The sequence below is a fragment of the Gossypium raimondii genome, chromosome 11 (assembly GCF_025698545.1).
Source record: "Gossypium raimondii isolate GPD5lz chromosome 11, ASM2569854v1, whole genome shotgun sequence".
NCBI classification, from domain to species: Eukaryota; Viridiplantae; Streptophyta; class Magnoliopsida; order Malvales; family Malvaceae; genus Gossypium; species Gossypium raimondii.
In genome coordinates, this window is record NC_068575.1 from 53,407,249 (window position 1) to 53,477,821 (window position 70,573).

At 33.3% G+C, this 70,573-nt stretch overlaps 5 protein-coding genes and 1 non-coding gene across 6 annotated transcripts; 2 read left to right on the top strand and 4 right to left on the bottom strand.

The window, feature by feature from the left end:
• Positions 1–19,988: 19,988 nt before the first annotated feature.
• Positions 19,989–22,108, top strand: LOC105802958 (uncharacterized). The gene is made up of 7 exons (XM_012634881.2): positions 19,989–20,227; positions 20,306–20,377; positions 20,840–20,913; positions 21,114–21,252; positions 21,371–21,451; positions 21,556–21,651; positions 21,742–22,108. The coding sequence occupies exons 1-7, from the start codon at positions 20,093–20,095 to the stop codon at positions 21,805–21,807; spliced, it is 663 nt and encodes a 220-aa protein (XP_012490335.1). The 5' UTR covers positions 19,989–20,092; the 3' UTR covers positions 21,808–22,108.
• A 4,575-nt stretch (positions 22,109–26,683) lies between these two features.
• On the bottom strand, positions 26,684–32,355 carry LOC105802957 (DNA replication licensing factor MCM7). The gene is made up of 15 exons (XM_012634880.2): positions 32,191–32,355; positions 32,031–32,098; positions 31,810–31,869; positions 31,499–31,722; positions 30,781–30,958; positions 30,234–30,356; positions 30,062–30,151; positions 29,713–29,855; positions 29,331–29,508; positions 28,815–29,006; positions 28,298–28,470; positions 27,945–28,148; positions 27,571–27,736; positions 27,188–27,409; positions 26,684–27,028 (listed from the first exon to the last, which is right to left on the bottom strand). The coding sequence occupies exons 1-15, from the start codon at positions 32,219–32,221 to the stop codon at positions 26,924–26,926; spliced, it is 2,157 nt and encodes a 718-aa protein (XP_012490334.1). The 5' UTR covers positions 32,222–32,355; the 3' UTR covers positions 26,684–26,923.
• Positions 32,356–32,529: 174 nt separating this feature from the next.
• TRNAH-GUG (transfer RNA histidin (anticodon GUG)) lies at positions 32,530–32,601 on the bottom strand. Its single transcript has one exon. It is a non-coding gene; the product is annotated as a tRNA-His (tRNA).
• A 3,564-nt stretch (positions 32,602–36,165) lies between these two features.
• On the bottom strand, positions 36,166–42,901 carry LOC105802956 (vacuolar protein sorting-associated protein 51 homolog). Its single transcript, XM_012634876.2, has 20 exons — positions 42,731–42,901; positions 42,418–42,557; positions 42,196–42,250; positions 41,972–42,079; positions 41,614–41,712; positions 41,412–41,489; positions 41,255–41,332; positions 40,784–40,939; positions 40,014–40,114; positions 39,862–39,929; positions 39,341–39,414; positions 39,138–39,204; positions 38,519–38,634; positions 37,907–38,173; positions 37,695–37,811; positions 37,379–37,450; positions 37,232–37,282; positions 36,858–37,088; positions 36,590–36,766; positions 36,166–36,467 (listed from the first exon to the last, which is right to left on the bottom strand). Exons 1-20 carry the CDS (start codon positions 42,899–42,901, stop codon positions 36,363–36,365), a joined length of 2,331 nt encoding a protein of 776 aa, XP_012490330.2. The 3' UTR covers positions 36,166–36,362.
• A 6,508-nt stretch (positions 42,902–49,409) lies between these two features.
• Positions 49,410–50,935, top strand: LOC105802953 (bZIP transcription factor 53). Its single transcript, XM_012634874.2, has one exon. The coding sequence runs from the start codon at positions 49,996–49,998 to the stop codon at positions 50,422–50,424; it is 429 nt and encodes a 142-aa protein (XP_012490328.1). The 5' UTR covers positions 49,410–49,995; the 3' UTR covers positions 50,425–50,935.
• A 1,448-nt stretch (positions 50,936–52,383) lies between these two features.
• Positions 52,384–53,038, bottom strand: LOC105802954 (calvin cycle protein CP12-2, chloroplastic). Its single transcript, XM_012634875.2, has one exon. The coding sequence runs from the start codon at positions 52,969–52,971 to the stop codon at positions 52,585–52,587; it is 387 nt and encodes a 128-aa protein (XP_012490329.1). The 5' UTR covers positions 52,972–53,038; the 3' UTR covers positions 52,384–52,584.
• Between the last annotated feature and the right edge of the window lie 17,535 nt (positions 53,039–70,573).

Below are 70,573 nucleotides of genomic sequence, written 5' to 3' on the forward strand. Positions count from 1 at the left end.
GGAATCTGATAAATGAATAAACTACATCACACTAGATAACTCGTAGGAGCTTAAACTACAACACACCAGGGCATCGAAGTGCAAAGCTGAAGGCATCAAATGCTTTATTCATATGCTAATACATCCCTCCACCACACCATATCATAATCGATGATTCGCAAAAAATGCTAGATCCAGGAATAACCTGTAATGATCTCCGTACAAACACATATCCTATACAAGTGCGCATAAAACCTTATTAGCATGCCAATTGTATCCTAACATTTTACTAAGTTTACACGGGCATCAATTATATATATAAGCGTTTCCATACCTATAATCATCTTACTCGCATATTCATTCTCTGTATTTAATCACATATGCATATTCGTACGTATACCGATTCTCAGTCAAATTCACAATCACAACCCCATTTCATCATCAAACACACTTATTTCATATCATAAGTCATATTTCAATATAATTTAAGCATTTCATATCATTTCCCATTTTATTCATTTTAGTCCTATATCTCAATGTTCCATATCAAATTCAGTCAAAACATTTCATACTATCATAATAGACTCACGTCAATGATTTAATAATCAATAAACATGCACATCAAATCAAACATTTCTATCCCAAATCATAAAAGTACAAATTGTGGATCTCCTGTCACTCGTTGATAACTTTCTCTTTTTCTTTTCCTCTCGACGATTCTTCGTCATCTTTAGTTATAAAAAGTCATAAAACATATAACACCATTAAATTCTAGCTAATTCACAATCAATTATCAACTTTCAATCTATAGCTTCGGATTAAAATCTGATTTCACATATATTCATTAAGGACCTCCTACTTTCTATTTCTACCAAAATTTCATAAAAAAATTTGTATTTTATTTAGTTTGGTCCCTAATGTATGAAACTTACAATTAAGCTTTACAATTTAGTCATTTTATACTTTAAGCTTAAAATCTATCAATTTCACACCAATTTTATTCAATTCGTAACAAAGATAACTTTCAAAATATTTAACAGTTTCACAAACTAGTACATGGACTAATTAGATCAAACTCTCACGATAAAAACTTTTAAAAATTACATGAAAAACAGCTTGGTTACCTTTAATTTTTAGAATGTCGGATGCTTCTCTTCCAACAATGATGTTTTTCTTTCCTAGCTAAGCTTGAACAGTGGAAGAAAATTATATATTAATCTTTCATCCCACTATCATTCTATTTTTATTATAATTAAATTTTAATTAATCTTAATTAACAATTTTAATTATGTTTTATTTAATTAATTCATCATTAATTTAAACTAAATCCCCATCACATTATTGTCCACTACAATATGTTAACTTTTGGTTTATTTACCATTTAGATCTTTTAGAAAATTGTTATCTAAGTCCCCAAGCTTTTTTCCTAATTATAAATCTGTAGCGATTAAACTTCTACAATTTAGTCCCTAAGCCTTAATTAACCACAAACCCGATTAAATTACTTAACCAAATTTCAATTCATCTATATACTAACTCCGTAAATACTTCTATTTAATATTAATAGACTCGGTTTACAGAAACGAGGTCTCAAAATTGTATTTTACGACATTACTCAAAATCGGGTCGTTACAAAATTTAATAGAAGAAATTTAACCATGAGTCTTAAAATTTCAAATCAAAATAGTAGAAAATCTAAATTTTGAAACTAAAAGTACAAAGAATATATTTTAACCTTCAAATTTATACTTAGTAAATTGACACATACAAATAATCTATTAATCTATATAATTATGTGTTTTAAAAAATCCTTATGGGTTAAAAGACTTGACACATGATATATATATTTTAATTTTAGTTTATAAACTTTAACACAAGCATATATATCATATGGTTATTCTATACTTATTTTTAGGTCAACCTTTTAACATATATTCGATTTGTTTGTATAATTTAAATATATATTCACATATAGAACATATATATTAATTTTAAATTATGTATTAAAATCATCATTCACATTTCCCCGAAATGATTTCAAGATATCTACGATATAGGTAAAAGAAAAAGTTAAAAATATTTCTAAGTAAATCGTTTAATTTTTTAAATTGAAATTTTATTTTATTTTCACATGGCTTATTTTGTAATTCAATTGAAACATATTTAATCTTTTCGTTTTTCGGTAAAAAAAAAGCAATAAATTTGTATATACAGTAATAATGAGATTGATATGTCATGGCAGTGTCATTTCATAAGAAAACTAAAAAGGAATAAACTAGGGATATCTATAAATAAGCCGAACCTTTTACCAAGACAAAGCTAATAATCTAATAAACCAAAGATCCAAAGAATGACGACGTAAATAATCTATTCTTTTAAGGAATTAATTAGTGGTTCAGGGATGGAGTAGGAAGCAAGAGAAAGACAAATTAAGGTCCTACAATAAAATAAAACACATGTTTACCTTCCAATGTGGTTGTTTCTTGTTCCCATAAGATTGGGACCATGGACCAAGTGGTGACATATATATGGCTAAAGTTCAAATACACCACCTCCTAATTGCAGAAGAAAAGGCCACTAACTAATCTTACATTTTCATGAATGAAGGTTTCCCTAACTTGACCTGTTCATCTCTACAACAATGACACCTATGATTGCTTTTTAGTGTTCAGTTTTTGTAACATTCCTACCCCGTATTCGATGTCGGAATAGGGTTACGGAGCATTACCAGACTTACAACTTAAACAATTATAAATTTCATTATCAATTATCATTCAAATTAAAAATCATTCAAATACATTCATACAGTCCCTAATACGAGCCCTCGAGCCTCAAATAGATATTAAAAGTAGTTTCGAAACTAAACGGAGTACTTAAAGAATTTTTAGAAAAACATTGAAATTTATTTCAAAGTGCAGAGGACACACATCCGTATGGCCAGGCCGTGTGGGCATTCGAAATGGGGACACGCGGCCGTGTCCCAGCACGTGCCTGTCCCCGTGTAACTCGCTAACTTAGGTCACAAGCCAACCACACGCCCGTGTGTCAGGCAGTGTACCCTTCGAAATGGCCTTACACGCCCGTGTGCCAGGTTGTGTGAAAACTGGAGGGTATAATGACTTGTGCCACACGGCCTAGCACACACGCCTGTGTGCTAGGCCGTGTGAAGCTACTGACCTGATTTCTAAAGAAGTATCAGGGGACACACAGCCGTGTCACCTGGCCGTGTGTCACACACGGCTAAGACACACGCCTGTGTGGACAAAAAATAGGTCATTTTCCAAGCCATATTCCTCACCCACATTGGTACCAACCTGTACACGTCAAATTACATATAACCATGGCATAAATAGGCACTCAAAACCAACCAATATCAAGTTTATAACATGTACTTTCCACACATACAACATGATATCCATCAACATATTCCTTGACCACTTTAAAACATATCAATCACACTTCCAAAATATACCTAAGTGGTCAAACTCATATGTGAGACATTATGTCTAACTTATCATGCATACTCATCTCAATCCCAACCATTTAATGCCAAACATAATTTCACAATCAAGGCATTCATATAGAACCTATACATAACATACCAAAAGGCCATTTATACATATTTACATAACCAAACATATACCAATTTCAAGCCAAATTAAATGGCCAAAACACATCAAGACATATAGGCTACATTAGCCAAAACACCTATACATGCCATTTAACCCAAAATATAAAGTCCAAAGTACCAAAATAAGAGTTTGATAGTGATGCGGTCTCCAACAACTTCCAATCCGAACGAGCTTCCGAATCACTATAAAACACGAAAAAATAAACAAAGTAAGCAATTAAGCTTAGTAAGTTCGTATAATACAGAACTAAACTTGCCATTAAACCACAAATTTAGGTAAGTAACTCAAAGCATAACACAATTTAATTTGGCCAAAGCCTATCACATAACTATTAACCAAGTTAGCTATGTATTCATATAAAACTGAGAAACATGTATGAATTCAACAATTATTAAATTTTCATGCACATGTAGCATCTATACCGTATATTCGTATCATATATAACCATTTCCATGTAATTACCTGTACTAGTTCATATTGAACTTGTATAATCTCGTAATAATACTATACCCGTTGAATCACTTAGAATATCGTTAGATATGAGGGTAGTACACGCGAGGTGTACTGAACTGTAAGTCCATCAATTCTTGTACATGTATGCTCTTACGAGCCATAATCAGTAAGCCTCCGAGCTGAAATACGGTAAGCTCATACGAACTGAGAATCGGTAAGTTCTTACGAGCTGCAAACCGGTAAGCTCATACGAGCTGTGGTGAGTCTACAACACATGCAAGACCTCAACCAAAATCGGTAACCTTAATGACATGTCATTTGTATCCTACGAATTTCTAAGGTTCAAACGGGCTCGGTATCCTTCATACTTCATCGGTTATGCGTTCGATAATTATAAATTGAAATTAGACAATCCACATACATATATTTCAATTAAAGTATGTAAATACACAATTTAATTACACGAACTTACCTCAAACTCGTACGAGGAAAAACGATAGTTTATTCGATAACTTTGTCCTTTCCCTGATCTAATTCCGAACGTGGCTTTTCTTGATCTATATAATCAAATTTAACCACTTTAATATATATTCTATTCAATTCAATCCAAAATTCATGTTTTGGAAAAAATTACTATTTTGCCCCTGTACTTTTGACTTCTTTACAATTTAATCCATAGGCTCGTAAAATGAAGTTTATGCAATTTCATCCACAGCCAAGCCTAGCCGAATTATATATGTGCTTATAGCAGCCCATACATTCCCCAATTTCACACATTTAACACATAATTTTCATATTTCTGAATTTAACCCATAATTTACAATTTCATCAAAACTCACTTAACAAATGTTCTTTAACTAACCACAAGTAGGGGTGAGCAAAACTCGATTCGACTCGAAAAAATAAAAAAAAATTCGAATTTTGAGTTAAACAAATCGAGTTATTCGAGTTAATCGAGTTATTCGAATCAACTCGAATATTTTTTTCGAATTTCGAGTTCGAATCGAGTTGAGTTTTCGAATTCGAATAACTCGAATAATTCGAATAATTGAATATCAAACTATAATATTTTACATTTTACCCCAAACCCCAAACCTTTTACTTTTCCTCAAAACTTTTACTCCTTCCCACTTTCCCCAAAACTTTTACTCCTCCTCCCAACCCCCAATCTACCCAAAATCCATTTCCTACCAAAATTTTACTCTCCCATTTATTTTTCTCAAAATTTTACTCCCAAAACCCTCAAAACCTTTTATTTTCCCCAAAATTTTTACTCCTCCGACTTTTCCCTAAAACTTTTATTCCTTCCCATCCCACCTCCCATCTATCCCAAACCCTCCCCTCCAATTTTTTTAATATTTTCCTCCAAAATTTTACTCCCCTATTTACTTTCCTCAAACTTTTATTCCCAAAACTTTTATTTTTCCCTAAACTTTTACTTCTCACCCTTTACTCTCAAATAAAAAATCAAAATTATCCAAAAAATCACTAAACATAAATAGTAATAATTTTATTTATATCTACTATTTATATTATTAAATTAAATTTCACATTTCACATTATTTATACTATTGAATTGTTTAGTCATATTGAATATTTATATTAAAATTGAATTATTAATTATGCCATAAAATATTCGTGTTAAAATTTTATATTGGTATCAATTTCACATTTTATTTTTAAAATAAATTTTATTAAAAAATCATATTTTTACATTTAATATATTTTTAATTCTAAAATACATAGTGATAAGAATCAAGATAATTGAAACAACTAAGCAAGCAAAAAGCTAACCAATATATAAAAATTAATAAATAAATTATGAAGTGATGAAAGTTAATAAAAAATTTGATTAAGGTGGACGAATTTTATTACGATGGGTGACAATGGTTACAAGGACCCAAAATTATTTTTTAAAATTTAACTCGAACAAATATATTCGATTCAATTCGATTCGAATTCCATCTCACTCGACTCGATTCGAGAAAACTTCAAATAAAGTTAGGATGATAAAATGAGATTCGAAACCTCGATTAACTCGAAAATTTTCGATTCGATTCGATTCGATTCGATCGAATGCTCACCCCTAACCACAAGGATTCGTTTTCTTCCATTAAACTTCAAAAACAACTAGATTATACTCATGGTAAAACCCTAGAATTTCAACCATTTTGTAAATTAGTCCCTGAGCTAACTAGGTTAAGCTACAACGATCCCGAAAACATAAAAATCATTAAAAACGGAACGAAAATCACTCACCATGCAAGGGAGTGCTTGGCCAAACCTCAAAGCTCCTTTAATGGTCTTTTCTTTGCTGAAATTTTCAGCTCATGCATGTGTGAAGATGATAACTATTTTGTTTTACTTTATTTTTATCATTAATTACTTTTTTACCATTTTACCCTTACCTAACTTTAAAAATTTTCATAAATACCAAGCCATGCACATCCACTAACTCAAATAATGGTCTAATTACCATATAAGGACCTCCACTTTAAAGTTCTATAGCTATTTAACACTTTTAGCTAATAGAACACAACTTTCACACTTTACGCGATTTAGTCCTTTTTTCACAAATTGAGCATACAAACGATAACATTTCTTAACGAAATTTTTATGAAATAATACTATCATGTTGTAGATCACAAAATAATATTAAATTAAATTTTATGACCTCAGATTTGTGGTCCCGAAATCACTGTTCCGATTTCACTGAAAATGGGCCGTTACAGTTTTGGTGTAGGGTAGGCATCTTGTTGAGTCTAAGCTTGATTTTTTGTATGAAAAATGGGGCAGTAAATTTATTGGTAAGGTTCTAGTGGTGTTTACTGTCCTACATTTGCATTTTCTGAAGAGGAGAACGACTTATCCTCAAACAAAACAACATACACATGATGTGTCTCGCCATTTCCTTATAAAATGGACCAAATTAATTTCACACAAATCCATTAAACTTGGTTTGCTTTTGCCTGCCTACCTGGCTTGTCTCTCCGGATAACCTCTTTTTTAATTATAGCAACCACAACTGCCATTCTATAATAACTGATTCATCCATTTTTCAACTTTACATATTCACAATTATTCAGCTACACCACCAAATTCATTCAACTTCTCTAACAATATATACAAACACATAGGACAAGTTTACACACTTTTTTGGAACTTGCCTTCATATTCACATGACATGGATAACTAGCTAGATCCTTTAAGGTTTGCTTCTTTTATTTTCTTTTCCACTTGTAATGAAAGCAACATCCACTTTAAGCTTAATCTCTTCCAATTCAGCCTTTTCAAGTGATTGAATTTTAGTTGTCAAGAGGAAATTAACTAATCATAGATGCTCAACAATCATCTAGAATGAAAACTCGTTGGTTGTAGAACCATATATAAATATAGCTAAGTTGCTTGTTACAGTAATATGATTGCACTATATTCTCTAATCAATTAGAGTATATATGTGTCTGATTGAGCAGCTCAATTATAGGGCAAAAGCCTCATCTGCCCATCAAAGTGACCCTAAAAGCAAAGGTGATGATGCTCAAGTCTAAAATAGCAAAATTTGGTTAAATGATCAATAGGCACCGAAATAATTAGTTTAATCCATTTTTACGTATATTATTAAAGCCAATAAAAGGATGATAGAGTGGGGTAGGGAGTTCAGAATTAACTGACCAAATCAGTCTAATTCGATTAATCGGTCAGAGGTTGGTTAATGATTTTTTGAAATTTCGGTTATTGGTTAATTTAATTCGAAATCGAGTAATTAACCAAAATAAATAATATATATTATATTATTAATGTATTTTTGAACTATTATTTATTATATTAATTGAAATAAATAACATATAATATATTTTTTGAACTATTAAAAAAATAACATTAGCAATGTATTTTTTTATATGTTTTATATTTATTTTAGTTAAAAGACAAAAACATATAAATTTTGGTTTAATTTTTATATTTCGAATAATTCGATTCGAAGAATAATTGAACTAATGGGGTTGAGAGATATGATGATGAACCCACAAGTTGCCAGGGTGGCTAATGCTCGGAAACAAAGATGTTTATGTAAATATTAAAATGGTGTAAATCTTAAAAAGAAAAAAGAAAGGAAATTGAAAATAGAAAAAGAATCATTTGATTTGATTAGAAGGAGGAGTGTAGAGATGTTTGTGGGGAAGGGAGCAGATGCATGATGTGAGCCCCAAAGATTCCTTGATTAGAAACCAACTTTAAGTTTAGATAAGGCTGTTTAGGTTTCATCTTTTGGCGGGTTTATTTTATGCCAAAAATCAGAGTGAGGGAGGCACGTGGACGTGTGTAGTGGATGGAATTTTACGTGACCCATGTGCACAGTGCTAAGTATGTTAATTACCAGATTAAAATGACCCCAAAAACTAGAAACCCAGCTTAATTGGGTTGGATGGGGTGCTGCTAGTGCTATGCTTTAAAACCTGATCATAAAATCAATTTCGTCCAATCACAAGGCCCCCACTTTTTCCTTTCTGCTCTTTTCTTTTTTTATAATAAAAAATCACTAACAATCAGAATATATTTAAACGAATAAAATCATGCATGAAACAATTCTCCAAAATAAATCATATACCATCCATTTCTTCAACAGTTGATGTTAGAAAACAAGTTTGAAATTGAAATGCTAACATTTTAGTCACATTGCTTAACAAGGGTTAAGCTACCAGCTGGCCTTTATTCTCTTACATCCCAACATCACAATTAATTAGTCTTTACCCACCTTAATCAATTTCATATCTCATTTTCGATCCTTATAACATGCCATGCCACTAACTTTGGAAGGAAGTCAATGGTTTTTCTTTTTTCCTCAACTACAAGCCTATCGTCTAACTAATTTTCAACTGGATTAGTCTCTATACTTTTTTCAAATTTTAAAATTTTGATCTCGGCACAAATGACAATTGTTAATCTGTTAACTGGATTTTTATAGATTAGTATGTGAAAATAACAAGCCAACATGACATTACACATTTGATAATCTATTTTCAATATTATATTTTGGAAATAGTAGGTCTTAATGAATTTAACAGTTATTATTTGTTGAGGACCGGTGGTCAAATCAGTCAAACCATCGATTTCTGGTTCGGTCAGTTCAATTAAATAAATTATTACAAAAATAAAAATAGAGAAACCCAATTCGACCCCTTATTCTAGACCAATGCCTCAATTGGCTCCCGATCCAACTGATCGACCCGGTTCTAAAAACAATGGTGAGAATTGAAATTTTAAAATACGAAAAGTGCAGAGACTAAAAATGATCAAATTAAAGTAAAAGGAGCAATAGCAGACTTTAACCTATCTTTATTTATCATTTTTTTTCTTTTATAAACAGTTTTATGAAAGGATTATAATTGTAAGAATATACTATAATTAATTATTTTCATTCTTTTCCACTGTTTATGTAAACAAAAATGGCTAAAATTATTGGTCGTCTTTACTAATTTTAACTACCCAAACAAAATTATCCTCTATTTTATATATTCTTTTACTATTTTTAATCCGAATATGATGTTGAGATAAAATGAAAAGGTGGTGATAGAAAAGAGTAATATGAGATTAAATTGAAGAAAGTAAGGTTAAAGGTAATGGAAAAGGGTAGGTAAAGTAGTTGCAATAATTGGGAACTTGTGTTAAAGTAAGTGTCAGTTCTTCATCACCTGGCATTACAATCACATCCTTCACTCCGTCTCCAATCACAAATCCTTTTCCTAATACTGCCTGCCCAAAGTACAATCAATTTTTTGTGTCCCTCCATGCAAACAAAATACCATGTTATTACAACACCTTTGTTGTCTTCTTTTTTCATTATATTTCCGCTAACAACAAAACCAAAGCTTGGCTATCCTTGTAGCACCCTCGTGGGGAGCTGAAGTTGGGACTGGGGACCCCTTTTGTTGATGGATATTATATTCAAACATTTAACTGTTGTTAGCAGGTTGATCCCAGTTTTACGAAGAATCCATTTTCTACTGTTTCACTTCATTAGAATTTCTTGGACAATCAAGTTGTAACACCCTAATTTTGACTTAAACGTTATAATTGGATCTTGAAGAATTATATTAACTCGTTTAAAAATTTTCGATTTAATCAAATTTAGTGTGCGTGTCGAAAACATAAAACTTGAAAAAACTCTCACAAATATTTAGTAAAACTTAAGCCTGAAATCACTTATCTCAAACCTAGAGTTTGAATTTTAAATCATGTGTTTTAAAATTATAATATTAGCAAATCATTTCCAAAACTAAGGCAAACATTTGTTAAACACCAAATTATTTACAGAAAAATACTTAAGTGATTACCTAATCTTTACAACGGAAATTTTCAGAGTTTTAATTTTGAAAACTAAATTTTTAGTTTAATAAATCATACAATTTTACAGTTTAATGTTAAAATACCAAAACCCAACAACAGTGCAAAAACCAAAGAGCAAAACCCAAAACAAATTTATATTCAAAAAATAATTAAAACATAAACCAACTTATATATTTAACCAGTAAACAATTCGAGCTCTCGCTAGTTCACCTGAAACATATTAACAAACGAGTGAGCTAGAAGCCCAGTATGTGACTCAACCCACAAAACAAAATTTCCTTGTAACGTACACAAATGTAAATACCAACATAGAATTTTACTTATAATGTTCACACATACGAATATCATATTAGAATGACACGATACCAGAAACATGTATCAAATCAGATTTTCATGTTTCCAGAACATATATCATATCAAAACGTCTTATCATATTAGAACAAATCTTACCCCCATCCACTACACACTAACTCTGTCCAACCAATTACACCAATAGGACTACATGAGTCCATCCATCCAATCACACTGGGTCGTGATGGTATGCCACTCATAATGGTGCAGTTGAGCTGCCAAGCATATATTACGGTTTAACCGCCAAAATTATAACAACATACATACATATCACATAGTCGAATCATATATCATATACATATCACATAGTCGAATCATATATCATATTAGAATAGATAACAGAATACGAATGTCACACATGCTTTACAAAAATAGTCATGCTTTTAAAAATTATCGGCACATATATTATACATGTAACTCACATACCGAACGTATCCACACATATACCTCATTTCGGGTTTTTTTAAGCAAAATGGACCCACTGAGGGTTTAATTACGAATTACTGATTAATACGACCCTAAATGAAAATTCCAAAAAATGGGCCACACGCCCATGTGGTTTCACACAGCCCAGATGACCAGCTTGTGTAGCCCACATGAGCTACCTATCATGCCCGTGTGATTTCACACGCTTGTGTGTCTCATACAGACTACCTGATTTGCCTGTGTGCCCTACACAACCTACCTGATTTACCCATGTAATCTCATACGCCTGTGTGCCCCACACGGCCTACCTGATTTACCCATGTAATCACACACGCCCGTGTGCCCCACACAACCTACCTGATTTACCCGTGTAATCACACACACCGTGTGCCCCCACATGGCTTAACACACGGTTGTTTATTGGCCAAATAGGCCGTTTTTTTTAATTTAAGGAAATAGGTTGATTTTGGAGATAGTCGTTGGATGCGCTTTTTGTACAGGTGGCAGGAAAGCATGCCCAGCTAGACACGTTTTCCTTTTAAATTGCATTTTTGACTTTTTAAATTTAATTTAATATCTTTGGTTAGATGATTAAATGTTAATGGTTTTGTCCTTAAGTCTCGGGTTTGATTCTTTTCCCACTCACATTTGTAATTTTTATTTCATGTTGTTTTAAGCTTTTTCTTGTTTTTAATTAATGTTTTTAACATATTAGCTCCCTTGATTAAATTGTTAAATAATAATGATTTTATCTTTGAGTTCTAGGTTCAATTCATCCTCTTCTAAACTCATTTGTAATTTTTATTTCATGCTCTCTTTTTATTTTTAATTAATAAATATATTATTTTCAATTTTTATTTTAATTCATCTTTTAATTAATATCTCTTTTATTCATAAAATCAAATAATTATTACAACATCATTATTTAGTAAATATAATTTTTATAGGTGTAATATTTATTTTTCAATCCATATCATGAGTGTAGTAAATTTTAGTATTATATATTTTTGTATGTGTATTTAAAATATTTCACATATAAACATAATGATATTTGAAATAATTCATTAAAATATTTCACATTTAAAAATATTTGAAATATTATACCCACAATGTAGATGAAAAATAATGATATTTGAAATATTTTACATATAAAATGATAATTATATTTAAAATAATTATTTCATCTTATAATATTAGAAATCACCATACCCATAATATATGTGGAGAAAATAAATATTTGATATATAAATATTATAAAGAAAAATATATCAATAAAATAGCTGATGTTTATATTATATATAAAGGAGTTATTAATTTCAAATATTTTAACATAATAATATATGTAAAAAATATATATATTATTATAGAATCACATATTTTATTTGATTTTATGAATAAAAGAGACATTAATTAAAAGATGAATTAAAAATAAAAAATTGAAAACAATATATTTATTAATTAAAATAAGAAAACATGAAATAAAATTACAAATGTGTTAAAAATATGAAATATGTTAAAAAAATTAATTGGAAATAATAAAAAGCTTAAAATAACATGAAATAAAAAATACAAATGTGAGTGGGAGAGGAATCGAACCTGTGACTCAAAGACAAGACCACGAACATTTAATCATTTAACCAAAGAAATTAATTATATTAAAAAAAAGTCAAAAAATGATATATAAAGGGAAAAAACCCTTCCATTGGGGCGACTTTCTAGCTAGACACATTTCATGGTCAATACCACCCATTAAAAGGCCCTAAAAAATGGGATGGTTTGGGCAATAATGTAGATCGGAAAAATGGGTTTGGGTAAAAAAAATAATGCTCGTTTAAAAACGGATTAAGCCTCAGGTAACGTATTTTTTGCTCAAGCCCAACCCAAATTCACAAAAAGACGAAAAAAATTGCTATTTTTTGTTGTTGTTTTAATGTTATTTTCTTATTGTTTTCTCCCTATTTTGCTACCATTTCATTATTATGTTACTATTATTTTGTTGTTATTATTTGAATATTGTATAACACTTGTTTTATTGTTAATTTTGTTATTATTTTAGAGGCATTTGTTTGTTAAGTTTTATCTATCCTAGTCTTATTCAAGTATACATATTTTTAAAAAAATATTTTTTTAATTTATTGGGAAGTATTTATTCTAATGTTTTTAGTATTTTTGATATATTATATATATTTAAAAATTATATAAAATTAATATAAACATTAATATGGGTGGGTCGGACAGAGATTTTAGCATTTTAACCGGGCCCAGCTTGGGCAAAATTTTAGGCCCATTTTTTGGGCTGAGCCCTAGCCTAAATTTTTTGTTAGGCCCAACCCAAACAGGCCCAACCCATGAGCGCCTCTATTTCCAGCCACCTATGTAGTACTTTCACACACTCTCTCTAAAAATCGGCCTATTTCTCTAAATTAAAAAAAAAATCTATTTGGCCAATAAATTTTTTTTTTTGGCATGCTAATTTAGCCAAAAATTTATCCTTCATCATTATCCACTAGATCTTGGTGAAATTGCTCTCCATGTCCTCACATATTCCAACAATAATTCAATTTAATCTTTTTATTTTTAATTTTCACTTTGACCCCAACACTTTATAAAACCTTATAATTTAATCTATACCTCGGTTTAATATCTCCTACTACACCAGTCTTTTAAATTTTCTCCAATCTCCTACTTCCTTCTCCATTAACGCTTATAAATTTTATTTTATTTATTTAGAATAATTTCACTCGTAACAGCTCAAAATTATATTATTACAAGCAAAGAATTTTAGAGGATATTACATTGATAATAAGTGAGACTTACCTAAATAATACTATCTACTTTAAAATCAAAATTTAAGATTGAAACTTGTGAATTTGGCCCCTTCTTTTTTCCAAACTTAAATAATATATTGAAATACAAAATAAATCAGCAGTTGTGAATTCAGTTTGCTATGGGATGGACGGTGTTGAGTAGTCCTCGCTTAAAAGCAATTAAATACAGCACTTGCACCACAACATTATATGTTCAAGTATACTATACTAGCCTTCCTAGTAGTAGATCTCTCGTTTTTCAACAATTATTTTGGGAAATCTCTGATCGGTTGAAGTGAAACAAACCTATATAAATAAATAAAAAAGCATGAAGAAATTTGTTATAGCAATTCAGGAATAGGTTCCAATACAGGTATCCAGGGCCTGTAATTCCCAAATGGGTAGGCAGGCAGAGGAATAGGAACCCCCTTCATACATTCCTCAACTTCCCTATCTTCCGGTAAAACCTTAGCACCATTTGTCTTTTTCTTTCGACGACAAGCTACTGCTATGATGGCCATATCCGCATCCGTCACTTTGCGATGAATCCTTCCCATAGGGACCAGAACATAAAGTTTACCTACCAAAAGTTCATCGTCAGCTCGCATAGCAACCGGGCGACGGCTTCGTTTGAGCTCTTCCACGGGAGAGATGATGTACCCAGGTTCCTCAAGCATAAAGTCCGCTGCATTTGCTGGGAGCTTCACTATCCGCAGGTTCCCCTGAGCATCAATAACCTTGGCAAATTTGTTAAGGCTGGCATCCTGGATGAAGCAGGTGGATGTGTAGTTTCCCATGGGAAGCTGGAAGTTGTTAATTGGTGTGCTTCGCTATAACTCGAGTTTGAAGCTGCAGACAGTAAAGTAGTATTTGCTATTACTATGGATATTGAGAGTGAAAGGATGTGAAGGCTGCGTGGGTATATATAGAGTGGGAGGAAGAGGGAGAGTCAAAGAACCGAAGGCAAAGTTATAGGAAGATGAAAGAGCAGTTGTAAATTGAGGAGAGGAAAGGCGGATGCTGCCAGTAGGGTCTTCTGCTGCTTTTGTTCTTTGGTATGGAAGGTGAGGTTTAGGTGTTCAACTCAAGCGTGTGTGACTTGGTATCTTAAAATGTTTGAATGACCTCACCTTTACCCACTCACCATTTTCTGGCAGCCCCCTTCTTTAATAACTGATGAAAAGCATTACATATTTTCTTCATTAACACTCTTCCTGACTAGGATATATTATTTTTTATTTTTTTACCTTTCCACGAACTATATGTAAGAATCATGTATTATAACCAAAGGTTAATTCAATCCAAGATATTGCTTATTTAATCAATTTCTGGATGACAATTGAGACGGAGCCGTGACAGAACTTTGACTAAGAGTAACGGTACTTTCCATGGAAAGATTATGTTAGTTTACTGAGAAAACTACAATAGCAGAGACTCTGGTGCCACAAGTGAATTTTAACATTAGTAAATCCTGTCACACACACCCACTTAGGGGATAGTTCAACTTCAAAAAAAAAATTGGTAAATCCATGCGTTTCTTCCCATGAAGTTGGGTGTGATGAGGAGGAATTAGATGACCATTTTACTACTGAAGCCATCCTCATATCATCTATTTGTGAGTTTAGGGCTCCCCTACCTACGGTATGGGCTTGGGTTTCTTGGCCCATTGTACTCTGCTGGTTTATTGTTTATAAGCCATTTCCATTTGGACCTGCTATCATCACTCTTTTTTTTTTTTTTTTGTGGAATTGGAAGGTTTTTTGTTTCAAAAACAAAATCTTAGATTTGAGCAAAGTGAAAAATAAACTGTAAATCACCCAAAATTTTAATATATATATTTACATATTTACTCTGCAAGTAAAAAAGACGAAATCCCAACCCTACAATGTGTAAAAGGCAGCCTCGGTTAGTACATTTTATTTTTTTGGTTATCGTAGTTCTCGGTAGGGCTAAAAGGAACACCAATTAAATTGAGAAATCGAGTCGAATTGAATCAGTAATTTAATTAGGATATTTTTATAATTCAATTTGATTTCGAGTAAATGATGTTATTAAATCACGCTAATTCAGTTTGATTTCAATTTATTTTATTGAACATCGAAAAATTAAAGAAAAATTAAAATTTTAAAAATAAAATTTATTGCTTCTGAACTCTAAATATAACTTTTTTATGCTTTTACATATTATATTGTTCAAACTTCCAAGAATTCAAGTGTGCATCTCTTTTTACCTACCATGTTCAATTTTCTATTATTGTTGTTAAAACTTGTAAAATTTTAGTTATCATTATTAACATTTCCAAGTTGGGTGTTTTTGCTATCATTAAACAGTAAGAGTTATAAAATATAAATAATTTTAACATTTGATTGTGTTTAGTGAAGATTGAGAGGAATTAAATTAAAGTTTAATTAAATTTTTAATAAACATTTATAATGATAGATTTTATAAATAATTTTTTAGATAAATTAGTTTTAATTTGAAAAAGATTAAGAAAATAAAAAAAAATGGAACTGAAGTCATCCGTACTTCCTGATTAATTGATAAAGGATTTGGTTAGGCTTGGTACCCTAATTTGTTTCTTCGATTCATTGGTTGCTTGGTCAGGGTTCCAATTTAAGTAGAATCATGAGAGTTGATTAACAAAATGATTAGGTTGGTTCTAAAGTGAGAAAAGATTAGGCGAGTGTGAGCGTCCCCCATTAGCAGGACCAACGAGTGTGGACCAACCCAAATTCAATCACAAGTAGGCTACATTTTCCTTTCATAGGAACCTGGCCAACAACCACCCAACTTAATCTTAATCCATTTAGCAGTTATTGTACCTCCACTGATCTAATAACTTTGAACTTTGAAGCTAAGTAGTATTACTTCACCAACTTAACCTTCCCTTCTGCTAACCATACATACGCTCATTCCTATTTTATTCCCACAATGATTATATCATTAGCCGACCTTAAATTCCCAAACTAAAAAAGAAAGAGATGGGCCTACTGACAGCAGCAGTGGCTGAATGATTGTTATTCCATCTAGTTTGTTAAATAAAAACATGAATTAGGCCTTAATAATTAAGTGAGCAAGGCAAGATATTGTATGCACGCAAGTAATTAAGACGTGGATTCCATTACCCTAATCACTTGAAAACGGACGGTGAGGGCAAGTTTGATGAAGTGGACCATCAAAGCGCATGTTAGTGCCGCCCACTTGGTGCGATTGCGTCAATTTAGTTGCTGTGCCATTTGTGAGGGTTAAAAGTTGGAAACTTCAGTCGCTGCCATTTTGTGATCAAACAACTGCTCTAAGCATATTAAGCCAATGATTTAAAAATCTTATAGTTTAATTGGCCCGTATTTTTGTAATTGAGTTGGTAATACCAATTTAAGCAATAGGTTTATATGGGAAGAATACAAATCAAAATTGTGCAATTAGGGAAAAGGGAAAAGACGATAAGATCGACAAAAGGATAAGCACAGATGTCAGCATCCTAAAAATTCTAAGCATAATTTATTATAGTTGAAAAAGGAGGGTCCCATCCAATGGAACCGCACAGCTTTTCTTTTTTGGGTGTTTTATTTATATTTTAAAAAGCGGTGCCCCTTTTTTTAAACTTCTGGAGTCGTTGATTCAAGATCCAACGACTGAAATTCAAACCCAAAAGAAACTCTTTTGCATTGGAGAACAGAGGGATCCTGGGTAACAATGATCATTGAAAATCATAAATAATATTTAATACAGGGATAAAATATATAATTTTTCACTCCATTTTGTTACATTTTTTTATTTTGGTCATAAAACAATTTGTAAATATCGCATTGTTACTTGTTACATATTGTTTTCCATTTTAAGCGCACATCGTTAAATGTAAATTTTCATTTTCATTTTCATAATTTATTTTATCTTTATTTTGTCAACAAAAGGAAAAAGCTAAAGTTTTATATAAAATTACTTCAGAAAAATATAGAGATTTACATGGAAAAATCAATTTACCTTTTAAATAGAGTAATTTTAATTTCTTTCTTAGTAAAAGGAAACTTGCTAAAACAATAATATTTTCATTAGGAGAAATTAAAAAGATGAAATGAGTGATAAAATTAAAACTTCCAGAATAAGTGTAAAACAACATTTTTATAAGTTAAAGTAACAAATAAAACTTCATGTTTATTTTTTTTTGAGTCATCAAAATGATGAAAAACTAGGTAGTTCACCCTGCAAGAATGAGTTTGTTTTTGGTTCCATAAACGGGGAAGAAATTTTGCAAGGATAGATTATGAAACATCATTTTCATAATTTTAAAATATATATTGGGAAATGATAACAATACAAGAATGACATTTTAGAAAACGAATCTCAATCCAACTTGCGTATACCTCCCTTTTTTACCAACAACGTCTTCCAAAATGTTGTCTCTAAAACATTTCTTTGCGTACAGGTTATATAAATATTTGCTTCTTTTATTATAATGGTAAAATTTGAATTTAAATCACTAATTTATCAAATGAGTTAAAATATATTTATGGGCACCACTTCAATCAATTTCTTATGTATAATACAGCATATAGATCAACAATCATTTATTTTTAAATAATATATAACAAAGATAAGAGTTAATTCCATCGTACATCCTCAAATTATGATCGTCATTTTAATTGGTCCCAAATTTTAAAAAATTCTATTTACATTTTCAATTTATCAATGTTATTATATCAATCAAGCTTCTTCTTTTTGGTCACTAAAATCTTTAAATGACACTTCAAACATTATGTAGCTAATTTAAAATGTAAATTTTAAATAAATAGAACATTGCCGCATAACTTTTAAAAACAAAAATTCAAAAAAAGAAGTTAATATTTTAAAAATATCTATTATACAATATTTGTTTTTGTTTTTAAATCATGTCACTTAACAAATAAACTACAATAGTTAATGTCGAGGGTGGCTCAAACTTTCATATGATTTACCTTCTTTCATATCATCTTTTTACTAGCTAATATGTTAAAAGTAAATAAAAAAAAAACTTATTTCCAACACGGTCTAGAAGCAAGGAATCATACAACTCAACCCAAACCAAGCAAAAACCGCGTTATTCCAATCCCACAACTACATTTTGATTTTAAAATATGAGCTTTCTTCTTCAAATTGTTTTGTTATATTTAAAAACTTCTCTCATAATACATCCTCTATTTTTTCCTCTAAAACAATTACTCTACTTTTAACGACTTCTTTTATTTTCTTAAATTTTTACAATGTATTATTTCATATTTTTTAACACTTTACCCTAAAATATAATGGGATAGTTGCTAATCTTCTCTCTTAACTAGGGACGAAGTCAGAAAATTCATTTTTAGGGACGATCGAAATTAAATTCTAATTTTTACGATAGTAAAAATATAATTTCACCATTTTGACAGTCTATATCTTTATAATTTTTAAAAGATTAATTTAAAATTTTAAAAGATTTAAACGAAAAATTTCCTATTCTAGGGGGGCCGAGGCCCCTGTTAGCTTCCTAGCTATGCTCCTGCTCTTAATTATTTGGTTGAAAATTTGATTCCAACGTATAGAAATGGAACATATTCATTGATCAATCATTTACCTTTTTAAAAACATCTACGATAAAAAAAGCTAATCATTATACTACTAATATTCGGACACAAAAAAAAAATTCTACACTAAAAACCAACCGTCCATTTGAATGAATAAATGTTAAAAAAAGGAAAAAGTCTAATTTTGTTAGATAAAATAAACACGTTAAAAAATGACATGCATTTATTTTGGGTTTGACCATAGAATTGTTTGCATGAAAAATTATGCGGAAGCAAGTCAAAGGCTTGGAGTTTACGGGGCTTTAAAGTTTAAACCGCGTCATTCGTTGAATAAATATTAAATAAAAATGAAGCCAAATATTTATGTAATTTTCACTTAATAATAACGCAGGGGGGCATTTATGGAACTTCGATACCCGTTTCTTATATTTAAAGTCCAGTTGCTAGAGGAAATAGGGACATTTAAAAGGAAAACAGAGGATAGCCAAATTTGAACATCAATAATAAGGGAAAGCAAGTTTTGCAAAACAGAGTAAAAGGGGGAAAAAGTTGAGAACAAATGGGAGATATTATTTTGTTTGTCGATAATTCCTCATCGAATCCTTCAATTTCACTCTGTAGAATTTGCCATGAAGAAGAGTTGGAAAGCTTTAAGAGCTTGGAAGTTCCTTGTGCTTGTTCAGGCACTGTTAAGGTAAAACGTTTTTCCCCCTTTCAGATTCCGATCATTGGGTTTTCCTTGTTTTGATGATTTGATTTTATCTGTTCGCAGTTTGCTCATAGAGATTGTATACAGAGATGGTGTAACGAGAAGGGAAACACGACTTGTGAAGTTTGTCTTCAGGTCTGAATCTTAATGATCATAGCAATAAAAAAAATTGTAAATATTTTCAAATTTGGTTATTATAGCAATTTGTTGTTTCTTTTTCTTAATTGTTGTGTTGATACGAAACCGGTTATTTGTTTTCTCAAACTCTTGTTTTGGACCTTGGGGTATTCAAAACTTGTTTCAATCTTTCTTTTTGTCCAAGTCTCCCTGTCATCTTCCATGTGGTTCAAGTTGGTTGCTATCGGATTCTTCATTATCAAACAAACTAAAGTATGGTTTCCAATTCTGGTTCCATTACTTCATTTAAATATCAATATCTCAGATTCCTGGAATTCTCTTAAAGAATGTTTTTAAAGAACTATTACTATGATTTATTTTCATCGGAAGTTTAAAATAAATAAAAAACGTTTCCAGAAGTTTATTTAATCTTTATTCAAGCGTTGATTATGAATAAAAAATTTTAATTGTATACTGCAGGAATATGAACCAGGATATACAGTAACAGTTCCTTCAAAGAAGGCTCAGCTGATTGAAGATGCAGTAACCATCAGGTATAATTTTAATTTTGTTTTCTCTATTCGTAATTTGTTGGCAATGGCGCAGGACTTGCCAGCTGCTGCTACGGTTTGAAAATTAATAAAAAAATTATCCACTTTTAACAAAAATGCATTCAACTTTATTTTATTTTATTTCTTATTTAACGTAAAAAGTTAGACATGCCTTTCCCCTAATCGTTTTTGTTGGATCTCAGAGATAGCCTACAAATTCCAAGAACAGAGGTTGAAGCAGAAGAGCAAAGATTAGTGGCATTGGCTGAGGAAAATGAATTGTCCGAATGTACTTCAGCTGCAGACAGAGGGGCATCTTGCTGCCAATCATTGGCCCTCACTGTATGTCTTTCATTTCTTTGCTATATCAATTGAGAACAGGATTTAGTCCAAAATCACCCCACCGGTAACAGGTAGTTGACATTTGATTATTATTATCGTGTTAATGTGTTTTTGGCAGTTTACTGTCGTCTTGCTGGTCAAACATCTCTTTGCTGTGCTGAATGGCGAAACTGATCATTACCCATTTGCACTTCTTACAGTATGTACCCTATCCCTTTTCTCCGTATGATCCTAAGAATAGTTTTGTAGCTTTTTCTAATCTATGTTTGTTTTTTTGTTTTTTTTTTTTGGCATATTTTGCAGATATTGTTTTTTAGAGCGACTGGCATTATACTGCCAATGTACATATTGATTCGGGTAATTACAGCTATTCGGAACAGCATTCGGCGACAGTTGCATGTCAGTTCCCTATCTCATTTACCCTTTTTAAACATCAACGTAATTATTTACAAAATCTGTAGCTTCAACTAAATACCACAATTTTCACAGGTTAGCGACGAGGATATCTCCAACTCTGATGATGAAGACAGTGTTGAGCAGCTTCAAAATGTCTGACAATCTTACAACTATACATATATACAAGTTTTCCAATCACTTCCTACTTGTAATCCCAAATCCCCCCCGATTCTTTTAGAATGAAAATATGAATAGAGGCCCCCAAAGAAAGAAATATGAATAGAGAAAAGGAAAAATATTAGAAAAAAAACATGGATTTTGTGTACAGATTGGTGGGCCGTAGCTTGCTTTTCTTTTCTTTGTTTTTTTTTAAAGGAGGATTATAATTTGCCAATCCACCCACCAATGTACTATATAATAAGAAATTTAAGAAATGCCAGGAAGGCCTAATTGGTGCTAACCGCCCTTTTTTTTTTGGGGGGGGGGGGGGACCAATATGTACATGCTTTCAAAATAATGCAGTTGCTCATACACCAAAAAGAATTCTTACAAGTTCAGTTGATCAAAACGCTTAAATCCTGTTGGGTCAAAATTTCTCCATTGACAAATAGTAATTTTCCATTCAGGAGGCCAAAACTAGCACATAAATTCTATGACTCAATGGCAGGCGGGCACAATGCATCTCACACGTTCCAGCTCATAGTGGCAGGGTTTGGTCGACCAAAAAGTTAGAAAGTAGTCGCATCATATTCATATTACTGTATCTTAAAGTGGGCAAAACGAATGATTGACAATGGCATAACTATCAAATACATCATCAATTTACTAGGAGATGGTTCCATTGATGTTGCCCTCCTATATTAAAGTTAAGTCAAGGAGCTAACAGAACATAATTGCCATCAAAAGTGTTTAAACCTTGAAATACATTAAAAGAAAAGAAAAAACTAAAATTGTGCAAATAATTGATTAATGGTTCGAAAAATTCATTCACCAGATTCGCTATAAACAAACGCCTTTCAACAAAGCCTATTCTATAAGTTTGTAGGTAAATATGAACAAATTCAACGAAAAGCTTATAGGAAAACGTGTGAAAAAGGTAAAGGACTAATACAAGTAGAAAAGCCATAAATATAAGCACTGGATAACTTTTGTGCATGGTTATAATTTGCTAAAAGGCTCCAAGAAATACAATTCTTGATAGGCTGATGGGGTTCTCTCCTTTATCCTTTTTTGCGTGTTCTTGACATAAAAAACATATCTACTTAAAACAAACAAGTACAAACATGCTCCAAAGTCTATCAGTTCCAAATCTATTTCACAATGCATTTTTTGTTCAACATAATGCTATAAATAGCTGATTCACGTTTCTTCAATGACACAGGAGGGTGACAAGGTTGAAAACTAGAATAATTCCATACATTGTTTTTTACCTAAGTACTAGTTGATCTTAGCTTTCTTGGGCTTGATATTAGACTTCTTGGGTTCTTCTTCTTCGTCGTCTTCAGAAGAGCCTTCAACCAATTCATCAGGGACATCATTGGGAACGTTGTGTTTGGTAATATAATCCTTCAATATGCTCATACTTTCTTCTTTCATTGAAGACAGCTGCTCAGACAGAGCACCGACCTTTTTTGCATTCACTGTGTAGAATTCAGAACCAAGCCTAAGTGAGGCTTTAACTTTCGGTTGACCCTCCATTATCACAATCTCTACAATTTTTAGGCAATTCAATAATTAGTAGAATCCCACCAACGCAGGCATGAAAATTATTAATCCAGAAGCCCCATAATAACTAGAACAGAGATGAGTATGAAGGATTCTTCCCTTGTTTTCAACTATACTTTTTTTTGTTTCAAGTTTGTATGCATTAATTGTAGAACTGTTGCTCTACAACATTATTCACTACCAAATTGGGTAAAGGAAATGGGCATAAATGCGGAAAGACGAAAAAGGAAAACATAGAGGAGAAAGAGAATACATTAGTTACCTGAGAATCAAAGAAGCTCTTTCTTTCTGGGTGTGAGTTTCTCCGCTGTTCCAAGACGGCAGGTGTTACCAAAGTTTTGGCGTTTGGCTCTAGATTTAGGGTTTTTGATTTTGTTGAAACGACGCCACTTTGACTTCTCTAGCCTCAAATTCTGATAAACCGGGGGCCAAAGTTTACATTTGAGTTTTATCGGTTTGTTTTTTATTTGGGTAAATTACATTAATAGTCACTTAGCTTTTAAAAATAACAAATCAGTTAATAATGTTATCTAAAAGTAACAAATCAATCACCACTAACGATTTTGGTTACAGGTCTAACGGAACAAATGACGTGACTAATTAACTTGCCACAGTGGAAACCCAATTTAAAAACCAAACAGAGCATGTTGTAGGATTTTCTTTTCTATAAAAGGAAGAGATGAAATCAAAGACAGGAATAGAAAGAATTTTAATTTTTGAGTTAATGATTTTATGGGTTTTTTTCTTATTGTAGAAGAGAGATGAAAAGAGAGATATGAATTAAATTCTTGGGTTAATGATGGTTTTATGGGTTTTAATTTGTGGGTTAATGGAAGTTTTTTAAATTTCTCGTTAATGAATTTTTTGGGTAAAAATTTTATTTTATTTTTCTCTCCCGTTAAATGCCAGCTCATTTTTCCGTTAGGCCTGTAACGGAAAATGGTTAGTAAAACTGATTTGTTATTTTTTAAAAGTTGAGTGACTATTGATGTGATTTATCCTTTTGTTTATTTAACGAATTTTTTTTGTTGTAATGATATTCATTGTTGAAACCAATAACTAAGTTTTTACGTGTGGGTGCTTTTCGAATAGATGAATTGTTAACTATAAAATGTGCATCATTTTGTATGAAGGATTAAATGCCTAATCTCATAATTAAGAGATCATTTATTTAATGAAATGATCGAGAATAAAACAACTTTTCTTAACTAGGTAAATTTTTGGGGTGATTAATATATAAAATTTCAATTAATTTATCTTTTGAGATTATTAGTTATTACAGTATAATGCAGCCTTCTTATAAAAAATAAACATATTAAAATAAAAATTACAAGACAAGTTGGTTGAAGAAAATTTTAATTTATATTTTTATAATTTTTAATAATTAAGCTTAAATGGGCATGTAAAGACTCGAATCATGACATATAAGGCATTTCTCCGCATGTCAAGTCCATTTTTATTTACATGTTCTATATTGGCACTTTTCTTGAGCCTTTTAAATATCACCAACTAACGCGCTCTTGACTCTATGAATTAGGCCTACAAGGCATATGCTCATGGTATGTAAGCTCTCAACAGAATATTAGAGATAAAATCTTTCATTGAAATAAAATATCTTCGATTGTTGGGAGATTGATAGACTAATCAAAGAATATCATTAGAAAATTTTCTTTTAAAAGAATCCACTGATTTAATTTATTTATCTCATTTTTAATTTTAAAAGTAAATTATATAGACTTGGTGAGGTTTTCAGTGCCGTGTGCAACTTTTTGGGCAATAACATCGACCAATGATTATACAAGGATATTGAGAATGTGGTGGCCTTTGGTTTCGAGATTGGAGGGTGCCCCTTCCCTTCTTGCTTTTTTTTTTTATCTTCCCTCTCGAGGCGCCAACACAAATCGCCATATAATTGGTTATTAAACTCGCCAAATGTAACTACCCCTATTTTTATTCACAAATTTGCTTATATATTACTTACAAGCCAGTTATTAAGAATCACTGCAAAACATGTTTTTCATTTTAAGGATTTAACAAATCCTGCACAACTCAATTTTTAATATTAAAAATATAAAATATACATATATCTTTTAATTCTTAAATAAAATAGGATATATTTTGAAGAGATTATTCTTTTTTCTTTGAAAAGTTAAAAAGATTATTCTTTCCTTGAAAAAGAATTTACCTACTTTGTATTTTTATGATTTAACAAAAAAAAATCAAATGGGAAAAGTATTATCATATTTATTTTCAATGTATTTTAAATTTAAAAAACTGAGAGTTAAAGTAAAATGACAAGTCTTTTCTATATTAACTAATAAACTTAAACTCATGACCAATCGTATACCCCATTCTAAATAAACATACAAAACCAAAATAAAATTTCAAAAAATGAACTACCATCCTATTTTTTATGGCTTCTGCTTATTTCGATTTTATTCAGCATTTTATTTCTGACGATTGGCGAAGCTTGGTCTCTCTAAATTGCGGACGTACATGCTAACTGCAGGGATGTTGCACCTAAGCTCTGTATCTTCGTCCTTCAAAATGACCATCCGATCAAACTATTTTATACTTAGGGTCTATTTGATTGCCAGTAAAATATTTTCCGTAAAATGATTTCAGGAAAATGTTTTACTTTTCTGTAAAATGATTTACTGGAAAATATTTTCTGATGTTTAATTGAATCTGTGTAAAATATTTTCGGCTGTTTGACAGATTTCTTAGAAATATTTTTCGAAAAAATTGTTTTTACATATATTGATATATATTAATAATTTTTTCATATTTTAAATTATTTTTACATATATTGCAATGATTTATTTATAATAATACTCAATTATTAAGCTACAATATTAATCGTTATAAATTAAAAAAAATTAATATCAAATAAATTATTTGTAATTGTGTTAAAAAAACAAGTATTGAATAATTAAAAAACAAGTTACTGGAAAATCGATAAACAAAATTAATTTTCTACCGGAAATGAAGGAAGGAATGAAGGAGGCAATAGAGATGAGAGCACGGAAAATGTCTTACGAAAATTGAAAGGGTAAGACATTTTCTCTAAAATATAACCCATTTTTCCTTGTTTTAGAGTTTATTTTCTAAATGGAAAATGTTTTCCGCCAATCAAACGCTGGAAAAATTGGAAATAATTTTCTGGAAAATCAATTCCTTCAATCAAACAGACCCTTAATTCTATTCAATTCAATTCTCACATAACTATTCCATTACATCTCTATTCAATTCCAACAAGCTAAACATGTGCTGAGAGGGAAGGGCGAATTCAGTACGAGAATGCAGTAAGTTGGACAATCATTATCTCTTTCGCTATTAGTAGAGAGTAAAAGTTGAAACAGAAACGTTTTTTATCTTGCTGCATGTGAAGAACATAATCACTTGCAATCTTACAGTCAAACAAGGTTCAAACTCAACTCTGCAAATACTAACTACTAACTTAAAATGGTACAGCGGACAACTATCTCTTAATTTCGAACTTGGCAGCAGATGGATGCAGCTTACTCTTCCAAGTGATTTTATAGCAACTTCAAGCATCTATAAATCGGATATCAAAAGTGTGGGGATGTATCTGCCACACGTTTAAGGCAGCATATTCCTCTAAACATTCTTTCAACTGAGCTTCGCTATATCCCTGTCAAATCCAAACAAAAAATCTTTAAGCTTTACATAAACTTGACAACCAAAATTATACATTTCAGTTTTGAGTGGCATTCATTGTGGAATAACATTTCACTTTCCCAAATAATAAGCAACAATAACTCAAGTTCAACTGTTTGTATCGAGAACAAACCTTTCTAGATATCCAATTCAATGCATGGGCATAGCTCACGTCCATCTTGTTAGCCCTTGCAGCTTCATCTCGTAATATTGAATATATATCAGAAATGGCATCCAGACCAGACTTCTGACGATCATCAGAATACAAGGAGAATTTTGACATTTGCATCAGCCTAAGAGCCTCATCCACATCACTCTGGGCCACAGTTTCAGAGAAACGAAGCCGTGCTAGTGCCTGTGATAAAATTATATCAACTTCATGTAGATTGCAATTCCAACAAAAAGAAAACAGCTCCACCCAGGAGCAGATGTTTTTGCACAACACACTCTTATTGTCAATCTACATGGCATTCTTCTTGACGAATGCTCAGTAAAGTAAAGAAAATCAGGACTTACTGCTGATATTCGAAGAATGCTCAGTAGGGTCCTCACAGTAGTATAAGAATGAGGTGTACTTGATTTAGCTTCTTCTTGACGAATGCTGGAATAGGCTGTAGCAATATACTCTTCTAGCTCCTTTGGAACATAAGGAGACAATCTTCTTGCAGCAGAAATATATGCACTGCAAACAAAAATCATAAAACCAGATAAAATAATAACTAAAGAAATCAAGGCTTCTAGACAAAAATCGTGACAAACATGATGCTGGAACTTCAAAGAAAATCAAGATATCAATACATGTAACTACCCAAATATTCATAAAACAAACAGGAAGAGTCAACTATAAAGTTCTTAAAAGTTTTCCATGTAAAAGCAATTACTGTGCTTACCGAAGAACAGATGGTTCAAGTGGAGTGAAGCCAAGTGCAGGAGATTCTTTATTCTGGTGCACATAAACAACATGCCTTGCCATCTCAAGATCACTATCCATATCTGCTCGATCCAAGATCAACCACAGAATATCAAATCTTGACAGAAGGGCTGGAGGGAGATTGATGTTTTCAGCTGGCGTTCTGCGTAGGTCATATCTTCCCCTTCACAACAAGTTATATGATTCAAGTTAATAAAATGCTCTTCTTTTCTCTCCCCCCCCCCCCCCCGGCACCCCACTTATTTCCATTGCCAAAAACAATAAGTCGCAATAAGAATTAGAAAAACTTTGAAGGACCTGAAATATTTTTACCAGGCTGGATTAGCAGCAGCAAGAATTGCAGTTCTTGCATTCAAAGATGTGGTGATCCCTGCCTTTGCAATACTCACAGTCTGCTGCTCCATAACTTCATGTATTGCTGTTCGATCAGATTCATCCATCTTATCAAACTCATCAATAGCACATATACCCATATCTGCTAACACCTGAAACAGAACCAAGATGTCTCTCTTAAACCATAGGAACCTTGAAAATGATAATCAGATAAAAGGGATAATATTTGAGACTAATGATAATTAGATGAAACAGATTATATTTCAGATCAGATATATTAAATGCACGTGTAAAACAAAACCAACTTAAAAGTATAACTATTAACAGAACAAGGCATAATTTGTAACATGGGTGATACAGACAAAAGGTTGGCATGATATACGTGGTCCTTACTGTAAGCAATTATTGTTGCCATATTCTTCTATGCTTTCTCATACCATAAACATATCCACTTGAATACAATAAATTATAGTACAAAGAAAAGAACACATCTCACCAGGGCTCCCCCTTCCAAGACCATCTCATTTGTGACAGGATCTTTCTGCACAGCTGCAGTTAGACCAACTCCACTGCTTCCTCGGCCAGTGGTATAGACTCCCCTGGGTGCTACATTTATAATGTGCTTGAGAAGCTGACTTTTGGCAACACCAGGATCACCCATCAAACAAATATGCAAATCTCCTCTGATCTGCAATGTAACCAAGTAATTCATTGAAACGCTATTAGTATGTTCAAATGAGAAATACAAATGGTAGGTATTAATTAAAGAAGATTCTTTGATGGTAGGAAAGAAAAGGGGGTGATGAAATTGATGCCATATAGCTCAGGTAGGAAAGAAAAAAGGGTGATGAAATTGATGCCATATAGCTCAAGGGCATAACTTGAACTCTCCAAGTAAAATAATAATAAAAGGAATTGGCCAACCTTTGTAGTGAGCCATATTACTAGTGATAAATGATAAGCAAAAAAATTACTGCCAACAAATACAATAGAACATAAGGTGACATATTACCTTCATCCCATCCTTTAGTTTCCGGTGTGGAGCACCCACAAGAAGAAGAAGCAAAGCTTTTTTAACATCTTCATGTCCATAAATTTCAGGTGCTAATGACCGTGCCAACTTGTTATATATATCACCATCCTCAGCTAATCGTGCAATTTGCTCTTCTTCATCTCCCCTAAGTTCATACCTGCACTTGAGGATTATTGAGTGTAAATACATGCACGCACATATTGTAAGGATAGTTGAAAATAATTTGTTTCAGTGAATGGAGACAACCGAGACCCCCATATCAGATGTCCTCTATGCAAGCTAACATACTGACTTTAGAAAGCATAAAGATGGATATTAACCACAAGTGCCTTCCAACGATGAGATCAGAAAAGCAGCTTACTCTTCATATTTTTTCTTGAAATGGGTGACAGACATGGCTTCCAAATAGGTATCTGCAACTAATCCAGCACGCATTGCCCTAAACCCAGTGTAAGGAATGGGAAGAAAGATGCCTGATAATTCAACAACATCACCTGGAGCAACCTGAATTTGACAAACAAGGTAACACAAATTCATTGTCAGCAGAGTTAGATTTCATTATAAACAGTATTGATGTTGTCCCCAGCCATGAAATGCAGTGTTGCAAGGGAGGAAAGGGGAAAGGAAACAGGTGCAATGTCTACATAAAGAAGTTTCAGGAAATCAATTTTTTGGCACTTCAGCTACATGTAATCAACATGACAACCAACCTTTCTCGTCATTTCCCCTCTAAAATGAACTGTCATAGACCGCGGAATGTGGCCTTTGGGAACATGCTCCGCCAACTCTTGAATCTTGGCCTGGAAAATTTAATATTACACATTACAAACAATGCAGAGTAATTCATTGCTATTATCTTAAAAAACCATGTTGATCTATAACCTCTTGGAACTTCAAAAACTTGGATGCTCTAAGTTGAAGGATAAGATTCCCTTTTTTCCTGTTCACTGAACAACGCCTTGAGGGGCACTCATACAAGGGCATGAATGCTCGAGCAGTTACATCCTGTTTGGCACACAATGGAAAGAGAAAAAAATGTTACAGGAAAATACACCAAGCCAACATTTTAAGGTCCCTTGCAAACCAGTTAAAAGGATAACCATGTATATGATATCTAGCTTAACAGGGCACTATTTTTAGATTACTATTCAACTATCAAATTAGGCAAAATTGTATTAAACGAAGAAAATATATGTTTTTTTGGTAGAAATATATTCATGTGGTAGATGTTATCCCATTCCAAGACCAAAGCATGCTGCAGGCTAGTCAAAACTTACATTTGACTCATAAATCGACAACAAATGACTTCAGGTATCCAGAATCAAATATAAGCCTTACAACTGAAGTATATCATCCTTAGCATCTCAACCAATCCCTAGTGGCAAAGAGAAAATTTAATGCTTAGACATAAAACCTGACAATTAGTTACCTGATAAATTTCACAACCACATTCTTCACATGTGTAGACAGCTACCTGCATCAGAGGCTTAACATCCGAACAACGAGTCACAATACCAGATATTCGTACAAGCTGGCCAATATATGAAGCCTTCACCTCCCTAATGGTAAACGGCCTCCCCTTTGAAGGTGCTCTGATATAAACTTCACTGGATATAAAAAAGTGAACATAACCAACGCAGTTCTAAGTATCCTAAAAAGAATCAGTTCTCACACAATTTAAACAGCGTATACGCATAATAAAGCATGCTAAACATATCTCTCGTACAGATATCTTAAAAGATCAAATTATTAAAATACTAGAATAAGTTCTTCCCACAAAATTTCCACTAATGCACACCATTTTGGGGGCTTCCACTTAGCTAGCCACCAATTGCGACAACAAACTTTTGAACTTAAGCTGTAAGCAATGGAAACTTTTTTAATCCCAATGGTTTAGTCATATTAACTCTTTCCTGTACCTCCTTTTTTTTTTCTTTGCTAACCAACATAAACTCAAAATTATTATTATTAAAACCCAAAAGGGTAGAAGTAACCAACAGGTTAGTAAAACATGAGCTCCAAATGCACTGCTACAAGAACAATAAAATGCCAACATAAACTCAGCAATTATATATTATCCCCTAAAGGAAGAATTTAGGACACGTTTAAATGTGTCAAGAGTAAAAGAATTAGTTCTTGAAGCATACTAGTAACGTTTAATCTCTGGAGGCATCTTCTGACGCGGATCAGACCCATCTGTATTATTGGTAGCGTCCTCGGCTCTCTGTGTCATCAATATATCATGATCATCATCATGAAATGCCTCAGTAGGCTCCGGTAAAAGCTCGTCAATTGCACCTGCGAAAATTTCAATGTATCTCCGAGTGTTCTCAGTAACCCGCTTCAAAAATTCCTCATCCAAGTCTTTATACTGCAAAAAGGGAATTAGCAGCCAATGAAATAAATTAAGTTTTAAAAAAACTAAAATAAATTAAGAGGAAAATAGGAAGAATCATACGTTAAATAGGTCCTCGAGATCGATCTGTACTGCTTTAATTTTACGATTCGCGACCTCTTGCTGAAATGGAGAAAAGGATAAGGGTTATAAATAATTAGGCAAGAGAACTAAAAAAGAATACAAGTACTATTTTCCTTTTTGTATTCAAGTAGTAAAAAACAAAAAGAGATCTAGGGTTTAGAGTTGGTAAGGATGAAGGGAAATAAAAGAGGGAGGCTCACAAGGATGTCCATGTATTTTGCGTCGCCATTTGCGTCTGCGAAGTTTGAGATGAAATCTTTGGCGATAGCTGTCGATAAATTAGGGGGGGGGAAAGAAAGCCAAAAATCAGTGAAGGGATGATGCAGCAGAGATGGAAAGAGGGATGGGGGAGACGAGTACCTTTGTCTGCGTCGAAGTTGAGGTCCTTCATGGTTCCTTCACTGAACGTGTGAATGAAATGAGATAGTGAACTGAGCGAGAGCGAGAGCGAGAAAAGAGATGTGAGGGAGAATATGGGAATTAGGCAGTGAAAACAATGAGATTTTGGCGGCAACAAGATGAGGAGGGAAAGAGGGTTTGGGCGGGAAAAATGTTCATGCTATGGATACGGTACAGCCAGGTGTATTTTGTGAGTTTGTGAGAGAGTGGGTGACGGTCATGTGCGTTCATGATGATTCTATCAAAATTATGGGCTGTGATTGATTTTACCGCAGAGCAAGAAGAATAAAAATAAAAACTTGTGGCTGCTGGGATTCGAGCCCAGGTCTCTACGGCCACAACGTAGAATTCTAACCACTAAACTACAGCCACTAGGTTACTTTGTTGGTACATTTATTTGAAGTTGACAAAGCAACAAATAAATTATTTATTAAAACTACTCATAAAATAAAAATATATATACTATTAATGCAGCGAATAGTAATCCAAATTAACTAATCACTTTCCAAATGGTATCAAAACATAATCTGCTTAATCATTCATTTCAACCAATATTATTTAAAGATTTTGAATACATTATAGCAATATAAGGTTACAAAATAATGATTCCTATGTGGCATAATTTATAAACAGTCATTTTCACAATAATAATCTATCACGTGTCGTTGGTAATTATATTTAAAAAATTAATTCAAAGCAAATTCTTTATATTTTTTAATATCTCAAAAAATTAGAATAAAAATAACAATTTAAGGCAAATCCTTTATAAAGATATATTTTCATTAATTCATTACATGTTGCTTACGAAAAAACAAAAATAAAAAACAATTCATGTTATATTTTATTTGTTAATTAATTTTAAAAAACTATATTTATTATTCATAATATTGACGCATTTAAATTTATTTTGTTTTTAATATATTATTATACGTTATATTTTTGTTGAATAAAATTAATAACTTTTATGAATACAAAATTATACATATATAAATGTACTTTATTTTTATATCAAGTTTTTGTGTGATATTTATCTTAAATAATAGATGCTCTAAATGTGCATGGATGCATTAAATATGCCCTAATTTTTTTAAAATTAATTATAATCCTATCTATAATTATGTTAAATAAATTATAAGAAATACAAACTATAAAACAAATTGACATAAATATATAGGGCAATTTACCAAAAAAAGCTTTTTTTTTTAATTATCGAAATGGGCCCGGTATTTTATTATTTACCAGAATGGGCCTTTTCCGGCAAATCGCATCCACGTCAGCACGATGTCAGGGGACATGCAAGGAAGTCGCGCCACGTCGGTAGCGCTTTGTTGACGTGGCAACAAATCGCGTCCACGAGGGCGATTTGTTGCCACGTCGACAAAAGCGCTACCGTGTGATGTGACTTGCCCTCATACAGTGAACAAAGGCAATATCAAAAATTTGACCGTTGCCCCCCCCCCACACGGTAAAAAAAAAACTATAAATACCCCACCCTTTTTTTTTCACAAACTAATCCTCTCTCAATTTTCAGGACTTATTGTAGCAAAAGCGGGTCCACGAGGGCACGATTTCACAAATTCTTCTCAAATAGCATCCTGCTAGAAGCGATTTTATACTATTTGCTCAGAAACGTCAACTCGAAATTATTTCTTCCAGGACCTACCGTAGCAAAAGCGCGTCCACGAGGCCACGATTTCCCAAATTATTATCAAACATCATCCTGCTAGAAGCGATTTTATACTATTTGCTTAGAAACGTCAACTCGAAATTATTTTTTCAGGACCTACTGTAGCAAAAGCGCGTAAACATGGGCGCGACTTATTTGTTTACTTTTTTCTACAAAACCCTAAAAACTCTAAACCTTAAACCCTAAAATCTAAAAACCTAACGTGGGAAAAACGGGCAAATCGCGTCCCCCGTAACGCGCTACGTTAGGAAATCGCGTCCACGTCAGCGCGCTTTGCTGACGTGGCAACAAATCGCCCCCTCATGGACGCGATTTTTCAGAAAATGGCCTATTCCGGTAAATAATAAAATACCGGGCCAATTTCGGTAAATTTATAAAAAAATTAAGCTTTTAGTAGTAAATTGGCCAAATATATATAGTAATTTTTTAAACTTAAAATATATTTTTAAAAATTAACTTTTACCTTCTACAATATTAAAATTAATTTACATCAAATTTTTAAACTTAAAAATATTTTTTAAACAAATAAAACATTAATTAATTTAAACAAAAACAAAATTTAAAAAGTATTATATTGATGCACACAAACAACTCGCTCCAAACACATTTTTAAAATTGCATCAATATTTTGATTTTTTAAATAGAATATACTAAGGAACCATAAATAGATAGACATGACATAACCACAATTAAAGTAAGGCTAATTTAGGAATGTTTCTCGATAGTACTTCTAAGATAAAAACATTCTTAAACAGACTGCTTTTTGAAAGAAAAATGTTTCTCCCAAGCCAAAAATTAGCTCAAAAACACTTTTTTCTATAAGCCGAAAATTTTAATTTCTCCAAAAGAAGAAGCACTTTTTAGAAGATAATGTACATAGGTATACAAATGTTATTGTCTTTTAAAATAGTTCAATAGATGAGAAAACCAAATTATAACCATGACACTAATCAAATAAGCATCACATTGCCCAACATCAACAAATACCAGACAACCAATTGACCACTGTCGAAGGTCTTGTAAAGACTTTACAACTTTTGTGATGCATGAGAAATGGGCTACTCTCCTCATCATCATCTTAAAGTCTAATGTCCTGTTTACCAAGACATTGTTCTATCTCAACAAAGTCCTTTGTTAAAGTTTTTAATAGATTTGGCAGTACACAGGCTTGGTAAGTTCCGCATATATGGCAAACACAGGAAAAAAAAAAAAACGAACTAAGACTTTTAGAAAAATATGGAATAATACTAAAGGCAAATTAAAATAAACTAAAACACAACATTTTTGTCTACAAGTTTTCCCTCAACAGTGTTTGACGAATTTCTTCTGCCGTGATAATCACCACAAAAGCTTTTGGAATATGCAAAATTTCATGTTTTGAAACGCAGTGAGAGAAATGTTGGGAATTGAGTGGGAAAGAGTAGTTTTAAACATGCTTTAAATCAATATTATATAATATCTATAATAAATTTCAAATATAAAAATACATTATAAATATTATCTACATAGGTGGAAAATCATCACACCACGAACACGTGACAACCAATTTAACGATCTATCAACTTTCATAGGAAAATCAAACGATGTTAACACTAGCAAATTATAACATATCAGGCTTCCTCGTTTTTATCTCTATTTGTTGTAAAATAAAATATTATAAATGGTGATTTATTTCACTTTCTTTTTATTAGGGGTTAAAAGCAAACATTCCTTTTAGACACCTCGCGGGTACTCTTTCAAACTACGATCAAAGAGATGAGGTTTTGTGGTCATCCCAGAGTAGAGTGGTGGGATCATTTATCCACGTGATCCAGTGGTGTCGTAGATCAAAACTTTGGATCTTTCTTTGTGGTTGTTTTGGTCATATCTTCTTCTTGTTTTTTCTAACTGGTTCTTTGATTTTACTTCAAGAACTTTGTGTCTTACAAGTTGAATAGGAGATTGATTTGTATTTTTGTTTTTAAGGTATCTTACAGGTACTAATAACTATCAAGTATATGATATCTAATTTATGAAACCAAAAAGGTAAATCCTTTTAACAAAGTAACATTTTCATCCAAAAGAAAATGACACAAAAATAAAACTTGCTTCAAGTTTGAAATGTGATGATTCATAGCATTGATAAGTAGTCTTCGAGGAAAGCAACAAGGAAAAAGAAAAAGAGGGAAGAGGAATTGGAACATTTTTTTCCCTCTCAACAAGAAACCAAAACATTCATAGCATTCATATATATGATAAGATAGCTCATATAACATTAACTACAAATAAACTTTCATAGTTATATAACTGGAATTCCTGTTACATTTCACCATTTCATACAAAATCTCCAAAAATGTAAATGAACTTTTTGACCAATGAATCGCATCATAAAATTATTGCAAGAGAAATAAAAAAGTGGGGCTATCCATAGCAATTTCACCTACCAACATCTAGGGGTTTAACTGGATTATGTTCCTTTCGATTTTGCTAACTTTACTTGTACAAGTTTGTCCAGAATTGGAGGCTCTAAAGGAATTGGGTCCAAACAACGCTCTGAAGCAGCAACAATTACCTACATCCGACATCCACATTTCATTACTAGCGGAACAAAAAATCAGATAAAAATGAGCAATACCCGTGTTTATTATGTAACACAGAAAGATTAAAGCTCAAGACTAGGAATTTGGCAATTACCTCGTCAAGTAAAAAATCAATCGCTTCTTCAGCTTCAATATTCTCCTTCAAAAGAGTCCTTAAGAAATGAATATCCAGCTGAATTTGCTGGAAACCACTTCGATTAAAGGTTTGGAGTCTGACATATTCTTGCAAACTTTTAAGGCAAAGTTTCACTATAGTTGTTTCAACTGACTCCTGCAATGACAAGGAAACTCCATTCATTCTGTTTCAATAGCATCACATTGACACTTTTTCCACAACCACAAAAATTCATGGTGATACATACCTGTGTATATTCAACTTTTGTAAAAATTTCTATTTTTTGCTTAAACAATTTTGCTAGATGTGTTTCTAATAGCTGACTCCTGGCTTTTTGGGTATTTGACCTACTCATTTTATCATCTAGTAATGCGTTGCTACGTGATGAGTTGGTGCTTCCATTGCTGTCAGACCGTTGATGCTTACGCAATAGCCCTTCAGGTAAAATCTGTTTCACCTCACTATCTACTGCTTTCAACTAGAACAAAGAATCCCGAGATAAAGCATAATGCATCTTAGAAAAGTTCTACATTATCGAAATATTTATGTATATCAAACTCTGCAAGACAAAGATTTAAAACTATATCTATGTCAAGTCAGAAAGTTTAAAGAGACACTAACCTCTTGTAGAAATAAATCAACAAACATATGAACTTCTCTAGGCTCCTTGTGCTGCAAGTATTAAAAAACATAAATTATTGAAAACTTAAACTATTTTAGTAAGGGGAATCTCTCTCAAAATTGAGGATTATAGCACAGTAAACTAACCTTGACCCAGTTTGGTGTTGTAAACCTCTTTCTTAGCAAAGTAGATACTCTTCGAGTTCTTATATTTATGTACTGCAAAATGAAACAAAATTGAACTTATAATTACCTAAAAAAAAAACATATCAGAAATGGTTCATTCAATGCCAGAAAATAAAATCGTTAAACATATATGCTCCCTTGAGGCAACATATTGTCTTGATATCAACATTCTTGTGAATTCGAAACCCAAAAACTAAAACTAGATAACACATCCCACAGATCCAATATAAGTATTAATTTTAATAATTTCAAAAAGAGGAAAAGAATAAATTCTTACATGATGCAAAAGCTTTTCACCACCTAACTGAAATAGTTGACATATCTCCCCCGAAACAAAAACATGCCCATTTTCGTGGCCTCGTGCACCACCACTAGAGAAGGAGGCAGCTATTTCCTGACAGTGCAACATGAAAATATGGCTGAGCCCAAAATAGTAGTGAAAATTTATTAGGTGGTAAGGTAAATTTATCAGGTAAGAGAAAAAGTTGCCTCAGAAATTCTTGGGATGGCAGTTTGTTCAATGAATACAGAAAGTTGAGCTAGGACCAAGACAAGACCAGCAAGAACTTTTTCACCAAGTGCTCCTTCTGAAAATCCTTGATCTTGACTTGATGAATTCTTTCTTCCAGAAAGCAAGAGAAAACAACCATCAAGAGACCTGAAAAAGTCCTGAAATCCTTCTTGAACCCAATCAATTATGAAAGCTCTCAGTTTAACTAGCAGCCCTAACTCATCGTCAAGAAGTTGGCGAAAATCCTGTAGTAAGCAAATCGTTTAAAAATGAAGCTCAATGCTCAATGAATAAGTTGCACATACACTATAAATTTAGTCAATATAATAATGAAAATGCACAAGTTCGAAAGAAAACACACACACACACACACAAACCTACTATAAAAATGCAACTAGATTGTTATTGTTTTTCAATCTAGAAAGTATATCAAGCATTTACAGATTGAAGTATAAGTATCTAAATAAGAGAGAAATATGAAAATTAGGAACATGATATATGGACATGCATTGTTTACAGGAAGTAGTACACAAGGAATGAAAAGTTTCTACATGCATAAAATAAGAGTCAGTTTAGCATCTCATGGTTACCAGTAAGACATCCATGCTGCCTTGGAGTACTGTTTTTTTGCTAGCCTCCAAAGCAACCTGTAAGGGATGTTCCTCTGCTGCCTCTTTTGGGCTAACCTTTACTTTCAAGAGAGCATCTGTAAATTGAACAGAATGAACTCAGACTTAAGGTAATTTTCATAAAATAAAACCAACATCAATAAGAAAGAATCAAGTTTGTGCAAATTTACAAACTTTTAAAAGTTTATGTAGAATACATGCATAAATAGCTATATATGGTTTAACCATTAGTGAACCTACCATTTTCCATAAACAACTGCCAACTGAACATGCTTTTGAAAATTATTAATGATATAACTATGATATCTATTCTAGAATAGCCACAGTTGTAAGTGGAAGATAATAAATAGGATTTTGCAAAGCTTGGTTTAGGGTATATGCATTTCAGGTAAAATTCAAGTGGACTAATACTCTTAGGATTGAAGAATAGTTGATTAGATATTTAGACTTCTGTCATAAAATGGGTAAAAACAACAACCTGCACATAGTAAAATCTAAACCATGCTTTCATCTTTTGGGTGATTTGAAACTCCAAAAGAGTAAAATATTTTTTGACAGGACAATCAATAGAAAAAATAACCTGATATGTCTTGCAGAAGGTAAGTAAATGTGCTGGCAACATACTTTTTAACAGTTGCATGAGCAACCTGAGACCACAAAATATCATTAGATGGTGTTTCGTCCCTCAATATGAACACTGCTTATCTTTCTACTCAAGATTAAAGAAGATAAAAATGCAAAAGACTAGAAAGAAAATGATTTCATATGAAATTCAAGAAAGACCTCCAAAGAAAAATTAGATAGCGCAGCCTCACTTAAGACTCCATCCATCAGAAGCACATCATCCCATATAGCCCCTACAATGGATTTGGCAATGGGAAAAAATGGCTAAATAAATTTAAGTGCAAAATAAGAATAAAAAAATACTATAAAAATTATAACGCGTAAGTTAATATGAAAGCAAAATAACTAATAATGTTAATGACTTTAGAAATAAATAAGTTTGAATTCACACCAGTATTAAACAATAGTGATTTATCTCGAATCAATCTTCTCATGGACATAAAAGAAGCCTTAGTTCTAGTTGGGGAATCTTTTAAACAAGTACTCCATCAAGAATAATATGACAAAGGCATCTCTAAATGTCATATAAGATGATAAACTATTTGACTTATGCAAACACAGTTGGAATGTGCATTTGCTAATAATGATATACATTTTCGTTAGTTATGTTAAATATTTGGGGCTGCGTTGCTAAAATCATGAAGGAAGAATAAGAGAAAAAGCAAATGCACACTACTTACGAAGAGCACCAAGGAAATTGGTAGAAGAAATTCGTCTCTTTACACGTTGCTCAGTTATTTCAAAGTGCCTGAAGAAAAAGGCAACATTTAAGTGGAACTTTCTCGTGCTACGTATTCTTATAAACAATAGAAATTCTATTGAAGCTGCTTACTTGATGACCAAGTTTTGTGCAAGTTTAATTAATTGACTTTCAGAATCAGGAAATATTACTCGATAAGCACGAATAGCCTCCGCAAATCCATGGACAGAGACCTATTTTAGATAATTGAAAAGGTTCTTCATGAGTCCAGATGGCACTTTTCTACCCTCGTACTCCCTACAACCTCCTTTTATTTTAGGGGATGCTTGAGATGACTAATTTAACTACAGTTAAAGGACTAAAAACACAAAGTAGTGTCATATTGGCTAATTTAATTAGAGATAATTTGGAAAACACATCATCTGGTTATTAACAAAGAGCCACTAACAAAGATATAGAGCTCTAACCAACAAGCATTCAACTCTAAAGAAATTTGTAAAAAAACAAAAAAAGAGTTTGGTCACTAGTGTAGTACCAAGCACACATTGAATAGTGAAGAAAATTATTGGTTAGTTGCCTTTATAGACAGTTAGAATTGCAATGCAGAAATAAAATATTTCATACATCCAGTTGCATTATGCATAATCTTTTGTATTGAAAACAATCAACCTTAAAACATTGATCATGGCATAAGATTCCCAAGGCAATGTAAGAGTTTCACAAAAGAACGTGCATTATAAAAATTTAACATGGTTCAAAAAGCCATGCATTTTCTTTGCAAAAATACAATTTTATTTTTTCCTTTTATAATTCGTTTATCCACCCTAGTTCCTACCTACCCACCAAGTCAAATATAAGAAATTACAAAAAAAAAAAAAAAATGCTACTTCATGCTTAGTTACCTCATGACCTATACCAGGAACCGAGTCAAAACCTTTTCCTTGTTTAGAAGGATCATTAGGTTCTCGTAAAACATTCACAATTTCATTTGTTTTCAATTGAAGGTCTCCAAGAGATCGCTCTAACTTTTCAAGGAGTTTTGCCTGTAAGCTATCCACCTGCACCAATTATGGATATGCATCATGCATATGTATTTATGTCAAATAGATATAACTCAAATAAAACTTTTGTAGAGAACAATATTACCATTAAGATTAATAAATATACTGCACATGTTAGAGGTTATCGACAATAAATTTTTTTATGTATTTTAAAGAAGACATCAAAGAAAGAAAGAAAGGATGATATAGTTTCCAACTATTTGCTAATGTATTTTCATGCATAGAAAATGGCTTGCACAGTAGCTAATCTAGTGTTTAATGCTTTAAGCTCTAATCTAATTTAAAATCTGATCTGAAAGTTTCAATACAAACCGGAAAATCTAGTTGCTTCAAAAGCACTGCAGCTTCAGCTCTAGCTTGAATGGATTCAGAATCTGAGAATAGCTTTCCCTGAGAAGAAAACTTCATCAAGCATTAAAAATTTATCAGAAAAAATCACCTTGCATGCATAACACAAAGATAAACATGCCTGCAAGTTTTTTAATATTATAATAATTGCATCTTCAGATGCTCGTTTACAGTCCTGGAAAGATGAATCTCCATATGCCTGGTAAGAAAAGCAATGGTCTGTGTCAAACTTTTTGAATAAAAAATTATGACATAAAAGCAAAGTTAAGTACTAACAACAAAATTAATATACAAAATAGATGAACAAGGCAAGCATCAATGACCTTAAAAATTGGCATAGCTCCAATGTAGAATTTGACTGCATCAGCATATGCTTCTGACTTGATGCACTTTGCAAGTCTAGCGGGTAGATCATAAATGAACTGTTCTTTTTCACATAAAACAAATTTCGAATCTCACCCATTCATATATAAACTTAAAGTAATATTATAATTATCCAATCTGAAAATTTCCCTTGTGCAGTAACATCTAAAACGCATAAATGTCATAGCCTTTACTCTTGATTGTTTGATAAAATATTGCACTACACTTATAATGGCTACATTTGGTTAACCTACTTTCAGTTTAGTTCTATAACTATTGTCATGTTACTCACAATTCACCACAAACATTTTTCGATACCTGAACTTTACGCAGAAGGTTCCTTGTTCGGTGCAACTTCTCAATGTGTTCTCTTTTCTCAAAAAGAGAAGTGTTGACCCTATCACTTCTAGATTGCACTGACATTATCTACAATCACAGATGAAGAAAATCTATTCTTTGCAATAATCCTCTCTTTACGTTTCTTTTGAATGCATTGTTTTAAAATTTTCACATAGAGATGACGCGAAAATATTCTTACACACCTTATCAAGAAGTTGCTCCATATTTGCTTCCATGCCTACAATATTACTTTTCATCCTGTAAAAATCAATGTTTGAGTTAGAGTTCTTAAATAAATTATAGTTGAAAACCAGTTAATACAACATCGTAAATCTTGATGAAACAAGGGAGTATCCACTATTCGTTCACTAAATATAGTTGCAGGCCAATTGTTACTAACAATTTCAAAGATTGAAAGAAGTTACCATTTAATTGCATCCGTGGCACTAATAAACTTGTTGTAATTCTCATAAACCAACATTTGCAAATCAGTATCAAGGTTCTTGATTTCGGCTGCCATTTCAACATGCTTCCGAAGAAGCTCTTCCAAATTCGACTTTTGTACCTACAGATTTAATCCAATCCATGCTGTAAAGGAACAAACCTTCCAATTCAAATCCAGTCTAATACATCATTAGTCCAAACAGACTTCAGTATAAAAAAAATCTATAAATCTAGCATTAGAATTGCTTTAAATCTTAACCATGATTTGGATAAAGAGAATTAGGAGAGGCGTACGAGAAGGTTCATGTAGTGCTCAGGATCGAAAGATGCGGAATTGATGGAATCCAAGTTTTCGTAATTTGAATGAGCTTTGGGAGATGAACCATGATATGGATAGTAGAAGCTTGACAATAGATCTCTCATTCTCTTGGCCTTGTCATCCAATGGAATATCATCGGTCGCCATTTTTGCTCGGTCGACCATTTATTTTGTATTACGCAAATTAATAAAGAAATATGTTTTAGATTTAAATCGGGAAATTGTAAATAGCGAATGAAATTGTTTGTAGTTAATGGATTGAATGAACTACGCCAGGAAGCTGAACAGGAAATCTTGAATCAAACGATGTGGCTTGTGGATGAATGAAGAATCATCCCGATTTGCTCTTGAGGCTTTTTCTGGGTGCTTTTTTTTTTTTTTTTTTAGTTTTCTTTAAGGTTAATTTCACCACCTTATCATGTGTGCCTAAAATTTAGTGTAACAAACAAAACTAAAGCCTAAATGCCCGCAATTAAATAACACTTGTGGTGCATTTAATTGGATTGCCTTATAATTCAGATCAAATTGAATGGGTCAAGACTTGGGATGCAATTATAGTAATCACACACAACACTTCGTTTGTCTAGGATTCAGTGCTTTCACTTTGGGGAGAATAATTTAAATTTTTATTTTATTATAATATTTATTCTAATTACAATTATAAATATTTCTTCAAACACAAATGAGCAAAGAAATATAATTGTACAAAAATGATCCATAGTTACTTAAAAAGTTAGAGCCTTAGCCTTTTTCGACAATATCAACACCTCGTTGGCAACATTGTACTAAAACTGCATATGTTAAATTCATGCATATAATTTATCTTTAGTTAAAAATAATATCTATTTAAATTTGGCACTATCAAACTAGTTTCTAATAACTCTGACAGTAACTTAGCAAAGTGTTATCTCTCTTTTCAAAATTTATTCTTTTTCTCCCTAAAATTTTAAAGAAACCTTAAAACCCCTCATCTCTGCTATAGCCATCGTGCAACCAACTTCTATTTGGATTGTTGTGCGCCATCCGCCCCTCCTCTCTCCGATCTTCCCTCTACTTTTTTATTCCAACCTCTTCATCTTATTCCTCCTGTCATAAATTCATATATTCCCTTGTTTTTCCTCCTCTTCAACTTGTTTTTTTGATATAATAACAAGCATTACCACAAACATGGTTGACTAGTTGGAAGAACACTATCATTTTTCATTTACTTCCATTTTGATGGGTCGACTCCTTATTATATCATTTGGGGAGGAAAACGTTTTTTAGTCCTTAAAAGCTCTTTATTCTCTCTATTCCATTTATACTGGAGTTCGATGGTTTGTTGAGGAGAGCATGGCTTTGTTTGCGAGAGTCAATGCACCAGTAAAATGACTCCTAATCTAGTGGCTAATGCCTCAATTTGCGAGCTTGACTCTTCTAATGCTTGTGTTTCTGCTAACCAATTTCAACCTTTGTCTCTCCGAATTGACAACTCGATATTGATGTTATGTGAGTTTGATGTGCAAGCTTCGAGTGAAGTTTGGTGTTATGTTTCTTGGCTTTTTTTTGGTCAAATGTTCTTGGCTCATATGCCTTGGTTTTAATTCTAGGTTTTTAGTTTGCTTCGTCAGCTTCTACTATTCTTGAGATTTATGAGTCTAAGCTAAATATATTTTTAATATAATTTTGTAACTTACATTTGACAAATAGAAAATTTCTTTAAACCAAAAAAATTAGCAAGTTTTTTAATTCAAATTCAAATTAATCTTAATTATTGTCAAATTGTTTCTTTAAGTAAAACAAGATTTATATTAAAAATATATATAAAAATCCATAAAGGGAAAGACCTAAAACTAATCCTAACCAAATAGACTTACCATACACTCGATCATATATCCATCTCTTTCACTAGTTAAAACTGAATTGGTATCCGAACTAATAACAAAAAGAAGATTAGTGGAAGGAATATCATACTTAGTGTAGTTCACATAGAATAAGGCCACCCTAGTAAGAGAATGAGTTGTCTCATTTGCTCTCTTACGAGTCCAAAGGAAAGACAACTGATTGAAGTGTGTTCTAAGAGACAAAGAATCATAAATAAGAGTCCAAATGTAACACCCCTCGTCTAGTTTGGTCACCGAACCTGATTTATGAGATGTTCCAGTAAAATAGAGACATTCACATGCACAACCATCAATTTTTTTATATAATTTTATTTAGATTACACACATATATTAGAGGTTATAACTTGAACGAGACTGATTAGGTTTTAAAATAGACATCCTTAGTTTTAGGTGATTTATAGTTTTCATTTGAAAGTTTCAAGCGGAGCACGCCAAGGTGGTTCGCCAAAAGATGTCCTCTCAAGCTCTCCGCCAAATGAATGCGGAAGGGAGTTTGCCATATTCTTGTACTTAATATGAACGTCGTGACCACACGATCTAAATTTATCCACCACATAGAGTCGCATTTGGACACCATGCCAAAATCAACGAAGATAACGTGGTCCGCATTTTAATTCCGTCAATTATCAAAATAAGTTAGCATGTTCAATACATGCAATCATTTTCATTTCAAGCGTGCTAATTGTCTACGTCAACACTGAACAAGCATCACGAAAGAGTATATATATAACATTCAATCCATTACTATTCATTTCACATTCAATTTTGCAGAATAGACATTCTATGTACATGCCAATAGACCCAATGCAGAGTTAAAATAATTCTACCGGAACAAAAGTTGGATAGTGTGAGTTGTAGATTAATCTGCCTATCGAGTTCCGCCAACTACTCTATAAGAAAGAGGAAATTAAACGAGGTAAAGATTGGTTAAAAGCATAAAAAAACTCACCTCGCCAAAACATTTTTTTATATATATACATATAACTTAATTAAATTCCACATCTTGCCAACACATTCATGTATATAAGGTGAGTACATCGCATTCAAACATATAACATATCATAAACATTTCATTCAGAAAACATTCAACCCAATAAACCACTCTGAATAAAAGAAATACGCGAGTAACTTATCGAGAACACGCCAATTCGCTCATAAGAGCGATTCCATTCGATAACACGCCAAAATCATAGATGAGATTAGATTGGAAATCCACAACAAATGTGTAACGCCCTTAACCTGACATGATTCTCTGGTCTGGATCTTGGGTGTTATTACACAATTCACTTAACAAAATTTCTAAACAACATTCTTAGACTTTTAACACAAGACATTTTCCTTAACATTTATCGTAAATCGTTATCATTAAAGAAACAAGAAAATGTATTTAAACATAATACATCATATCTATAATAATTTATTACAATACAGAAGTTTAATAAAACAGACTCATATGGTGTAATCCTACAATACGCCACTTGTCCAACTAAGTCCACCGTATGCATAGTTTCCCCTTTCGTCGCGCTTCTCTGGCGTACTCCTGACTTGTCCCTCCAGGCAAACAAATTTAAATAGCAACACCTAAAATATAAACATAACAAATTTAAAAGTCTTTTTGAGCATAATTTAACCATCAGCACCTAATCCTAGGGGAGAGTAAAACTCGATTTTAATTGAAAAATCGACACAATCCATTTTTGATTTCGATTTTGTCAGGTGGGATGGTTTTGTTGGTTTCATCCTCAATTTAGTCGGCTTTGCCGGTCAATTCTCAATTTCTGTATTCTAGAACTGAACTGACCGAAAAAATGACTTATATTATATTATGTTTTAATGATTTAAAAATATATATTATAATAAATATATAAAATAAAAATTAAGTTGGTTAATTAAAATATTTGATAAAATCTATATTAGTTCACTTTGATCGGTTTTATCAATAAAAATTAATTGATTCGGTTTTAATGTGTTCAAGTCAATTGTAAAAAAATCGACCAAACTGATTATTCACCCCTACCAAATCCACCTACACTTATCAAATGTTTGCCCAAATATAATAGTGAAAAAATAAATTCTTACCATAAACACGAGGATAATGTGACCCAATTGACAAGTTGACCACAAAAATAAATTCAAATTACAAGTCAAATTTTTAATAAGATTTTATTAACTAGTATTTTAGTTATTTTAAAGTACCTTTACAGACTATTTTGCTCTTGAATTATATTCTTTTTCTCACTTTGATATTAAATCTTTTTTGTCCCATTTTAAGATCTAAACTTTTCTCTATTACCCGTTTTAGGACCTTTTAAAAAAATCTAACCAATAAAAACACACCACGTCATCTATGACTTTGCATATTGACCGGTAATGTGGTATGCTGATCGGTAATATGGAAGGTTGACCAAAGTTGACTGACATTGACTCATGTTGATCAAGCAAAAAATCATTTAAAATGTAGAAAATCAACAAAATATCTAAAAATATTTAAAAAAATTAAAATTTTGAAAACTTATAGAAATATGAAAAAATAAAAATATTAAAATAATTAAAACTTGTGATTTAGAAGGTTATATCATTCAATAATGACTAGTGAGTTTTTTTTCTTTTGGCTTTCTTTACAATTTGTAAAAAGAAAAAGAAAATTTGACTATGGGAGTAGGTGTTTTAATGAAGTATATGTTTTATAATTTTAATATTTTTATAAAATTTTAAATATATTTTAAATATTTTACATTTTTTATAAATTTCAACAACTTTTTAAAATTGGAAAAATTATAAAATATATACTTTATTCCCATAGTTAATGTTTTTGACAAATCATTTATAAAACCAAAATAAAAACCCATCAACCCAGAATGAATAATATAAGCTCCGAGACCACTTTTTAATTATTTTTATAATTATTTAGTATTTTTTTAATAATTTTCATAAATTTTTATAATTTTTTATCAATTAACATGGTCAACATCAGTTAACTTTGGTAAACTTTTCACGCTATCAATCAATGTGTCGTGTTGTTCATGACATGACATGTTTTCATTGGCCAACTTGTTTTAGCGCCATTAACTTTTAGGTAATAAAACATGTAACAGAGTAAAATATAGATACCAAAACGAAAAAAAAAATTCATGTACTAAAATAGGAAAATGAGTACAGTTCAGAGGCCAAATAGTGAGTAAAAGCTTTTTTAAATTAATAAATATATTAAAGTTCAGGGGTCGCAGAGAATAAAAATTTTCTTTTGGTTATCTTTTAAGCAAAGGCTTCTAACTATTTTGGAGCATTCTAGGCGGGGAATCGACCATAATAGCTCTTGTCCTAATCGCGGTTGTGAAATTGAGGATACTCTTCATGCTCTGAAAGATTGCTTGGTTACAAGTCATTCCTAGCGATAGGCAAAGTCATTTCTTTTTCAGATTTTTACAAGATTGGTTGACTTCTAATCTTTAATCAAATGTGTGATTGTCTGGACGAGGGTTTCTTAGTCTTGTCTCTTCGGGCTAATTGCATGGCGTATTTGGAAAAACAATAACTTGTTCATTTTTCAATGCATCACTTGGACGGCTCTTGAAACTGTTAAGGTTTACATTGGTTAGGCGCAACAGTTCGATCTTAGTCATAGAGGCAACCGGTAATCCCTTCTAACAACTGCTTCTCAAACACACATGGCCAATATGTGGGTTAATTTGTTCACCGATGGTGCAGTTACTAGCGGTGATAGGAGAGCTTCTGTTGGGGGTGTTTTACGCGATCAACATGAGAATTGAATCTTGGGTTTAATCGTTGTTTGGGATGATGCTCAATCTTCGAAGCGAAACTTTGGGGAATATTAGATGGTCTACTGGTGATGCTTAGCAAATGTTTTAAAAGGCCCACGATTCAGACAGATAATTTGGAGATTACTAGGACTTTACAAGAAAATATGATGACAGACTATGATATTACTGTGCTCAGAAGCGTTCGAAGAATTATGAGAACTGAAGAGCAATGGTGCATCAGATACGTCCCTAGAGATTTTAACAAAGTTGTTGATTGTTTGGCGAAACTGAGTCTAGTGGGGAATTCAAGTATTTAGGTTTATGTTATTACCCCGAATGAAGTTCTAGAGCTCATTCGACAAGACAAGACTAATGATGCTTTTGTCCAATTCATCTTAATGTAATTATATTTCTATGTTTTTCACCCAAAATATATATATGTATATATATATTAAAGTTAATTGGACCATGCATCTCAAACTATAACTTTCATTCTAAAATGTCCTTAAACTTTTAAACATTCTAATTATATTCTCAAACTATAAATGTTATACAATAATGTTATTCCATTACTAAAATTATTAATTTAATTATTAAATAAAATGTTAAATCTTACTTGACATGTTTTAGAGTAAAAAGTTTAAAGAATATTATAAAAACAATTATTAAAAAATATTGATTTTAAAATTTTGAAACTTTTGTAAAAATTTTATCAGTCATTCCCTCATTTTTATATTTATATTTTAATTTAATTTTTACGTGGTATAATTTAATTTTTCATTATTTATTGGAAATAGGAAATAAAAAGAATCCACAGGGTATATTCCAAAATAAAAAAAGGGCTGGAAAGTGCTAAGAAAGTGTTGAACGTAAAGCTGGCGTCACTTTGCACGCCAGCGCTGACACCCAACCCACTAAGTTACTCAGTGAAAAGACCTTAAATACCCCTCCACCTCATCATTATTTTATCCACTAATCTAATCCAACACCCAATCAAGTCCTTCCTCAGTTGCCTATAAAAGCCCCCATCCCCTGTTTTCAAAGCCTCTTTTCGATTCGCCTTTGCTAGCGCCTGTTTCGTCTGCTCTGCAATTATTTTCGCGTTTCATTTTCTTCATCCAGCTAAGTATTCTTAGTTTCTTGTTCTTTTCTTTTCCTTCTCCTTTTTGAGTCTTCACTCTTTTTGTCTCATTTTTTTCCTTTTATCTTAGATCTGGTTTAGAACTAGGGCTTTTTTTTTTCTTGACTTGCTTGTTTGTTATTTTTCGACTATATTGTTCATGTCCGATCTGCGAATGCGGAGTCGAGTCTTTATTATAGAACTATTTCGATGATTTTAGATTTTCTATGAGCTACGCCATCATCATGCATCGAATTCGTATTCTTCACTCGTTTTCAGTTGTTTTCCTTTACTGGTTCTACGTTTTCTCATGAATCAGCTCCCCTCGTTGTTCATCAATCCCTTCATCTAGATCTAACCCCTAGCTAAGTTCTCTGACTATTGGAAAAAATTGAATTCCTTAATTATCATTCAATTTATCAGTTCATATTAAATATTCTTCCCGATAAAAAAAAAAAGAACAACACTCCCCTTGCTATGGCTTCTTTGCAAAGGTCAGCGAGTTCATCCGATTCGGATCCGCAGTATGCAAACATCGATGAGAGGAAAAGGAAGAGAATGCTTTCAAACCGTGAATCGGCAAGGCGATCAAGAATGAGGAAGCAGAAGCGGCTCCAAGATTTGGTTCAGGAAGTGAGCGCATTACAGAAAGATAACAGCCAGATCTCTGAAAGGATCAGCGTCGCCACCCAATGCTCCATCGAGATGCAATCGGCCAATAATGTTTTAAGAGCTCAGGCGATGGAATTGACCGAGAGATTACGGTCCCTGAATTCGGTGCTGCAAGTTGTGGAAGAAGTCGGCGGGTATGCCGTTGATATCCCTGAGATTCCGGAGCCGTGGCAGCTCCCCTGTCCAATACAGCCAATTATGGCTTCGGTTGATATGTTCGAGTATGATGGATAGACTCTTCTTCCTTGTGTTGGCCAACGGGTGATGCTGCCCCATAATACTAGCCAAAATCCTATTTCCACTTTTCACCACATTCACTTTTCACATAAAAGAAAAAAGAAGAAGCAAATAATCATTTCTACTGTTAGTTAAAAAAGACCATACCTCTTTTGTGAACTGCACTAAAAGTGGTGAAAAATTAATGGGTTAGTTTAGCTAATGAAGGAGTGAGGGCTAAACGAGTGGTAGTTAAGGCAGATTCATGTATTGCTTCATGAAATGGTGGATTGGTCATACTAGTAGCATTGTTTTGAATTATCAAATCCAATCCTTTAGGGGAAAGCTTGAGTGGCAAAACAAGAAGATGATAAAGTCTTTCTCCTTTTGTAAATGCTTGATTGGTCTCTATGTTTCCTAGCCATTATCACATTCCAATGGTAGTTACTGCATTGTCAATTCTGCCAGGGAACAATCTAGCAATCATTGCCCATTTGAATCTAGTTGCTTAAACCGTCTTAATCTATAATTCTTCCCTGCACATCATTCAACAAAAAGCCATTCATTTAGTAAACGAATCATACAACAAGGTGGACTTTTGATTTTTTTTTATTTTTTAAAGTTTATGGTATATATTTATGAGTGGCCAACGAGTGGATTATATCTATTAGCAAACAAAAATATTTTTTTAATAATATTTTTAGTTTTTATTAAAATTTAATTATTTTTATGATTTTGTATGTTTTTAAATACTGTTTATTTAGTTTAGGGTCAAATTAGTTATTAACCCTCTGAATTAACGTGGTACATCATTCCCTTAACGAGACAAGTAATTAAAATGTAAAAACTTGATAACATCAGTGACTAGTACGTAATTTTTGAAGATTAAATGATTGAAATGTAATTTTAAACATAGACTAGGGACTGTTGATGTAATTTAAATGCTGATGCGAAATGAAGATTGCAGGTGGAGAGGAGGCCTTCGCTTCCTTATTAAATGGAATAATAACATTTTTAGTAGCCCGAAATTATTAACAGTTCAATTCAAGTCCTTTTCAAATGAAAATTTAACTTTGATTCCCAATTTTTTTTAAAATTTTATTTGGTTTAATGCATTATTTGGGGTTTGATCTCAGCATGTGTTCTCACATTAAGGAATAAACTTTTTAGGGTTCAAGTTAGTCCCTAAATTGATAATTGTTCTCACATTGAGAGCTAATTTTCTTTCCAAGTTAATCCCTAATATTTCCTTTAAAAATGTTAGGGAAAAAAATTCAAACCTCAATATAAACAATTACCAAATACAAAGACTAACATAAACAACAACAACAAAAAAAGAAATTAAAGCCTATTGCCAAATTTGATGACCAGAAATAGGGATTAACCCATTTTATTTTCGCTTCAGCACTAAAGTCCTAGCTTCTGCAGGTGGATGTATGAGGGTACCATCTGTCATGCTCTAGTTTCAGGCTTCGGTTGTTGCTTCCTCCCGATCGATATTTGTGTACAATTAAATCAATCTCATATAAATTTCAAATTTACTTCTTTACTTTTATTTTTAAAAATTTAAATCTTTTTTAACTATAAAATTGAAGTCTAATTATCAAATTGGTTAATATGACATTTTGTTGATAGTAACATAATCGAAAGGAATGTAATTTAATAATATTAAATGTCTAAGAAATAGGGATTAAATTTCTAAAAATAAAGTTGTAAATTTACAAAGATGTCATATATTTGTTTTCTTTTTCTGCCCGCCTTCAACTATTATTGAGCCAACATTCCACACGGGTCATGGTTGTAACTGCAATTTCTTAAAAAAGAATAAAACGAAGATGGAGAAGTAAATGTATTTATAAAGGGTCAATGTTGCCTTTGAATAAACCAGACTGGAAAAGCTTTCAAAATCCCCAAAAGCAAGAGGAGGTTGGTGCAGAAAGAAAACCCAGGGTGGTCTGCATAAACAGGAACTGAGTATATAGTATATGCTACTCTTTTAATTAATCTTTTCTTCTTTTCTTTTTCCAGTGTGTGGTATGGTATAGGATTACATGATTTTAACAAGTAAACCACCAATAACATCTTCAGTGTGACATTAACAACTTAAAAAGAGTTTTAGGACAACTCCAAATTTTTCATCACCCAACACAAAAAAGGACGTCATAATATAATAATACTTCAATTATCGTAAGTGCGGCACTCATCTGTCTCCGGGTTGTCTTTGCAATAATTCTCCAAAGGATCGTTGTCTTTCTTCTTGTCCCTCGCGTGGCTGGCTGCTGCACTCAGCTCTTCCACCTCGTCCCATGCCGCTACACACTCTCCGCTCGCCGGGTCATCCGAGCACGCCTCCTGTGCTTCCTTGACGCTTTTCTCCACCTTCTCCGATATGCTATCTGGGGCAGCTCTCACTGGCTTCATTACCTGCATCCGCCTCTGGGACTGGGACACCCTTTTCCAGGGCTGGCTTAGGGTTGCCACCTTGACGGGGCCACCCTTTTTTGAGTCCCGTACGTTGGCTACAGCTCTTAGGCTTACGAGGCTAACACTAGACAGGGTTGCCATTGTTGCTTGTTTGCTTTTGGATTAAGAGAAGAAAAGTTGTGCTAAGGTTTTCAGGAAATGAAACGATAAGAGGAACAGGGATTTTAATTGGTAACTCTAATGGTTGCTGAACGCACATATCTTATCATCATTGGCCCAATAATGAATTTCCACGTTGGAGAAAAGCACAGATATTTCCAATAATTTGCTTACTAATATGCTAACCAACGGCCACTCGTTCGAATGTTAAAAATCTAGGACTGCCGATTTTTATTTTATTAGCTTGGTCCGAAAGATTTGGTCTCTTGGAACCAACTTGTACGATGCCACGTAGGAAGGGTCTGTTTTGGTGGCATGGCTGTCATTTAAGTGCAAAGAGTATTGGTGCAGATATGAGATACTTCAACCCTGATTTTCTCTAAGATTAGGAAAAGGTTAGGGTGGGATAGTCTTATTTGGTTCCGTTGCACATTCCTAAGCTTTCTGCCATAGCTTGGATGGCAATTCTGGACAAAGGCAAACTGCCATTGGTATGAATTTGGAGAGTGATTGGGGAGAGAGCTGGAATTGAAAGGGAAATCTTTACAAACTTGCTTTCATTTGGATAAAAAGGATTCGTAGCCCAAAGAAGAAGTAAAATAGTATTAAAGAGATGAGGTTACATACTGTCTTTCTATTATTTGATACATGTAGTCTTTCTTTGGAAATTATCTTTGTATTTTCACAAATTTAAAATTAGTTTTTATATATTTTTTATTTTAGGATTTAATTCCTCAATTTTTCGGATTTTAATTTAAAATTCAAGTCTATTTATTAAAATAATTAGATTTATTAGTGTAGCATTCTGAAAAAAAAAGAAAACTCAGTTGGTGGCACAATAAATTTAAAAAAATAAGTTGCAATAAATCTAACCTATATTATTCATTATTAACCCTTACAATTAGGTCCCTAATAGTTTAAACATAAACGTTTCAAGCTAACCCATTTCATCTCTTTCATAATTTTCACATAATCAAGTTGAATCGTTTCATGTTTCTAAACTCACTTCTGTATTGACAATTTGAACAATTATTAACAAATGTAAAAACTAATCAATGGGTTGATTAGTATAAACTTTGTAGATCAATAATTCACCCTATGCCATAAAAACTTGAGGAATTTATTCTCCTTTCTTCTTTTTTCTGAAGAGTAAAAAGATAATGATAATAAGCATTCATTCTCCATTTCTTCTTTCTTTCTCTTCAAACTTAAAAGATAATTTCTCAGATCTCTAATTTCTTTTTTCTATTCGAATGACCGTAAGCCTTATAGCTTCTCATTTTTTCCTTCATCAAGCGGTCACTCCATGCATTAGTGGAGGATGACCTTATCAAATTAACCATCCAATTATCCCATTATAATTTGATTTATAAAAAGAATATCACCACTAAATACAGTCGGTTCCCCTTACACATATCATGGTCAAATTACTATTTAGGTCCTCCTTCCATTCCTAAAGTCCTTTCATATTCTCTCTTCCACCAATACATTTAACTTGATTAATTAAGTAAACTTAATTATGGATTTTATAGGGCCATGATTTAATGATAGCCTCGATAGTGGAACTTTTCACGTTCATCATTCTAAGTGTAGTTTAATTACCACTTAAGGCCAAGGCAAAATTATCACTTAAGTCCCCTCCCATTTATACTTTCACTTCTTGATTCTTTAACAAGTTAATTATTGTACTATTTTTAATATTCTATTTAATTGACTACTAAATAATTTTATTTTCTAATTTTCGTACTTACTTTGTAACTGTTGGATAATTTTTTTTAACGGTTCAATTTAATAAATTTAGATCACAAAACTAACTTTTCTTACACAGATAAAAATCGGGTCGTCGTCATTCTTGGACGTCACAAATGCCATGGACCATGGATGTTATTTGGGGCTTTCTTCTCTTATTGGCCGCGATGAGAAACAAATCTTTAGCTTCATTCGGGAATGTAAGTAACTCTATAAAATTGAATAAAAGAGAGAAATACTGAAATGAAAGGCTGATTATTTTGTATTCATTGTGTGCTTGTAACAGTACAAAGATAGAACTTATATAATGACAAAGTATGACTAACTGTTGCTAACTAATCCACTGGCAATATACTAGATTTTGTTAACAGACTAACAACCTAACATTCACATACTCTAACATTCACCCAGCTTCTCAATAGGTAAGACCCGAAGCAAAGAACGAAACCGAGTAAATAAAGAGACAAACAAGGGTTTTTTAAAAATGCCAGCAACCTGGTCACAGGTTGGTACTTCACCAACAATGAGCGAACCGTCAGCTACCTTTTCACGGATAAAAAATAGATCAAGTTCAACATGTTTGAACTTGGAGTGTAAGACCAGATTGGCAGCAACCGCAACGATGCTAGAATTGTCACACCAAACAGTAGGGGAATCGACAGAGTGAATCTGTAACTCAGTTGGTAGGGAGACTAACCATGTAATATCACTGGTAGTGGCAGCAAGACTTCGATATTCTACTTCGCTGTCGACTGATAAATAACTTGTTACTTTTTCGAACACCACGAGACAGGCGTATCGCCGAAATACACACAAAATCCTGTTGTAGACCAACGATCATCAAAATCCAATCCCCAGTTGGCATCAGCATAACCAACGAGAGATAGCCTGTTGGATGGACGAAAAATTAAGCTATGATCAATAGTCCCATGTAAATACATTCAAAGCTAACAAATGAACTGAAGTAGGTGCATGCATAAACTAGCACACACGATTTACAACATAAGCAATACCAGGCCGGGTAAATACTATATATTGAAGAGCACCGGCAAGACTGCGATACTCTGTAGGATCAACAAGATGCTCGCCCTCATCTTTAGACAATGTGGACGAACTGATCATTGGTGTTTGAACACTCTTTGCATTAGTCAAGGAAAATCCTGTCAAGAAGATCTCTGATGTACTTGTGCTGGCATAAGTGTGGATTTCCAGTGGCAGATCGAGTGAATTCAATACCTAAGAAGTAATGAAGATCCCCCATGTCCTTCAGGGATAACTCATTATGTAACAGCTGAATAAAACTATTTACACTATTAGTCGTGCTCCATGTAACAATAATATCATCCACATAAACCAGAACATAAATTACAGATTCGGTCGTTACATGAACAAACAAAGATGCATCAGACTCAGACACGAGAAATCTGTTAGAAACAATAAACTGCTTCAATTTGTTAAACCAGGCACGTGGCACTTGACGCAGCTCGTACAATACCTTTGTTAGATGACACACCAACTGCTCTCCAGCCGGACCAGTCTGAACATAACCTGGAGGTTGTTGCATGAAAACTTCGTCAGTCAGATTACTATTTAAAAAGGTATTATTAACATTTACTTGACGAAGTTGCCAACCACGAGAAACAACAACCGTCAATGTGGTTCGAATAGTCGTAGGTTTGACCACTGGGCTAAACGTTTCCTTGAAATCACACTCAGGAACCTACGAACACCCTTTCGCGACTAGTCGAACCTTTCGTCAAGCAATTATTCCATCAAGATTTTTTTTAACTTGAAAAGCCACTTACACCATATCACTTTCCGTCCATAGGGCAAAGAAATAAGTTCCCAAGTGGAGTTAGCCATAAGTGCATCAAACTCTGCTTGAACTGCAAGTTTCCACTCTAGATCAGCAAACGCCTCTTCAACTGTGCGTGGTTCATAGTCAATGACCTCAACCATCAGAGCATTGGGTTTAAAACTATCAGCCTTAGACCTAATAACCATATTATGAGTATTGCCCAGTGGAAAGATGGAAGATTCGAGGAGCTCAAATTCGAAGCAGGTTCCTGAACAGATTAACCACCAGCGTCTGTTGAGCCCGAGAGTCGAAAATCTGCATGAGTAGTTCCTAATGCGGTCGATGAATCATTTAAAGTGGATTGTATGGAATTAAAGTTAGGATGGGATGGTAAAACATCAGTGGTTCTCTCACTTGTCACAATAGGACATGAGACAGTAGACTTAACAAGAGGAACTTGCGTGGAGACAGTTGGGCTAGAACTAACTGAAGCCATGGTAGATAGAGGAAACAAAAATCGTCGTTCATAAAAAATAACATACCGAGAAATAATTACATTACTATCTGGTGTGAGACAGTGATACCTTTTATGTTGAGAGCTATATCCCAAAAATGTACACGGATGAAAATAAAAATCCAACTTGTGGCGTGTAAACGGACGCAAATATGAAAAATAACAGTACCCAAATACCCGTAAATGATCATACGTAGGTTCATGACCATGAAGGATCTGATAAGAAGACTGTCATTTCAAGACTGGAGTAGGTAGACGATTTATAAGATAAATGACACTATAAAAGGTATAACCCCAGTAATCCATAGGTAGATTGGCTTGGGCTAAGAGAGTAAGACCAGTCTCAACAATGTGTCTATGTTTTCGCTCAGCTACTCCATTTTATTCTGACGTATGTGGGCAGGATAAACGATGAAGTATCCGAAGATTATTCAGAACCGTCGTGAATGCACGATACTCACTACCCCAATCACTTTGAAACCTTTTAATGCCTTTCCCAAACTGAGTTCAGATTATTTTCTAAAACTAAAGAAAACACTCAACTGCTTGAGGCTTACGCTAGATAAGATAAATCCAAGTAAATCGATTATACATGTCAATGAACGAAATATAATACAAATTATTGCCACATGTAACTGATGCTGGGCCCCATAAGTCGGAGATAACCAAGTCAAAAAAAATCCTTATATTCAGTAGCAGAACAGGAAAAAGACACTTTATGAGATTTCTCCTTTTAACATGCAGTACATATATTATCAAGGCACAATTTATTAGAAACAATTTTGCACTTATCGAGAACACTTTTAACAACTGAAGCAGACATATGACTAAGTCTGCGGTGCCATAAAGCAAACACATCATCACCATCACCGAAGGCCTGAAAGCTAGTGTTGAGAATAGACGGATAATTGACTATGGAGTTAGAAGTAGCAGGCAAAAAATAATAGAACCAGTCACGAGTGTGGCCCCGCAGTAAAACTTCTTGAGTCAGGATGTCCTTAACAACACAATACGATGGATGAAATTCAAAAAATGCATTATTGTCCCTAGCAAACTTAGATACCGACAACAAATTCTTCTGTATATTTGGCACGCATAGAACATTAGACAGATAAAGTACCTTACTCGTTGTATGTAAATTATAATTTCCAACATACGAAATTTTTGTAAGAGTCTCATCACTCATAAGAAGAGGAGATCTGCCTGAGTATGGCATGGACTCGTGCAAAAGCAGTGACTTCTCGATAGACATTGTGTGTAGCCCCTAAATCAGGACACTAATACGTGGTCCTACAGGCATAGGAATATAAGAATTTTCATTGTCAAAATTAGACCCATATTGAGTGGTATTGGCATTGGACTCAGAGGTGGTCAAAAAATCAAAGGTATTAAAATCAGGAATATATGTCAACCCATCCAAGGTGAGACGCCAACATCATGAACCTGTACCTTTGGTTTAGTTTACCACTGCACTCCATGATTTTGTACGAAAGTATTACCAGTTGCCTCAAGCCCAACAAGATTGGTATTTAGCCCATTATTCTGGCCAACAGTCGGGTCCACATTAGTCAACCTACCATAAGAGCCAAATTTGTGGCCTCAATTATGTGGCCTAGACATACAAGAACACCCAAAACTATGCGACCCGATTTGAGGATCCCTAGTTGGCGGTATTGAGGACACTAAAGAAGCACCATGTAGGGCTAGTCCACCAGTGGGATCAACCATGAGGCCTGCGTCATCAACATATATTGAAAAAGGGTTAAAAACCCTAGCAAAAGGCTGAAACGACACAGAAACATTATTTTGCAAATTTCCCCACGCAAAGCCAGATGGGTACGCCATCGAGGCCACCACCGAAGGGACGATGCACTGTCCAAGACCACCGAATAAGATCGAACCACCGCGTCCACCAAGCGAGACCAAAACACCATAAGCCGACGACCACCATCCAAGCTCGCCAAATGTTTCATTAAGCGATCCGTGACCAACATTTCCAAACGGTGCCATGGCCAGAGCAGATGCTCTTCCATAATCGCGATTAAAATAGTAATAACACTGTTGGGCTAAATGTCTAAATCGGCCACAAATCTGACATTTGTTGCGGGACTGAAAACCTCTGCCATGATCGGCAAATGAAAAATGACCACCACGACCAGGATCCACCATCGGCGAGGACGAAACGGGCTCCACAAGATTGGCATAAATCGACAGTTCTTGAACCGCACGGATTTGTCACGTCTCATATTCCAACAATATGTCAACGAGACGTTGAAACGACGGAGTTTCAGTGGAGAATGACGCAAAGGTAAGGACGGCGTCAAACTCCGGAGGTAGGCCTACAAGAATAATCTCAACTTTTTCTGCCTCTGAGATTTAAGAGCCAGAGGCCTCGATCAATGCACATGTATTCTGAATTTTTGCTACATATTATTTGATTGAGAGGTTACCTTTCTTAAGGGAGTGTAGATCGTGATGAATACAAGATAATTTTACACCTGTGACTGCTGCAAAGAGACGAGTAGCCGTGTTCCAAACATCACACACCGTTCGAGCATCTGTAAATAAAGGTACCAGTGAAGGATTAATAGTAGATAGTAACTAGGAGGCAAGTAATCGATCCTATTGAACGAATGCTGGGGCATCCAAATTTAGAATGAGAGATTCCTTCGGTGACTGCACAAAACACAGCGGAGCAGGTAACGTGCCCTCTAAAAAGCCAGTCTGTGATAGCCCGAAATAGGGCCTAATCGGAATAGTGGTTTCGTAACCACAAATCCGAAGTGAAATAGTTTAATTTTATAAATTTTTATTAGTTACTGATTGATTGAAATATTGTGTGAAAATATGGATAGAAAATTTTAATGCTTTAGTGCTTAATTGAATTTTTAGGACTAAATTGAGAAAATGCAAAGTGTGTCTAATTAGTGATTAAATGACTTAATTGAATTATTGCATGAAATTGGAAGTGTTTATGTGGCAATTAGACCATGAATTAGTGTTATGGACACAAAAGGGTATTTCTAGAAAAATATCTAAGTAATGGGTCAAGGGCATTTTGTCCAAATTGAATAAAGACAAAATAAAGATGAAAACAAGTGTTCATCTTCTTAAAATCAGACGTTTGCTGCCAAAAAATTCATGTCACCATAGCTAGGGTTCTTGAACTTCCTAAGCTTAATTGTAAGTGATTTCTTGCCCCGTTTTTGATTATTTTCGTATTTTTATGCTTATTGAAGCTTGAATTTCATGTTTCTACCATTTAATTTAAATGAAATTAAAGTTTAAAATTGACCCATTCATGATATAATTGTAAATTGATTAGTGATGTTAGATAATGAATGTTTGAAGTGTTAATTACAAGTTTTACTAGATGAATTTTGATGAAAATGTTGAAAAGGGCTAAATTGTGAAAGATGGTAAAGTGTGCATAAAGTTGTGATTTTGTGAAATTGAGGGCTGTTATGAGCATGAAATATGATTTAGTGAAGTTTGAAATTTAAAAATTTAGTGAATTTTATTTTTACGAGCTTAGGGACAAAAGTGGAATTTTGAAAAGTTTAGGGAAAAATGTAAATTTGCCAAAATGTTGTGTATGAATTGTATTTGAATGAAATGTTGATAAAATGTATTAAATTGTGTTAATATAGATCAAGAAAGAAGAAATAGTGGAAGTGATCGGGAAAGAGAAAGTTATCGACTAAATTACAAAAATAGTCGTTTTGCATCCGAGGTAAGTTATATGTAAATAATAGTTATATTTGTATAAATTGTGAATTATATTTGATATGTGAATTAATATTGAATGTGGAAGGAAAATTGTTCATGAATTATTCAAGTAATAAAGTGTTAAGTGTAAATTCGGTTGAACTTAGGAATAGAATTGGATACAAGTGACATGTCACTAGAGACCAGGTGTTACAGATGTTACAGTGTTACAGTGAGTCCGGGTGTTGGGTGATCTAGCATGTGTTGCGAGACACGACGACTTGTGTGAGCGAGCCCGTGGACATTTCAGTGTTATTGATCGGTGGTAGCCGGCTACATTTCGATGGTAACCGGCTACATATCGATGGTAACCGGCTACATATCGATTAATGGCACTTATGTGCTAAATCTCTACGTATCCGTGTATATTCCAACTGCTCAACGGGATTAATAATGAATTAAAGTGAATATGAAATGTTAAGTGTGAAAATGTATATGCAAGTGAATTGGTAAGATTGTGCATGTGTAAGTGATTGAAATTGCTAAGAAATGTTTTGATTAGTTATATGTTAAAAGTGTTAATTATTAAATGAGTAATTATTGTTTACATGTAACTTACTAAGCTATTTATAGCTTACGCATTTCTTCTTTTCCTTTGTTATATAGTGATTTGAACTTGATCGAAGTGGGGATCGTCGAGCTCGTATCACACTATCATAATCATCTCGGTATTATGTGCTTTTCAAAATGTTTAAACTATGGCATGTATAGAGTCTTAATCATTTTGAGCATGTTCAAATGATATGGCTAAGATTAGCTATTGAAATGGTTAGTAAAGATTATGTTTTGGTATTATGTATGTGTAAATGGTAACTAATTCAAAGAAGCAGTTTCTTTGACAGCAGCAGTGACGTGAATGTAAAATTCACCATAAATAGTAGAAATGGAATTAGAGAGTGAATTATATATGGAATTAAATCTTATCAAGTCTATTTTTATATGAAAGAAACGATGTAGGAAAAGGAATTCTGTATTTTGAGATATTTGAATTTTAGTGAGACAGGGTCAGAATGGTTTTTGAAGTCCCCTGTTCTGACTTTAGAAAATCATTATAAATTGTACAGAAATAATTATGGGTCATAATTTATATGTGTAGATTTCTTAGTGAGTCTATTTTCAAAAGAAACAAACGATAACATTATATGTATTCTGTACAAAGAGATAATTGATTTTTAGTGCCGAGAGGTCAGATCTGTCGAGCTGTGAAACAGGGGATACTTTAATGAATAAACTGTACTAATTGGCCAAGTCAAAAATTCTGAAAATTTTATGGTAAGTAGTAATATGAGTCTAGTTTCAGGGAAAATTTACGGATTTAAATTTTGAGTTCTGTAACTCGAGTTATAATTAAATTAGTGAAAGTCACGCAGGTAGACAGTTTTGTTGTGAACAGTGAATTTAATTTTAAAGGCAAATTTTTATGCTCCGAATCGGTAAGTTAAATTGGATAACATCTCTTACTCGATTCCGGCGACGGTCTCGGGTAAGGGGTGTTACATTTAGTGGTATCAGAGCTACGGTTTAGTCGATTCTCGGACTAACGTAGCGAGTGTAATAGACTATCTATACATGCCATAATTGAATAATGATAGTGTGACGACTCCTGACATCTTAAAATGTTTTTTTTATAGTAATGGATTCTAACCGAGATACAGCTGATGATGCTCAAAGTAATGTGCCTGTTGAAAGTCGATTTGAGACTCAGGGTCAAGGAGATGAGGCTCGAGAAGCTTTTCTCCAAATGATGAACAATTGGTACACTGAGTTTGTTAGAACTAATCCTAATGCTCAACCTCCTCCGCCCCCTCCTATTCCTCAAGTTGTTCCCATAGCTCCTCAACAAACTGAAGTGTTAAGATTGTCAAAGCCTCCAGTGGACAAAATTCGAAAGTATGGAGCCAAGAGTTCGAGCTAATGTAAATGATGATCCTGAAGAGCGAGTTCGGCTTGATAATACCATCGAGTGTTGGATGAATTATCTTGTACTCGAAGAAAGTCTCAAATGTGCTATCTCATTGTTGAGGATTCACTTATAATTGGTGGAAAATTTTAGTGTCGATGGTGCCTAAAGAGAAAGTTACATGGGATTTCTTTCAAGAAGAATTACGAAAGAAGTATGTGAGTCATTTTCATTGATCAAAAGAGAAAAGAGTTTCTTGAATTGAAACAAGGCGCATGACGGTAGCGAATATGAACGAGAATTTGTCAAATTAAGCAAGTATGCCCAAGAGTGTGTATCTAATGAAGCTACATTGTGCAAAAGGTTTGAAGATGGATTAAACGAGGATATCCGATTGCTAGTGGGAATTCTTGAAATTAAAGAGTTAGTAGTACTAGTTGAAAGAGCTATCAAGGTGAAGAATTGAGCAAAGAGAAAAGAAAGGTGGAAAGTGAAGCAAGAGATGCAAGAAAAGATCAATGGGCAAGTCATTTCAATTTCAAACGAAGAAGTCTAGAGAAATGAATACTCGATCGAATGTTTCTAGTGTGAATTTTCAAAGAGATCGAGGAAGACAATATTCAGGTTCCAAAGCTCAGGCGACTTCTATGGCAAGTGTAGGTAGTGTTAAACCTACTAGACTGGAATGTCAACATTGTGGAAAACGACATTTAGGGGAATGTTATTTAATCAGCCGAGCATGTTTTAAATGTGGATCTCAAGATCATTTTGTGAAAGATTGTCCAGAAAGAGAAGAGATAGAAAAGTTTCAAAATGTGAGATCGAGCAGTGTGACTACTAGAGGAAGACCATCGAGAAATGTGGGGACTGGAACTAGTGGTAAAGGTGTAACAAAAGACACGACTGTAAGATCTGAAGTGGGAGCTCCAGCAAGAGCTTATGCCATCCGAGCTAGAGAGGAAACATCTTCCCCCGATGTGATCACTGGTATATTTTCTCTTTACGACACTAATGTTCTTGCATTGATTGATCCTGGTTCTACTCACTCGTATGTATGTATGAATTTAGTGTCTGATAAGAATTTGTGTGTTGAATTGACTGAGTATGTGATTAAAGTGTCGAATCCTTTAGGCAAGCATGTGATAGTTGATAAAATATGCAAAAATTGTCCTTTGATGATACAAGGTCAGTGTTTCCCTGCCAACTTGATGTTGTTGCCATTTGATGAATTTGATGTTATTTTGGGGATGGATTGGTTGACATTGCATAAGGCCAAGATAGATTGTAGTCAGAAAATTCTTGAGTTGAAGTGTAGTAGTGGTACAGTTCTTCGGGTTGAAACAGATAAGTCAAATGTGATGCCAATTGTGATTTACGCCATGTCGCTCGAAATGTTTGAAAATGGTTGTGAAGCATATCTTGCTTATGTGTTGAATACAAAAGTGTCTCAAACAAAGATCGAATCGATGCAGTGGTATGTGAATATTTAGATGTGTTCCCGGAAGAGTTGCGGGTTTGCCTCCGATTAGAAGTAGAGTTTGGTATTGAAGTAATGCAGTCTTGCTCCAATATCGATTGCTCCTTACGAATGGCACCAACCGAATTAAAAGAATTAAAAGTGCAATTGCAAGAGTTGATGGATAAAGGATTCGCGGACCAAGTTATTCTCCGTGGGTGCTCCGTGCTATTTGTGAAGAAAAGGATGGGACATTGAGATTGTGTATTGATTATCGTCAACTTAATAAAGTGACAATAAAGAATAAATATCCATTGCCCGAATAGATGACTTGTTTGATCGTTAAAGGATGCCACAATGTTTTCCAAAATTGATTTGAGATCCGGATATTACCAATTGAGGGTTAAAGAGTCGATGTGCCAAAGGCGCTTTCGAACCCGGTATGGTCACTATGAGTTTCTTGTAATGCCTTTTGGTCGACTAATGCTCCAATATTTTTATGGATTTGATGAATCGGATTTTCGGCCCTATTTGGATAAATTTGTGGTGGTGTTTATAGATGATATTCTTATTTATTCTCGAAGTGAAGTGAAACACGCCGAACATTTAAGAATTGTGCTCTGATTCTGCGAGAAAAGAAATTATTTGCTAAATTTAGTAAAAGTGAATTTTGGCTCGGTGAAGTTGGATTTTTGGGACATGTTGTCTCGGAGATGGCATTCGAGTGGATCCGAATAAGATATCGGCAATAGTTGAATGGAAGCCTCCAAGAAATGTATCCGAAGTTAGGAGTTTTCGGGCTTAGCGGATATTACCGTCGATTCGTAGAAGGTTTTTCGATGATAGCTTCACCGATGACAAAATTGTTGCAAAAGATGTTAAGTTCGAATGGACTGAGGAGTGTCAACAAAGTTTTGAGAAATTAAAGAAGTGTTTAAGCGAGGCACCGGTGTTAGTGCAACTTTGAGTCGGAAAGGAATTTGTTGTTTATAGTGACGCGTCGTTAAATGGGCTTGGATGTGTATTAATGCAAGAAGGAAAAGTGATAGCGTATGCTTCTCGACAATTGAAACCGCATGAACGAAATTATCCTACCCATGATTTAGAGTTGGTCGCTATTGTCTTTGCTTTGAAGATTTGGCGTCATTATTTATATGGTGAGAAATGTCATGTTTTCTGAGATCATAAAAGTTTGAAATATGTTATGACACAAAAGATCTGAATTTGCGGCAAAAGATGGTTGGAATTGATGAAAGATTATGAACTTGTAATAGATTATCATCCGGAAAAGCCAATATAGTTCTTGATGCTTTGAGCGAAAAGTCTCTTTGCTTTGAGAGCTTTGAATACAAGATTAACATTGATGAAGATGGATCATTGCTTGCGAGTTAAAAGCTAGTCCATTGTTTCTTCAAGAAATTTATGAGGCTCGAAAGTGGATAATGAATTACAAAGAAAAAAGACTCGATGTGCGATGGCGATAATTCGATTTTCGGATTGATTCGGATGGATGTTTAATGTTTCATGACGAATATGTGTTCAAAAATGTTGATTTAATTCGAAAATTTTGCGGGAAGCACATGATAGTCGCTAGCGCTTCACCCCAGTAGTGTAAAATGTACAATGATTTAAAGAAATTATATTGGTGGCGGGTATGAAACGGGATATCTCGAGTATGTGACAAAGTGTTTTGTGTGCCAACAAGTAAAAGTGAACACCAAGTACCTTGAGGTTACTTCAACCTATTATGGTGCCCGAGTGGAAGTGGGATAGAATTACTATGGATTTTGTTTCGGATTGCCATTGTCACCGAAAAAGAAAGACTCAATTTGGGTAATAGTTGATCGATTGACTAAGTCACTCATTTCATTCTGTGCGAATGAGTTTTCACTTGACAAGTTAGTGAATTGTATATTCTTGAGATAGTTCGATTACATGGTGTGCCTGTGTCTATTATATCTGATAGAGATCCACGGTTTACTTCAAGGTTTTGGAAGAAATTACAAGAGGCATTGGGTACTAAATTGAATTTTAGTACAGCATTTCATCCCCAAACCGATGGACAGTCTGAAAGAGTAATTCAAGTGCTCAAGATATGTTGAGATGTTGTGTATTGGAATTTGAAGGTAATTGGGAAAGATATCTACCTTTGGTGGAGTTTGCATATAATAATAGTTATCAATCGAGCATAAAAATGGCACCTTATGAAGCGTTGTATGGACGAAAGTGTCGGACTCCATTATATTGGACTGAACTTAATGAAAATCAGTTACATGGAGTCGATTTGGTAAAAGAAACTGAAGAAAAAGTGAAGATAATCCGTGATTGTTTGAAAGCTGCATCGGATCGACAGAAGTCGTATGCGGATTTGAAAAGAAAAGAGATTGAGTTTCAAGTGGGTGATAAAGTATTTTTGAAAGTGTCTCCATGGAAGAAAATTTTGAGATTTGGCCGTAAAGGTAAATTAAGTCCAAGATTTATTGGCCCGTATGAAGTGATAGAAAGAATTGGTCCAGTGGCTTACCGATTGTCTTTACCACCGGAATTGGAAAGAATTCATAATGTGTTTCATGTTTCTATGTTGAGGCGATATCGATCGGACCCATCGCATGTGATTTCACCGACTGAAGTGGAAATTCGATCGGATATGACATACGAAGAAGAGCCGATTCGAATCTTGGCACGAGAAGTGAAACAGTTGAGAAACAAAGTAATTGCTTTAGTGAAAGTGTTATGGCAACGGCATGGGATGGAAGAGGCAACATGGGAAACTGAGGAGGCTATGAGGAAACAGATCCCAACTTATTCATCGGTAAGATTTTGGGGACGAAAATCCTAAGGGGAGAATTGTGATAGCAGAAATAGGGCCTAATCGGAATAGTGGTTTCGTAACCACAAATCCAAGTGAAATAGTTTAATTTTATAAATTTTATTAGTTACTGATTGATTGAAATATTGTGTGAAAATATGGATAGAAAATTTTAATGCTTTAGTGCTTAATTGAATTTTAGGACTAAATTGAGAAAATGCAAAGTGTGTCTAATTAGTGATTAAATGACTTAATTGAATTATTGCATGAAATTGGAAGTGTTTATGTGGCAATTAGACCATGAATTAGTGTTATGGACACAAAAGGGTATTTCTAGAAAAATATCTAAGTAATGGGTCAAGGGCATTTTGTCCAAATTGAATAAAGACAAAATAAAGATGAAAACAAGTGTTCATCTTCTTAAAATCAGACGTTTGCTGCCAAAAAATTCATGTCACCATAGCTAGGGTTCTTGAACTTCCTAAGCTCAATTGTAAGTGATTTCTTGCCCGCTTTTGATTATTTTCGTATTTTTATGCTTATTGAAGCTTGAATTTCATGTTTCTACCATTTAATTTAAATGAAATTAAAGTTTAAAATTGACCCATTCATGATATAATTGTAAATTGATTAGTGATGTTAGATAATGAATGTTTGAAGTGTTAATTACAAGTTTTACTAGATGAATTTTGATGAAAATGTTGAAAAAGGGCTAAATTGTGAAAGATGGTAAAGTGTGCATAAAGTTGTGATTTTGTGAAATTGAGGGCTGTTATGAGCATGAAATATGATTTAGTGAAGTTTGAAATTTAAAAATTTAGTGAATTTTATTTTTACGAGCTTAGGGACAAAAGTGGAATTTTGAAAAGTTTAGGGAAAAATGTAAATTTGCCAAAATGTTGTGTATGAATTGTATTTGAATGAAATGTTGATAAAATGTATTAAATTGTGTTAATATAGATCAAGAAAGAAGAAATAGTGGAAGTGATCGGGAAAAGAGAAAGTTATCGACTAAATTACAAAAATAGTCGTTTTGCATCCGAGGTAAGTTATATGTAAATAATAGTTATATTTGTATAAATTGTGAATTATATTTGATATGTGAATTAATATTGAATGTGGAAGGAAAATTGTTCATGAATTATTCAAGTAATAAAGTGTTAAGTGTAAATTCCGGTTGAACTTAGGAATAGAATTGGATACAAGTGACATGTCACTAGAGACCGATGTTACAGTGTTACAGATGTTACAGTGAGTCCGGGTGTTGGGTGATCTAGCATGTGTTGCGACACACGACGACTTAATGAAGCGAGCCCGTGGACATTTCGGTGTTATTGATCGGTGGTAGCTTGGCTACATTTCGGTGGTAACCGGCTACATATCGATGGTAACCGGCTACATATCGATTGGCACTTATGTGCTAAATCTCTACGTATCCGTGTATATTCCAACTGCTCAACGGGATTAATAATGAATTAAAGTGAATATGAAATGTTAAGTGTGAAAATGTATATGCAAGTGAATTGGTAAGATTGTGCATGTGTAAGTGATTGAAATTGCTAAGAAATGTTTTGATTAGTTATATGTTAAAAGTGTTAATTATTAAATGAGTAATTATTGTTTACATGTAACTTACTAAGCTATTTATAGCTTACGCATTTCTTCTTTTCCTTTGTTATATAGTGATTTGAACTTGATCGAAGTGGGGATCGTCGGAGCTCGTATCACACTATCATAATCATCTCGGTATTATGTGCTTTTCAAAATGTTTAAACTATGGCATGTATAGAGTCTTAATCATTTTGAGCATGTTCAAATGATATGGCTAAGATTAGCTATTGAAATGGTTAGTAAAGATTATGTTTTGGTATTATGTATGTGTAAATGGTAACTAATTCAAAGAAGCAGTTTCTTTGACAGCAGCAGTGACGTGAATGTAAAATTCACCATAAATAGTAGAAATGGAATTAGAGAGTGAATTATATATGGAATTAAATCTTATCAAGTCTATTTTTATATGAAAGAAACGATGTAGGAAAAGGAATTCTGTATTTTGAGATATTTGAATTTTAGTGAGACAGGGTCAGAATGGTTTTTGAAGTCCCCTGTTCTGACTTTAGAAAATCATTATAAATTGTACAGAAATAATTATGGGTCATAATTTATATGTGTAGATTTCTTAGTGAGTCTATTTTCAAAAGAAACAAACGATAACCTTATATGTATTCTGTACAAAGAGATAATTGATTTTTAGTGCCGAGAGGTCAAATCTGTCGAGCTGTGAAACAGGGGATACTTTAATGAATAAACTGTACTAATTGGCCAAGTCAAAAATTCTGAAAATTTTATGGTAAGTAGTAATATGAGTCTAGTTTCAGGAAAATTTACGGATTTAAATTTTGAGTTCTGTAACTCGAGTTATAATTAAATTAGTGAAAGTCACGCAGGTAGACAGTTTTGTTGTGAACAGTGAATTTAATTTTAAAGGCAAATTTTATGCTCGAATCGGTAAGTTAAATTGGATAACATCTCTTACTCGATTCGGCGACGGTCTCGGGTAAGGGGTGTTACATTTAGTGGTATCAGAGCTACGGTTTAGTCGATTCTCGGACTAACGTAGCGAGTGTAATAGACTATCTATACATGCCATAATTGAATAATGATAGTGTGACGACTCCTGACATCTTAAAATGTTTTTTTATAGTAATGGATTCTAACCGAGATACAGCTGATGATGCTCAAAGTAATGTGCCTGTTGAAAGTCGATTTGAGACTCAGGGTCAAGGAGATGAGGCTCGAGAAGCTTTTCTCCAAATGATGAACAATTGGTACACTTGAGTTTGTTAGAACTAATCCTAATGCTCAACCTCCTCCGCCCCTCCTATTCCTCAAGTCGTTCCCATAGCTCCTCAACAAACTGAAGTGTTAAGATTGTCAAAGCCTCCGGTGGACAAAATTGAAAGTATGGAGCCAAGAGTTCGAGCTAATGTAAATGATGATCCTGAAGAGCGAGTTCGGCTTGATAATACCATCGAGTGTTGGATGAATTATCTTGTACTCGGAAGAAAGTCTCAAATGTGCTATCTCATTGTTGAGGATTCACTTATAATTGGTGGAAAATTTTAGTGTCGGTGGTGCCTAAAGAGAAAGTTACATGGGATTTCTTTCAAGAAGAATTCGAAAGAAGTATGTGAGTCATTTTCATTGATCAAAAGAGAAAAGAGTTTCTTGAATTGAAACAAGGGCGCATGACGGTGGCGAATATGAACGAGAATTTGTCAAATTAAGCAAGTATGCCCAAGAGTGTGTATCTAATGAAGCTACATTGTGCAAAAGGTTTGAAGATGGATTAAACGAGGATATCCGATTGCTAGTGGGAATTCTTGAAATTAAAGAGTTAGTAGTACTAGTTGAAAGAGCTATCAAGGTGAAGAATTGAGCAAAGAGAAAAGAAAGGTGGAAAGTGAAGCAAGAGATGCAAGAAAAGATCAATGGGCAAGTCATTTCAATTTCAAACGAAGAAGTCTAGAGAAATGAATACTCGATCGAATGTTTCTAGTGTGAATTTTCAAAGAGATCGAGGAAGACAA

Excerpts from the sequence above, each read along its gene's own strand:
- LOC105802956 (XM_012634876.2), bottom strand. The coding sequence starts at position 42,901 with ATGGCGACCGATGATATTCCATTGGATGACAAGGCCAAGAGAATGAGA. Across the intron at positions 41,333-41,411 it reads TAATATTAAAAAACTTGCAG|GGAAAGCTATTCTCAGATTC; the intron begins GCATGTTTATCT and ends TTTTCTTCTCAG. Across the intron at positions 37,812-37,906 it reads CCATCCCAAGAATTTCTGAG|GAAATAGCTGCCTCCTTCTC; the intron begins GCAACTTTTTCT and ends TTGCACTGTCAG.
- LOC105802957 (XM_012634880.2), bottom strand. The coding sequence starts at position 32,221 with ATGAAGGACCTCAACTTCGACGCAGACAAAG. Across the intron at positions 31,870-32,030 it reads CAAAATACATGGACATCCTT|CAAGAGGTCGCGAATCGTAA; the intron begins GTGAGCCTCCCT and ends TCTCCATTTCAG. Across the intron at positions 29,007-29,330 it reads AACTAAAGGATGGGATGAAG|ATCAGAGGAGATTTGCATAT; the intron begins GTAATATGTCAC and ends GTTACATTGCAG.
- LOC105802958 (XM_012634881.2), top strand. The coding sequence starts at position 20,093 with ATGGGAGATATTATTTTGTTTGTCGATAATTCCTCATCGAATCCTTCA. Across the intron at positions 20,378-20,839 it reads CTTGTGAAGTTTGTCTTCAG|GAATATGAACCAGGATATAC; the intron begins GTCTGAATCTTA and ends TGTATACTGCAG. Across the intron at positions 21,652-21,741 it reads GCATTCGGCGACAGTTGCAT|GTTAGCGACGAGGATATCTC; the intron begins GTCAGTTCCCTA and ends CAATTTTCACAG.
- LOC105802954 (XM_012634875.2), bottom strand. The coding sequence starts at position 52,971 with ATGGCAACCCTGTCTAGTGTTAGCCTCGTAAGCCTAAGAGCTGTAGCC.
- LOC105802953 (XM_012634874.2), top strand. The coding sequence starts at position 49,996 with ATGGCTTCTTTGCAAAGGTCAGCGAGTTCATCCGATTCGGATCCGCAG.